Genomic DNA, 54916 nt, shown 5'->3' on the forward strand with positions numbered 1-54916 from the left:
TATTTTGCCTGCATGTCTGGTGCCACGCGATCCGTGGAAATGAGTTACAGATAGTTATGAGTCACCATGTGGGTGCTGGGAATTGAACCTGGTTCCTCTAGAGGAACACCCAATGCTCCTAACCACAGAGCTATTTCTCTATCCCCAATGCATCTAATAATAGCTTTTAAACTGCCCATTCTAGCATGACTTTTGGTGATTGTAACATATGTGAAAAGCCAGATTCCAGCAAGTCTGCTGCTTTATATAAACAAAAAATATGCAGAGATACTTGGTCCAGTGGTGGCTCTCTCCTAAATAAGTTAGAAATAACAGTATGATTTCTGTACAGAATTCAATTCAAAGCACCACAATTAAACTGTAAATCATGTAGAATAAAATATATTCCCTTCTACAATAATAGATGGAGGGATCTACCTATGAAACAAAATAAATACAGTTTCAGTGTGGTCTTTTTTCCTAATCAGTATTTTATTTATGCACAACAGACTGGGACAATCTTGTAATTAAATGTCCTCAGTGCTTTTCACTTACAAAATATTTATATGAGCATTTTTTTTTTCTGAATTAATCCTGTTTGCCATGTTGTATTTCGGCTGTTTGTGGAGGCCAGAAGAGGGCGCTGGATTCCCAGGACCTGGAGTGACAAAGGCTTGTGAACTACTTCGTAGGCTCTTTGAATTGAACCCCAGTCATCTGGAAGGGCAGCCAGTACTCTTAACTGTTGAGCCACCTCTCCAGTCCCTCATTTACAAAAATGTTTAATATTTTATATGGCGCTACATGAATGATGGGGCACCTTCCCACTGAGCTATCCCCTAGGCCTTTTTAAAAATTGATTCAGTAATATGTTCATATATTTCATCTATGTACCCATGTTGTTTGAGACAAGGTCTCACTCAATAGTGCAGGAGGCTCTGGCATTCTTGGAGTAGGCAGGCTGGTTGCAATACATGGTAACCTAACCGCCTGCCTTAGCCTACTGAGGGCTAGGTTATAGGCTTGAGCCTATACAAATTGTTTCTGCTTTTATGAGTAGGGAATGGATATGCATCCAGAGCTAGCCTATAACTCGACAGTGTGAACCGTGCTGGCTTCCAAATACTGATACTGTACCATTAACATCCTAGTGTATGACCAAGCCTGGCAACCAAGGTCTGAAACATTTGCATTGGATAAGGCATGCAGATGTGTGTGTGTGTGTGTGTGTGTGTGTGTGTGTGTGTGTGTGTGTGTGTGTGTGTGTGTGATCTTAAGCTGCAGACCATCCCTGCAGGGTACATGTGAGTAGACCCAGTGGTGTCTGCATGGGGTGACCAACCTCCAGGAGGCCAGGCAGTGCCTGTAGCCTCTTGAATGATAAGACTCTCCATTGCCTTCTTTGGCATTCATTGTTGTTTGCTTGGTTGGTTTTGTGTGTTTAGCCTTATTATGAGAACAGGCTGTCAAGTGTCCCAGGCTAGCTTCTAACAGGCACGTAGCTGAAGGTGACTTTGAATTCAGGATCCTCCTGAATTGCAGGTAAGTGCCACCAAGACTTACCTGTGCCAGAAAATCTGAACATCCACATAGTGTCCCAAACCAACCTTAGCTGGGGGCGGGGTGAGGTGGAGAAAATTTATTATAGAAATGCGGGAGAGCATAAGAAGAGGCGGGGACATCTGGGAGAGTCCAGAGTGGACATGACCAGCCTGAGCTGTGTCATATGGGGAGAAAGGAGAGAGGGGAATCAGGTACAGCAGCCAGGAGGCCACAGGTCCAAAAGGCAGGTAACCAAAATGTCTGGATTGTGTGGGGAAGAGCCTCTGGAAGAAGTGGAGGGCAGGGTTTGCCAGCCATACCCTGTAACAGGTAAGGACTGAGGGATGCTGGGAGAACCTGGAGGCCAGGTCCACTTTGATATGTTTAAATGGGCACCTCAGTCTTTGGAACCAGGTTTGAAACGTAACAGTTTCCAGTTCCTGGGGGCCCCATTTCTTCTTCTGACTTCTGAGGTACCAGACACTTGTGTGGCGCAAATATACAACTGCAGGAAAAATACATGAAATAAAATAAAATTGGTTTTTTTGTTTTTGAAAAAGGTGGTCCTGCTGGGCAGCGGTGGCACACACCTATAATCCCAGCACTCCAGAGGCAGAAGCAGGTGTATCTCAGTGAGTTCCGAGGCCAGCCTGGTCTACAGAGTGAGTTCCAGGATAGCCTCCAAAACAATACAGAGAAACCCTGTCTTGAGAAACAAACAAACAAACAAAAAAGGTGTCCCTTTATAACCCTGCCTGGCCTAGAACTCACTATATAGACGTAGCTAGCCTCCAGCTCACAGATTTAAGGCCTGTGCCACCACATCCAGGTAAAATACAATCTTAAAAAATGATCTTAAAAAGCCAGACATACCAGTCTCAAGTGAGCCACGGAAAGAAAAACTAACGGAGTTTGACTCGGTGAGTCAGATGTCAGTAATGAGGCTGGGGCAGCGTATGATGACATTGTCATATCTGCATACAGGAGACAGAAGCAGAATAGCAAATGTCAACCAACCCACGTCACATGGCCAGTGCAGGGCCATTCTAGGCAACAGAGCAAAAACTAGTCTCAAAACCACAAGCATAAATAAATTAACACAAAAAACATTAGAGATGAAGGCAAAGCTGCATTAGATAAAGAAGCCAGTCTCTGTGAAAGCAGACATTATGTTTAAACGTTTAAAATTACCGTGCTTAAGAGAACTATGAAACACAAATGCCTCTAACCTGTAAGCCCCACTTACCCAAGGACGGATAACTTCCTGGAATGCTGGGGCTGTTCTTCTAATTGCCTGGTCTTGTACAAACCTTGTGTTTTCCCTTCTGTAAACAAGCTTGCTTGGCCCTGACTGCATGTAGGCAGGAAGGGTGTCTGATTACATCAGGATATGTGCTTGCCCCTGGTTGCATGAATGTGGGAAGTACATGCCTTGTGAATTCTGTCTTTATAAACCCTAACTAATGAGATTCAGTGCTGCATCTAGAAAGAGCTCTCCGATGCAGCCCTGGTGCCGTGTGGTCTGGGGCTGTTCAAAGGTTCACCAGTCTGCGACCAAGAATAAATTTTAGTAGATAAGAGACTTTATCAAATACTGGCCATGCCATGGACACTGGTCAGGTACATACCCGGGATTCCCAGAGTATGGCCTTATTTCTTAATTCTAATGCCCTTAGATATGCTGTGAGTGTTTGGGGGCCTGAGTGAACAGGACAAGGGCTAAAAACAGTGTTCTGCTCCCTGCCCTGACAGTTTGGGTGCAGTAAGCCTCCCAGTGATGGCTCCACTCTGGGCAACAACTAGCCAGGGTTCCGAGAGGCCAGCACACACCACTTTCCTGAACTTCAGTTCCTGCGTAGTAGTGAAGATACAGTGCTCACGGTGTAGCAGGTGCTAACTGTCTGGATGTAGGTTCTCACATACTGGGAATGCCTAAAAATTCCAAGTTTTAAAAGGAAGGTGGTTTGCCACTTGATTTTTCAGCAAAGTTAATCTAATTATCTGACCTAGTTTATAACCTAGGTTTAATAATGGAGAAAAAAATCCTTATACTACACAAATTTAGAACCCAACAAAATTGCTATTCAACATGCCTGGAGTGATTTTTTTCCAATTTATTAAACAATTTACAATTATATTGTGAAAATTCTATTATAAAGGTCGCTGAAAACTATTGAATAGCTGTTATCCAAGATGGAAACATCCATAGACTCTAGACTACTCAAGGGTGTGGCTGCTATTGGGTGTGGGCTGCATCTAATAACATATTTAGGTATTGCAATTTAAAGTCACAGTAAAGTTTTATTTCTACACACTTTCCCATTATTGCAAAAATATTTTCACTTTTATAGAAACAGCAATGACATTAGATGTATAATTCTTTGTTGGAAGAATAATAATAGACAGTTTTTAAAGTAACTGAATTTAACATATATTTTCTTTCTATTTTGCTTTTGGAATGCCTGGTTAGCACTGAATGACATCACTGAAAAAAATGTACCCGATACCATATGAACAATTTTATTTCTGATGTGTCTCTAGCCATCGATTGATGGCCATTTTCAGAGTCCTGTTTGGTGTCAATATCAATGAAGGAAGAACCAAGTTTGTCATGGGGCTTGTGCGCTTCTTTTTGTGGATCCAGTTTTCCATTGCTTCTCTCTCATAGGAATAGCCATCTGAAAAACAAAGCACATTGCTTCAGGTAAAGACCGGGAATTAGGATTAGTAAATGAACTGCGCTATACAAACCACAGTAGCTATTGTGAGTTAAATGGTCTTCTTTCTTTGCCTGCACCATGTCTAAAATACATGAACCACAACAGCTGGCTTGTACCCCTGAAGGTGTACTAAGCTTGGGGTGCGCTCTGTCAAAACACAACAGCTGAGACCAGGGCCATGTTGAAGTTCAGAAACTATGATCGGAAAAGGGGACAGAGTGGTATGAAGATAAATTTGGGAAGGAAAGGGAAGAAAAGAGCCTCAGGAGTAACTCGGCGAAACCCTTCAAGGTATCAAACGGCCTTGGAGTCAAAGACAACAGAAGATGGCGTGGAGGAGGAAAATCACCACCATTTTTATGTCCTGTTTGCTCAGCAGTTTGCTTTCTTTCACACATGTGAAGACCGGAGTCTCGGAGCAGGGCAAAGGGATGCAAACCCCCGAACCCAGCGCTCAGGAGGGAGGCCAGTGTGATCCTGGGGTTTCTGCTGTAGTGCGTTCATTGCTGAACGTGTACAGTTTTCACCTGGGCTGAAATGCCTGCTTCTCTGCTCAGTCTACGAAACCGGTGACTGTTGGAAATAGGGCCTTGAACTTGCCTTCCTCTGCCTCCCCATGGAAACTAGTCTTGCACCACCCTGTTGAGCTTCAGCTGTGATTACAGTTTTTTTTTTTTTTTTGGCATTTCACAGCTAGTCAATTCTATTATATAGCTTTACATTGTTACGTATCCCTTCTGTTGACAGAAGCAAATTTGAACTGTTTCCATGTTGTGAGTATTCTCAATGCTACTATCTGTACCCAGCTTCTCCTGTAAACCTGGATGAATGGACACACACACACACACACACACACACACACACACACACACACACACACACACACACGTACAACCCTACCTAGGAGTTAGAACTATGTTGTAAGTTTTTGGAAAACTGCCAAGTTTGTTTCAACAACAGCCAGCATCTTAAAATCTCACCAACAGTATAAGATTCCAATTCCGTCCATTTTGCAAGCATTTATTTCCCAACTTTTTAGTAAGTTTTTATTTTCCCCAATGTTTTGAGACTAAGCCATCAGTTAACATGATTGCTGCGTGGTTCTGAGTTGTATTCTACTAAAGACCATAGTGATACTGTGCATATTGCCCAGTTGTAAAAACTTTATTCAAACTATTTGCCTTTTTGTTTTTTAGACATGATTTCACATTGTAGCCCAGGCTGACCTCAAACTTGCAGCAATCCTATCTCCACACTGGTGGAATTACAGGCATGTACCAAGCTTATCTGCCCATTTCTAATGGCCAAATGTTGAGTTGTAACAATAGCTTGAGCCAGAAAAACTCCATTTTATTGGGGTTTCTTTCTTTTGTTTCTATTGAGCTATGCTTTTCCCCACTCCTTTTCTCTCCTCCCCTCCCCCCCCTGGCCTGCACACTCTCAGTTTACGCATGAGATCTCATTTTTCCTGGGTGGATCCATGTATGTCTCTCTTAGGGGCCTCTTTGTTTCCTAGCTTCCCTGGGGCTGTGGATTATAGGCTGGTTGTCCTTTGCTCTATGTCTAATATCCACTTATGAGTGAGTACATACCATGTTTGTCTTTTTGGATCTGGGTTACCTCACTCAGGATGGCTTTTGCTAGTTCCATCCATTTGTCTGCAAATTTCAAGATGTCATTGTTTTTTACCTCTGAGTAGTACTCCACTTTTCCTTTATCCATCCTTTGGTTGAGGGGCATCTAGATTGTTTCCAGGTTCTGGCTATTACGAATAATGATGCTGTAAACATAGTTGAGCAAATGTCCTTTCGGTGTGAGTGTGCACTCTTTGGGTATATGCCCAAAAGTGGTATTGCTGGTTCTTGAAGTAGACTGATTCCCACTTTTCGGAGAAACCGTCATACTGATTCCCAAAGTGACTGTACAAGTTTTCTATAAATGTCTATTAATCCCATTTGAGTCATAAGATTAGTTAATTTCTTTATTTCTCTGTTAAGTTTCTGTTTGGTAGACCTGTCCAGTGGTGAGACTAGAGTGTTTAAAGTCTCCCACTGTGTGTGTGGGGGGCTTGATGTGTGATTTAAACTTTAGTAATATTTCTTTTACAAATGAGCGTGCCCTTGGGGCTGGAGATGGCTCAGAGGTTAAGAGCACTGGCTGCTCTTACAGAGGTCCTGAGTTCAATTCCCAGAAACACTGTGGTGGCTCACAAATGAGGGTGCACTCGTATTTGGGGCACAGACTTCAAAACTGAGAATTTGTCTTGATGGATTTTTTTTCTACAATGACTATGAAATGTCCTTCTTCTCTTTTGACTAATTTTGGTTTGATGTCTATTTTCTTAGATATTAGGATAGTCACTCCAGCTTTTTAGGTCCATTTGATTGGAAAATCGTTTCCAAATCCTTAACTCTAAGGTAATGTCTGTGAGGTTGAGGTGTGTTTGTTGTATGCATCAGAAGGTTGGATTCTGTTTTCATATCCAGTCTGTTAGCCTGTTCCTTTTTATAGGCAAATTGAGTCCAAATTGATATTAAGGGATATTAATGACCAGTGACTGCTACTTCCTATTATTTTGTTGTTGTTGTTAGTGGTAGGTAGTACTATTGTGTGTGTTTCCCTTCTTTGGGATTTGCTGGTGTCAGATTGTCTTCTGCCTGTGTTTTTTGTGGATATAGCTAACTTCCTTGAGTTGGAGGTTTTCTTCTAGTACTTCCTGTAGGGCTGGATTTGTGGATAGGTATTGTTTAAATCTGGTTTTGTCATGGAATATCTTGTTTTGTCTATGGTTATTGAAAGCTTTGCTGGGTATAGTAGTCTGGGCTGGCACCCATGGTCTGCAGAACTCTGTCCAGGACCGTCTGGCTTCCATTGTGTGCATTGAGGAATTGGGTGTAACTCTGATAGGACTGCTTTATATGTTACTTGGCCTTTTTCCCTTGCAGCTCTTAATATTCTCTCTTAATTCTGTATGTTTAGTGTTTTGATTATTATGGTGAGGGGACTTTTTCTGTTTTGGTCCAGTTGTCTATGCTTGCATCTATACATCCTGATTGTTAACCCTTATTTTCCATCTCCAGAATTTCCTCAGTTTGTGTTTTCTTTATTGCTTCTATTTCAGTTTTTAAGTCTTGAACCATTGCCTTCACCTGTGTGATTGCTTTTTCCTGGTTTTCTTTAAGGGATTTGTTTATTTCTTTCAATTTTTGTCCACTTCTTTAAGGGAATTTTTCATTTCTTCTTTAAGGGCCGCCATCATCTTCATAAAGATATTTTAAGGTTGTTTTCTTCTGCTTCACTGTGTTGGGATGTTCACGTCTTGCTCTCGGAGAACACTAGTCTCTGCTGGTGCCCTATTCTGTTTATGTTGCTGAGTGTGCTCTATGCTGTTGTCCACCCCTCTCTTCCTCCATTGGTACAGGTGGAGCCTGTGCTTCAGGAGGTCTCTTCCTCCAATTGGTGTAGTTGGGGGCTGTGGCTCTGGTGATTGGTCCTCTAGGTGCAGGCAGGGCTGAGGTTCCAGTGGTTGGATAGATTCTGGAGTCTACAAGCTTGCTGCACTGGTGCTGAACTGACCTCATTCCCATCACATCCACTGTTTAGTGATAAAGTATGTGGAGTTTAGTTTCACTACTGAGCACTACTGTCAGATCCATACTGACTGATTCCTGTGCACAGGCTAGAGAGACATGCTAAGTGTATTCTAGCTCAGGTGAAGGACCTTTTAAAAATGTCTGTCATCTACCGCACTAACAAAATACTTTGTGTTGCCTCTGGCAGTGTGTACAAAAAACTGACATCTAGGGAGGCTTTGCATTCATAAGCTAAAGTTTCTGTTTGGGAGTTTCAAAGTCTGTTCTGTTTCTCATGTCCGTCTCCTTGCCAGTGCTCTGCTCAGAGGTGTGAACAAGTCTGTTACTGTGCACACTCTTCCTACTGCCTGGGGCTGCTTTGTGGGAGCTGTACTGGCCACATTTTACTGAGGTGAGGTCTTCAGTGTTAGACAGTGTTCTTCTCATGCTTTCCTGGGATCCTGGCTCTTCAGAACCCCTTCTTTTAGCTGCAACTGTCTTGTTTCACACTGCAGGTAGAGTATGCTGAACTTAGCTCAACCTTTATCTCTATGGATCACAGATTCTTTCACTACCAAAACTGCTTTTAGGACTTTCTTCTCTTTTTTTCCTGGCAGTGTTTCTCTGTGTAGTCCTGGCTGATGGGGGATGTCCTTCTGTATGCTGTGAATATATGTTTCTCTTATTGGTTGGTGACTAAATACTGATTGGCCAATAGCCAGGAAGGAAATGTAGGTGGGGCTACCAGACTAGGAGAATGCTGGGAAGAGGGACACAGAGGAGAACAGGGAGATGCTTAGTAGCTGCTGAGGAAGAAAGCGGCTTGGGAATCACTGGTAAGTCAAGACCACATGGAAATACATAGATTAATAGAAATAGGTTAATAATTATGAGAAAGCTAGCCAGTAAGAAGCCTGAGCCAATGGCCAGTTTATAATTAATATGACCCACTATGTGTTTATTTGGGATGGAAGTGTGGCAGGACCTGGAAGGAAAAGAAACTCTATCTTCTAATGGTGTCCAGATATGGGGTGAGAATTTCCACGTAAAACCTGACAAAAGCTTAAAAAGGGATTTTTAAGAACAAAAGAGCAGAGGCATGCACAGCTTCTTGGTAGCAGCATTTTCTCTGGTGGGCTGTTTGCTAGAGGCAGAGCTGCTCTAAGAGAGGCTTCCTGGCTCAGGGTTAGCAGCAAAAACTGCAAAGCTCTTTTAAGAGGCCCTGCTACCAAACAATTAGATGGTATTTATGAGCAGCTGGCAGCATGCTTCTTGGTGGTGGCGTGAACCTAGAAACTCTGAGGAGTTGTGGCAATAAGAATGGCTCCCACCAGTACTCCACCATGAAGCTACTCTCAGAAAGCTAATAGGGTGGGACTAGCTGCCGCTTTAATCTTAGCCATCCTGTTTAGCAAATTAAAGAGTCATGATCAGAAAAAGAAAGAGATATACAGCAAAGACTGATTCAGATGAAGGAAAACCTCTAAACGGAAACAGAGGCAAGCAGATCTCTGTGAGTTCAAGGCCAGCCTGGTCTACAGAGTGAGTTCACGGAGAGCCAAAGTTACACAGAGAAACCCTGTCTCAAAAAGCCAAAAACTAAAAATAAAAGAAATAAGAGTTTTTAAAAAAAGAGACACAGACAGTCTGGATACGGTATGTTATTGTGTTATCTTTGAATTTGGCTGCTGAGGAAGGACCAACAGCTGATAAAAGACATTTGATTATAAATGCTGCTGGATTAATCCAATGTATATATTTTGAAAAATTCTTGACTTCAAAATTTAAGTCTAAAGACATGTTACTTTGGAAAAGAGGTCCTGCTTTTGTTTCCACAGAAGATGAAAAGCTGTGGATTCCTTCTAGACTAATGTGGTTTGATCAAGCAATACGCCCTTGAAGCAGTGGCCCAGGTGATCCAACATCCAAAATCGCTGGGAGGATGCAGCCTTGCAGACTACAACAGCCAGGATTTGGTCAGGTTTCTGGGTTTTCTCAGGATCCCCTTAAGATTGACAGCGCCCCCAAACAACAGGAAGCAGTTTGGAGAGAACTATGCCCAAATTCCAAAATATTTATAAATGTTTGCTTTCTTTTAAATGGGGTTGGTTATAGATGATAATGATCAGAGCCATTCTCTTTCTAAGGAAAAAAGGGAATATGATACAGAAATGGATACTTTGTATTGGTATGGATTTTGGTTTACTGATACAAATTCAAAGTCAATTTTGTTATATGTATATTGCTATTCTTGTTTAGATATTGTGATTATACAGCTCTTTTAAAAAGCTAATGAATAATAAAATACAGATTATAGTCACCTATAGTAGTCAAAACATAATCATGTTAATTAGATTTTCTAGATATACAGAGATATATTTCAAATAAATAGATATTCTTCAAAACCATTCAATGGCCTACAGAATATGGCATTTAAAATGGTTTACTAGGGTTTTTCATGACAATGAGACACAACTGCTCCTGGCAGCACCAATTACATTAGAGAGGACGATGGGCATCAAAGAAACTTGTTATGGAGTTTGCCTTCAATATGCCAAAACTGGCCTACTGGATGAGAAACTGCTCTTGTCCAAACTGGACATGCAGGACCCACAGGAAAGTGACTGCTGAACTTGCCAAAACAAGATGGAACAGTACTTCAGGGATCCTGCTTTATGGAAGAGTCTGCCAGATATTCTGCAGGACACAGAGAAAAATGCCTGACAAACTGCCAATACAGGCGGGACAGTTTCAAATTTCCTGCTTTGCTGAGAAGTCTGACTGACACTCTAGGCCTATAGGCTTAAGATGGATGCCCCAATGTTACAGAAAATCTTTGGGTGACTGTCCAGGCAGCAAAATGTCTCTGTCAATTCTAGAGTTTGCATATTATCCCTCTGAGGTCTTTGATGGAGTTTAAGACAGATGGTTATTGTTTATGGTTTTTCTTAAGTTACATATAAAACTTTAGGCTCACAAAGATAGGATACATGATAGAGTATTTTCTTTAAATTTTGCTAAATGTTTATGAACTAAATATAACTATAATTCTTACTTGATAATTGTTTCATTATATATAATTTTACTATGTTAAAGTTAAAACCTTTTTATTTAGACAGAAAAGAGGAGATGATGGGAGAAGTCCTTTTGTATGCTGTGAATATGTTTCTATTATTGGTGGATGAATAAAGCTGTTTTGGCCAATGGACAGGCAGGATGTAGCCAGACAGGAAGTGTAGGCGGGGCTGCCAGACAAGAAGGCTGGGAAGAGAACAGAGAGTCGCCAGGAGATGCCATGTAGCTGTTAAGGCAGGAAGAGGTCCTGGCATTCTCTGGTAAGCCAAGAGCAAGTAGAAATACATAGATTAATAGAAACAGGTTAATAATTAAGAGAGAGTTAGCCAATAAGAAGTCTGAGCCATTGGCCAAACAGTTTATTATTAATATAAGCCTTAGTGTGTTTATCTGTGACTAAGGTCTGTGGATTCAGTCTGGAAAGAAACTCAGACATCACCTAGCTGTCCTGGAACTTGCTCTGTAGATCAGGCTAGCCTTGAACTCAGAGATCCATCTGCCTTTGCCTCCTGAGTGCTGAGATTAAAGGCATGTATCACCACTGCCAGGCAGGAATTTGTTTTGATCCACTGGTTACACTTTTTTTTAAAAGAATAAAACCATTATAGGTAGTGTCCATTTGATTCCTATTTATTATATAAATAAATCACAAATTAACTAATAATCTCTTCTCTCCTACACCCATATTTAAGGTTTTTCATATCAGTAAGCTTTACACATTCTCTACTGAGAGAACCTGCCTCAGTCTAAGAGATTGAGGGAATCATCACAGATGCCAACATGCATATACACATATATCCACACACATCAGGTTTCAAGCTGTCCTACCAGAGTTCCTCCCAGAGCAGAACTTCAAGGTTCACCACCAAGGGGTCCACACAGAACTCCAAGGTTCACCACCCAGACTATACTGCCTCCCAGAAACCTCAAGTCCCTGAAGAAAGAACAAAAAACAGGTGCAGCTGGTGATTTTCCAGTTAAATTTGCATATGAAGTGAAATTCAATGATAGGTAATTGAGTTCAATCATGTTACCAGGAAAACCTTTTTTTTCTTGGTTGCCTATTTCCCCTACATTTTAAAGTTTCATCTTTTATGTGTGTGTAGGTCTGAGGGTCATACCCAGCAGGCCTGATACAAGTAAGGCAAGTGATACCATAGAGCTACATCAGCAGCCCTGACTTAAGGACTCTAAACTTTCCACAGAATGAAGAAAACTTCTAAAATGACAAGTTCCTGGAGAAGACTTGGGGGGGGGGGGATGGCTCAGTGGTAACACACTTGAAGATTCGAGTTTGGATGCCAAGAGCCATGTAAAGCCAGGTATAGTAGGGCATGGTCATGCTCCTGTGGTATCATAGTTGGAGACAGGAGAAGCCACAGAAGCTTGGTGGACACAGTTGAGATAGAAAGGTGGAAGGTGAGGACCAAAAGCAGGGGCTGTCCTCTGACCTTTCATGTATCCACATGCACTACAGCATGCACCCACATAAGATCTTGGATTATTTAAATTGGTACATTCCCATTTAGTTTCTATTGCAGTTATTTGTGTATGGGGGTAGAGGACATGTGGAGGTTGGAGGACAGCTTGTGGAGATGACCTTGCCTCTCACCATGTAAGTCCTAGCGGTCAAATTCAGGCCATTGGCCTTGACCAGCCCTAGTCCCTATTTTTCATTTCGTACTTTTCCCATTCCTAGACTTGAATTTCTAGAGGGAAAGCAAATTAAGTGTACCTAAAACTTTCTTGCTATAGTACTTCTTGAATGAAGGTATTTTTAAGAGGATACCTGTCAGGCATTGAAGAGAACTTGGAGGAAATAGATTCATCAAAGAAAATTTTAAATCAGAAAAAATCATTAACATAAAACATGCAGGAAATATGGGATACCATTAAAAGACCTAACCTAAGAATGATACAGATAGAAGAAGTCGTCCAACTCAAAGGCACAGAACTGAATTCAAGAACACATCAGAAAAATCATTCACCATGACCAAGTAGGATTCATCCCAGAAATGCAGGATGGTTCAACATACAAAAAACCTGTCAATGTAATCCACCATATAAACAAACCCAAAGAAAAAAATCTAAAGAACCAACTCTTTGTCTCATTGATTCTTTATGTAGGCATTTAGTACTATGAGCTTTTTTCTCAGCACTGTTTTTATTGTTTCCCGTAAGTTTGGGTATGTTGTGCGGTCATTTTCATTAAATTTTAGGAAGTCTTTTTATTTCTTATTTCTTCCTTAAGTGATCATTGTTCAATTTCCTAGTGTTTGTGGGCTTTCTGAAATTAATGTTACTGTTGAATTCAATTTGAAGCTGTGTTGATCTGATAGAGGACAGAAGTTTATTCCATTTTTTTAGTATCTACCGAGGTTTGCTTTATTACCGAGTATGTTCCATGTGGTGCTGAAAAGAAAATATATTCTTTTGTGTTTGGGTGGAATGATCTATATATGTCAGTTAAGTCTAATTGAGTCATAACATGTTATTTCCCTCATTTCTCTGTTAAGCTTCTGTCTGGCAGATCTGTCCAGTGGTGAGAATGGGGTATTGAAGTCTCCCACTATCTGTGTGTGGGGCTTGATTTGTGGTTTAAGCTTATTAATATTTCTTTTACAAATGCAGGATCATCATCACTAGATGCTGAAAAAGACTTCAACAAAATTCAACACTCTTTCATGATAAAGGTCTTGGAGAGAACAGGGATACAAGAAACATACCTAAACATAATAAAGGCAATATACAATAACATAACAGCTAACATCAAACTAAATGGAGAGAAACTCGAACCTATCCCACTAAAATCAGAAACAAGACAAGGTTGTCCATTCTCTCCATATGTATTCAACATAGTACTTGAAATTCTAGCCATAGCAATAAGACAACAAAAGAAGATCAAAGGGATACAAATTGTAAGGGAAGAAGTCAAACTTTTGCTATTTGCTGATGCTATGATAGTATATATAACTGACCCCAAAAAATTCTATCAGAGAACTCCTACAACTGCTAAACACCTTCAGTAATGTAGCAAGATACAAGATTAACTTAAAAAAATCAATAGCTCTCCTATATACAGAAGACAAACTGAGTGAGAAGGAAATCAGAGAAATATTACCCTTCACAATAGCCACAAATAACATAAACTATCTTGGGGTTACTCTAACAAAACAAAACACCTGTATAACAAGAACTACAGGTCTTTAAAGAAGATATCAGAAAATGGAAATACGCCCCATCCTCTTTGATAGGTAGGATCAACATAGTAAAAATGGTAATTTTACCGAAAGAAATCTACAGATTCAGTGCAATCTCCATAAAAAAACCAGCACAATTCTTCACAGATCTTATAAGGGCAATACTCAACGTTACATGGAAAAACAAAAAACCCAGGACAGCCTAAACAACCCTGTACAATAAAAGAACTTCTGGAGGCATCACCATCCCTGACTTCAAGCTCTATTATAGAGCTATACTCCTGAAAACAGCTTGGTATTGGCACAAAAATAAACCATTTGAATCAAATTGAAGACCCTGATATTAGCCCACACACCTATAAACACCTGGTTTTTGACAAGGAAGCTAAAATTATACAATGGAATAAAGAAAGTATCTTCAACAAATGGTGCTGGCATAACTGGATGCTGGCATGTAGAAGACTGCAGATAGATCCATGTCTATCCCCATACACAAAACTTAAATCCAAATGAATCAAAGACCTCAACATAAATCCAGACACACTGAACCTTTTAGAAGAGAAAGTGGGAAGTACCCTTGAATGAATTGGTAAAGGAGACTGCTTCCTGAACATAACATCAGCAGCACAGACACTACAATAAAACTTATAAAATCACAGTATTAGAAAATACCAAGTAATTTTAACAAAGGAAAGTTATGTAAAAATCTATATAGCAAAACAGCACTGCTAGGAGACAGAAAAGTCCCTCATAACTAGCAAGTTATATTCCCAGTTCCTCTCCGGATTAAACACCATCCTAGTAAAAACCCCAGCAATCTGCTGCCATGAAGAAAGCGATGTAACATCTGATGTAGGGACCAAACGGGCAGACTCACTGACCTGACTCCAGACCCACTATAAAGCAGCAGCAGTCAAGGGTTGACTGACACAAGATCAGACATAAAGATAACACACCGATCCTGGGAGTCAACCTTCAATGGACAGTCATCTGCTTTGGGGAAGAACTTGTTAGTGAGTGAACTGAGATAACAGGAATCCACCGGAAACGGGAGATATTCAAAAATTAGCTCAAAATTAACCACGGGCCTAAAAACTATAATGTGTCTGGGGTAAAGCATGCTAAGTCCTGGAATCTTGACAGGCAGGCTTCTTAGGACTAAAAAATGATGACTCACGATGAAAAATGGTATAGTGGACTCCATCGAAATTAAACACATTTTTCAAAGACACCACAGAGAAAATATATACTGAATTGCCTGACAAAAGACACATTTGGAAAACAAACTGGTAATTCAGTACAAAATGAAGAAAGGGAAAGAGGGTATATGCTGTGGAAGACATAGTAGAAAAGCCGCCTATGGAAAGATCCTTCATTGTGGTGAGATTAAAGGTACAACCGGCACCACTGCATACCTGTTGGGTGGGATCAGAACAACTAGCAATACCATCTGCAAATGTGGGCAGAAACTGGAATTCCCAGTCATGAACTTAAAATGCTGCATCCACCCTGAGAAACATTTCGGCAGGTAAACAACCCAGAAATTCCACTCCTAAATATTTTATCACAAGAAATGAGTTCTGTCTAGACAAAGATCAGTGCATAAGATGTCATGACAGCTTCAGACATGAGAGCCCACTGCCAGCTAATGGATAAATTGTGATATATATAGGTATATATATTGCTGCAACACTATCCAGCAATAAAGAGGAATGGGTTACTGACATATGCAACAAGACAAGTCAATCAAAAACATTCTGCTGAGCATGTCTGTATACCGGTGCAGAAACAAGTATCAAATGTTCCAACATCATAATCTTTACATTCCGGTGTCTCAGTCTTTAAAGTGCATGATAGACACATCAAAAGGTAGGTGATCTAGGCAGTTATCTCAAATCTTGAGGGCTGGGAAGGTGGCTCAGCCAGTAAGGGAGCTGCCACTAGTCCTCACATAAAAGCCTGCGATGGCTATGCATGCCTGTAACTCCAGCACCAGAGTGAGAAACAGGTGGATTCTGGGAGTTCACTGAGCAGCCTGCCTAGCCTAATCAAGCTTCCAGTGAGAGGAAAGTCACCCAGCGTCCTCCTCTGTGTGTACATGCACACCTGCACACACACACACACACACACACACACACACACACACACACACACACACATAGTCTTTACATCTGGTATCCACATAAATTTAAGTGAAATTTCTACACTTAATCTTTTTGTCTCAATTCTAAATTTGTGGTGTCCAGTTTATTATAAAATAAACTGTACAAAATATACAGTGTAAAATTATTTACTTTGGATCTAATGTTTTTTGAAGAAGAAAAAACCCTACTGATGAGAAACAAAATGGGATTTTGAACACAGCCTAAATTTAAACACACTTGTGCCAAGTGCCCCCTCATCCTCTATGTGGCGTGTCACCTCACATACCCGATGCGATGACGGGGTCCTTCATCAGCTCTCTAGTTATTGGACAGATAAACTCATCAGGGATCCCAGAAGAAAGGGAGTCCGCCCTGGTCCTGAGCTCTTCAATGCTCCTCAACACTTTGCTGCGCAGCCCTAGGGATTCTGAAAGAGTATGTGTGTTACGTTTAGGCCGCAAGTGGAAGGTCTGTAAAATGAAGTATTGCTAGGAAGTGAAACACACTTTCAAAACTTAAGGGAGTGAGACAGGTGAAGCATAAATAAAACTGGAAAAGAACTTTGTATTAGTTTTCACCAATATGCTCAATAGTTAGCCTTCTGCTACTGGACGCAATACTCAGCAGACCCAAAGGTGGAGGGGTGGACTTTGGTTCCGTTAGAGTCCATGGATGAGTTGGCTCCACTTCCTTTTTGGGCTGCTGAGAGGCAGGAGAGCGTAGAGGGAACACTCAGTGATGAAGCCAGGAGCAAGAGGAAGGGAAGGGAAAGGGGACCCAGTGTCTCTTCAGAGGGATACAATGACCTAACTTGGTTGCTCTGAGTCTCAGCTCCTAAAGCTCTGTCACTCTGTCATCTCCCTGCAGTATCACAGGCTGGTACTCAAGCATAACATGTGGATGTTGAGACATATACATCCAAACCCTAGGAACCTGGAAAATGAAATAAAAAAAAATGCCTTGTGGTCTTTTATTAGTTCTCAGAATGGAAAAAATCAAAAAGTGAAACCTCTGGGGGGGGGGGAGAAAAACTTCTCATTCCTATTTATAAGTGTATGATTGATTATTTCAATATTTGAATTCTGACCTATGGTGGTTTCTTTGCACTTGCCATTCTGAATTCCCACCAGTTTATCATGCGTAAGCTTAAGACCCACAGCACTGCGCAGTATCCCAAAGGCTGTAGTGTTCACAAATGCAGATTCACAAATGCCTTAAAGCTCTCAACATCAGGATGGATACTCCTTATTCCTTAGGTGAACCCTGACTCTGAACTCCTGGAGAGCTGGGAGACAGCAGGTGGGTTGCAGAGCTAGGGAACATGCCCACAGTGGCTCACTTCATTCACACCCTTCTCAAGTACCTGGGCTTTCAAGACAGGATCGTACTATGAGGCTTTTCATTAGCAACCTAGAAAGTGGTTAAAACACTAGATTGAGAAACTCATGTTTAAAAGCCCTTTATCCTACACTTACAGAGGGCCTTCTGCTGAGAGGCTTACCAGTGTTCAGTCTCTTAGCAACTGTGTCAACCACGGTGGACACACTGCTTTGGCCTGTCACACTCCAACACACTTTATAGTGCATGGCTACTTCCTTACCCTGGATGCTAAGCGAATCCAGATTTTACACTGGCATTAGGAATCATGAAATCAAACTACAGTGACAAATGCAGGCCAAACATTTCCGCATGTAAAAAGCAAACGTTAGCATATCTGTCAGCAGTTTGCCTTTTCTGTCTTCAATCCCCATTCTAATTCTGTCTCAGCCAGATTTACTGTCTTACAGAAAGGGTATGTTTCTTAAAATTCAAGACTAAAGAAAATTCTTGGTAGCTTAAAACAGTATTTGAAGATTAAAGGTTATCTTCTATAATGAAGATAAATAAAACAGAACATTTCAACAATTCAGAATGGCCTGGTATGTAGCCATCCCTACCTGTAATCTTAGCCACTGAGAGACGGAGGCAAGAGGATCACGGGGCAGAGCAACACAGTAGATCTTGACATAATACTAAAATGTCAGGTATTTTAGAATGATGTGAAGGACCAGATGCTCCAGTGAACATATTTTCTAATTCTGTTCCTAATTATCGAATTTGCCAATTTTCCAAACTGTAAAGCAGAATATTCATATACTGAAACCCATCAGTATTGCTTCCAAGTCTTAGGCCAAGAGCAAGTATGAAACATAGTTACAAATAACATAGTGGTGTTAGAAGTGGGGCTTTGGACAAACAGGATCAGAAGAGACCCCAGAAAGTGGACTCATCCATTTCACTAAGTGAAGGGACAGTAGGAAAGGCACTGTCCACAAGTCAGAGGTTCCTCCTGACTGGACACCAAACCTGCCAGTACCTTGATCTTGGACTTGGCAGAATGAAGAAATCAATTTGTTATTTATTAGCTTACCTAGTTTAGGGGATGTTGCCAGAGCAATCCAAATAAATACATTTAGGCAACAACCTAAGTCATCGAGGAAATGCAAATCAAAGCCTAAAGGAGAAACCACAGCTACTGGATGGTGCTAATGACAAAAGCAAACACGTGTAGGAGACACTACCGGGAGCTGGAGCTAGAGTTTCTCCTAGTGGGGGGATGGAGAAGCCCTCCCCCATGATGAGAGGGTATGAAGAAGAGTCATTTTGACTGCTGAGATAGCTCAGTCATTCAGCTGTCACATCAGCAAGAGGATCTGAGCTCAATACCCAGGAAGCACGTGAAAAAGCCAGGCATGGCAGCCCATGTTTGTAATCTCAGTGCTGAGGGTGCAGTGACAGGTGACCAGGCATGGCAACCCATGTTTGTAATCTCAGTGCTGAGGGTGCAGTGACAGGTGACCAGGCATGGCAAACCATGTTTGTAATCTCAGTGCTGAGGGTGCAGTGACAGGTGACCAGGCTTTCTGGACAACTAGCCTCACCCAGCTGGTGAGTTCCAAGCTAATGTGAGAGCCTGTCTCAAAAAACAGGGTGGTGGCTCCTGAGTAACCACAGAGATTGCCCTCCCCCCCCACACCTACATGCATGGACTTGGACATACAAACACAAAATATTATTCTGAAAAGTAAATTTTAAGGTATATGAACTATAAGCAATTTTAAAAACATGTCACTGTCTAAAATTATGATCACAAGCTAGGTTTAGTTACTTGAAGAAATCCTTCCTTCTTCCTAATGAGGCAAAAGTCTAGCCTGGAATGCTGCTGTGCAGGACTGGGCACAGCTAAGCCTGACAGCGGAGACTCACCAAGAATTGAAGACTGCCCCTTCTTCCCTGTGCTTACCAATTTTCAAATCACCAGCCAGACTTTCTTTAGTGAGATGCAATAGTTCTCTTCCATCGATGTTGTTGATCTGGAAAATACCAACCAGGTGTTCCAATCCTTCAGCACGAAGCCACGTCGAGACGTCCTCCTCTGACCAGTCTTCAATCACCTGCTTCAGCTGATCACTCATGCTTCCTGCTTTAAAACACACCGGCTATGTGAACAGCAGAGCAAACGTTTCTTCTCTACACATTCCCGCTTTTGACCGTTTAACTTCCCTTCAAGAAGTGCAGTTGGCGAGCCGGGCGGTGGTGGCGCACGCCTTTAATCCCAGCACTGGGGAGGCAGAGGCAGGCGGATCTCTGTGAGTTCGAGGCTGGGCTGGACCGATAGCCTCCAAAACAATACAGAGAAACCCTGTCTCGTAAAAACCAAAAAAAAAAAAAAAAAAAAAAAAAAAAAGAAGTGCAGTTGGCAATAACAGTAGTGGCCTAATGCTACAGGGAACACTATCCTTTAGGAATTTCTTTTTCACTGCACAAAGACAGTTGTAATCATGTGGAACTGGGGACCAAAGCTTGTACCTTGTGCGTGCTAGCCATATGCTCTACCACTGACCTCCACTTCTAGTCCAGTTTTTCTTCACTCAGTAATACTCCCAAAGGGTTACTCTGCTTGCTGTCCCCTATGTACCAGCTCACTAGGTAGTTATCTCTGACAGTGACAAAGTTAAACTCCTGAGTTACACACTTGTGTTGTTTGGTGAGGCTGAAAGGAGACAGCCAACAAGTTAAGGCTGTGGTCCTATTCTGTCCTCAGACTACATGATCCTGAAAAACCCAGGACCAAACACAAATGATAGGAAAACCCCGGGGCCTTGACATCCATGCGTGTGCACACAAGCCTTTGTCAAAACTTAACTGTAGATGACTCTAACTCTAGATTCTCCAAAACTAGTTTTAAGGAATATTAAATTTGAGTTTATACAGTGTACTGAGAAAGGCAACATGAATAGCATGCCAAAGGATTTACTGAAGTTTAGGCTTGGAGGTGTAGCACTGAGGTAGAGAACTTGTCTAGCATGCACAAGGTCTCAGGTTCAATCCCCAGGACCACAAAAAAGAAGTACCCCAACTTCTCATCGGTGTGGAGATGGTTAAGGATGCTTGGTGCTTGGGCTGGGGCTCTAACGAGCACTTACTCAGCGGACGGGAGGCCCTGGGTTTTCAGCACTACAGAACAAGGATGGGGTCATCTTACTAACCTTGGCAAGGTGTTTCCAGGTCAAACTGCCAAATGTTCACTGTCTTGTCCATTGAGCCAGTGGCAAGTAAAAGGGTGTTGGGTGCAAAGGCACAAGTTGTGACATACCTAGTGAACAAACACAGCCATTACACACTGTCTGGTTAACACTTTAACCACATTAAAACAGTGAAATTAACTCCGACCTGGTATGCTGAGTCAATGTGTGAAGCACACTCTGTGTACCCTGAAAAATAACAGAGTAACTTCATTAGTCAGGCCAGAGACAGGGTAGGTAAGCGTCACTTACAGGGCCTACATGCTGAATGCAGGGCTAGTACCTAACGTGGTGAGGCTTAGTGACAACAGAAGAAGAGTGACATCCATAACTAAATATTACAGCTTAGTCTGCCTTGTCAGTCATCAGCATGGTGGTCTACTGACTACCTTCTTAGGAAGTTTTCATACACCAACCCCTGACATTTGCCAGTTTGACAAAAACTGTTAACCGAAACCCAATTGTATAACAAATGAAGTAGGTGTAGTCTTACAGTGGTATCTGATTTGTACTCAGTCAATGTACAGATACTGTCCTAGTTCAGGTTCCTATAGACGTGATAAAACACCACTTCCAAGAGCAATTTGGGGAGGGGTTGGTTTATTTGGCTTACATTTCCAAATCACAGTCCATCACTGAGGGAAGGCAGGGCAGGAATTGCAGGCAGGAACTGAGGCAGAAAAGGCCAAAGAGATGCCGCTGGCCAGATCTTCATGGCTTGCTCTGCCTGCTTTCTCACCATCTAACATCATGGCCTCAGGAGTGGTCCTTTCACATCCATCATTAAGAAAAAATGCCTGCCAGGACTGCCTACAGGCCGCATGATGGAGGTATTGTCTCAATTGATGTTGCTCTTCCCAGGTTAACTAGTCAGGACAAGTGAATTTAGCAGGACTAGTTCATGTTTTACAGACAAAAGTTAATGCTATACCCATTTGTGGGTATAAACACCCCAGAACAAGCTGGCAGGAAACACCACAGCTCTTTTTCATCTGGCTTGAGTGTTTGTTCCCCGCCCTCCCCCCCTTTTTTTTGCCAGAACCTCCAGTAACTTTAACTCCTGAGTGAGTAACCAATCACCTGTTGGACACCACTCTTATGACTTATGCCTCCACTGAACAGCTACCATTGCTGATGCCTGAACCCAGTCACGTGGTGCCACACAACACTGATTTTTCTCTTGAGGATCATTCCCATCAGTTATAACTTTGTGAAATGTAAAATTTTCGTTTTATTTAGACTCATACAATTCAGCATTTACTCATATAAATCTGCCCCAAATTCATATTTTGCCAAGTCTATGGTAACTTACTCTTTCTTATGCTGGTGCCTAAATCCACCCTGTACTCTAAGAACTAGGGGTAGGCCACATCCAACCACAGTTTGCTGCTTCAGAAGGTGGGTACAATGAATTTCTGAACATTGGTGCTCTCTGACTGTTTCCTATGATTAGATTTAAAACCCCATCCATCATAAAGACATTATTGAAAATACTTAAGGTATTCCCAAGTATCTTACTATTTTAGCATTTGAAGAATGTATATTATATTTGTGGACACAATAAATAGACATATTAAAAGTAAAAGGGGGCTGGAGAGGTGGCTCAGTCATTAAGAGCACTGACTGCTCTTCCAGAGGTTCTGATTTCAATTCCCAGCACCCACACAGTGGCTCACAACTCCAGTTGCAGGGGACCTGACACCCTCACACAGACATACATGCAGGCAAAACACCAATGCACATAAAATAAGAATACATTTTAAAATATTTTATATAACTAGTTGTTCATATAAACAATTTATATAGTTTACACACAAGATCTGAAGTACTTACAACATCATATATGATGACAGACTTATCCACTGACCTTTAAAACAAAAAAGCAAACAGTAGGTGAAAAGTTCTATAAAAACCAAGTACACCCTTTTGGAAAGGCTGGAAGACTGACAGATGGAGAGGAGATCTGGTGAGGCTCTTCTTATAGGAAAAGGGATTATAATACAGAGAAAACTACGACACTGTAACAAAGCACATGGTTTACACAATAGATTAAAACGTGCTGGTTTCTTATTTTCCACCCCTGGAAGAGTCTTTCTGCCACCATGACACACACTGCAAGGTCACCAAGACCAGTGCTAACACTGTCTGTGTAACACTAATATCTGTGTTCATCATTATGAAAATGGAGTGGGCTATGGTCAAAAGAGACCCACCTATTAGCTTAAAGTTCCTTGTTCAGCAGGCAACCAAATACTAACAATTGGTACTGACCTCAGAATCTTTGTTATACATTCAAAATAAGAATTATGCTAAGTATATGCTAGAATTATAAACTCACCCATTCATCCTGAATTCTGTAAATTACAGGTTATTGTTTCAGGAATATCTAAAATTCTTATGGAAAATTCCATTTTTTAAGCATCTTAAAAAAAAAACTAAGGAGTGACATCAGCAACATGGTGGAAGGAACTTCCCAGTGTCATGGTAACATCAATGCGGTCAAGTATCCGAGAAAAAGCAATACCTGCACAGGGGCTTTGGAACTCAGGTGTGCTACTCACAGCAGCATGAATGGACATCAGTACCACCTTAAATGTTGAGGATGTCATGAAAGACAAATAAAAAATCCATCAGCCGAAATACACACACATACACGCATGCACATGCCCATTTAAGCTTCTAAAGGAATGACAGCCAGTACCATGATAAGTTTATATTGAAAGCAATCCTCCCACCTGGTCCTCATGACACTATGTCTCAAACATACATATTCTTTGGATGTCAGGCCAACCACAGAACGATAAGGAAATTCCACCCTCAGAAACCACCATCAGATGCGATGTCACTTGAGAAACAGAATCACAGTGGGGGACTTATGTGAGCACTGGGCTGGGAGAACCGTCAGTGAAGGTGTAATGAGAATGAAGGAGAGACAGGGACCGAGTCTTCGGCAGTGTTGACTTAAGTCACCTTCTGCTGCTCATTACAGAGTAAGAGGGGGCTGGCTGATTCACACAATAAGACCCCAGCATCTATATACAAAATAAAATAGAAACAAGTGCATAGGGAGAAAAGGAGCACGTCTTTTTAGGAATAGGAAATTCTGGAAATGGAAAATGAGGGTAAATGATCAGGATGTATAGGTGCAAGCATAGACAACAGAATACAAGAGATGGAAGAGAGATCTCAGGAGTTGAAGAGACAATAGAGGAAATAGATTCATCGGTCAAAGAAAATGTTAAGTCCAACATATTCTTAACACAAAATATCCAGGACATCTGGGACACAATAAAAAGACCAAACCTAAGAATATCAGGAATAAAAGGAGAAGAAATACAGCTTAAAGGCACAGAAAATACATTTGACAAAATTGTAGAAGAAAACTTTCCCAACCTAAAGAAGGACATGCCTGCAAAATACAAGAAGCTTACAGAACACCAAATAGACTAGAGAAAAAAAAAAAGAAAGAAAGAAAGAAAGAAAGAAAAGTTCCCTCACCACATAATAATCAAAACATTAAACATACAGAATTAAGAAAGAATATAAAGACCTGCAATGAAAAAAGGCCAAGTAACATATAAAGGCAGACCTATCAGAATTTCACCAGACTTCTCAATGGAAACAGTAAGTCAGAAAGTCCTGGATAGACATTCTGCAGACACTAAGAGACCATGAATGTCAGCCCAGACTACTACATGCAGAAAAATTTTCCATCACCATAGATAGAGAAAACAAAATATTCCATGACAAAACCAGATTTAAACACTACCTATCCAGAAATCCAGCCCCACAAAAAGTACTAGAAGAAAAACTCCAACCCAAGAAAGTTAACTATACCCACAAAAACACAGGCAAAAGATAATCTACACCATCAAATTCCAAAGGGAAGCACATACATTAATAGCACCATCACTAACAAAAACAAAAAATAGGAAGTAGCAATTACTGGTGACTAATATCCCTCAATATCAATTTGCCTATAAAAAGGCACAGCCTAGCTGGTCAGTGGTGGCACATGCCTTTAATCCCAGCACTCAGGAGGAAGAGGCAAGCAGATCTCTGAGTTGGAGGCCAGCCTGTTCTGCAAAGCTACACAGAGAAGGAAAAAAAAAAGGACACAGGCTAACAGATTGGATAAAAAAAAAGAATCTACCCTTCTGCTGCATACAGGAAACACGCCTCAACTTCAAAGACAGACGTTACATCTTAGTAAAGGGTTGGAAAAAGATTCTCCAATCAAATGGACCTAAGAAACAAGCTTGTACAGCTATCCTAATATCTAACAAAATAGACTTCAAACTAAAAGGATATTTCACATTCATTGCAGGAGAAATCCACCAAGATGAAGTCTCAATTCTGAACATCTATGCCCCAATACAAGGGCACCCTCATTTGTAAAAGAAACATTATTAAAGCTTAAATCACACATCAAGCCCACACACAAGTAGTGGGAGTAAACACCCTAGTCTTACCACTGGGCAGGTCTACCAAACTGAAACTTAACAGAGAAATAAAGGAACAAACAGATATTATTACTCAAATGGGCTTAATAGACATTTATAGAGCATTACACTCAAACACAAGAGAATACACCTTCTAAGCACCACATGGAACTGTCTCTAAAATTGACCACATACTCAATAACAAAGCAAACCTTAACAGACACAAAAGAAACTGTAATAATCCCCTGTATCTTATCAGACCATCATGGCTTAAAGTTAGAATTCAACAACAAAATTAATTTCAGAAAGCCTACAAACTCATGGAAATTGAACAATACTCAATTCAATCACCACTGACTGTACAACATACCTAAACTTACGAGATACAATGAAAGTACTGCTAAGAGGTAAGTTCACAGCACTAAATGCCTACATAAGGAAGCTGAAAAAATCACACTAGGGAACTAACAGAACAACTGAAAGCCCTAGAAGAAAAAGAACCAACCTCACCCAGGAGAAGTAGACAGCTGGAATAATCAAATTAAGGGCTGAAATCAACAAAACAGAAACAAAGAAAACAATACAAAGAATCAATGAAGCAAAGAGTTGGTTCTTTGAAAAACAAGATAGACAAACCTTTATCCAAACTAATCAAAAGGAAGACAGAGAATACCCAAATTAAAATCAGAAATGAAAAGGGGGACATAATAATGAACACTGAGGAAATACAGAGAATCATAAGCTCATACTTCAAAAACCTATACTCCACAAAATTGGAAAACTTAAAGGAAATGTACAATTTTTTAATAAGTACCACATACCAAAATTAAATCAAGACCAGATAAGCAAATTAAATAAACCTATAACCCCTAAGGAAATAGAAACAGTCATCAAAAGTCTCCCCACCAAAAAAAGCCCAGGGCCAGATGGTTTCAGCAAAGAATTTTACCAGAATTTCAAAGAACTAAAACCAATATTCCTCAAATTGTTCCACACAAAAGAAACAGAAGGAACATTGCCAAACTGTTTTTATAAAGCTACAGTTACACTGATACGCAAATCACACAAAGACACAACTAAAAAAGATAATTAAAGATCAATGTCTCTCATGAACTTAAGTGCAAAAATGCTCAATAAAATACTGGCAAACCAAATCCTAGAACACATCAAAAAAATCATCCACCATGATCAAGTGGCTTCATCTCAGAGATGCAGAGGTGGTTCAACATACAAAAATCTGTCAATGTAATTCACTACATAAACAAACTCAAAGAAAAAAGAAACCCACATGATTATCTCATTAGATGCTGAAAAGGCCTTCGGCAAAATCCAGCACCCCTTCATGATAACGATCTTGAGGAGAACCAGGATACAAGTAACATTCCTAAACATAATAAAGGCACTATACAGCAAGCCAACAGTCAGCATGAAGCTAAGTGAAACTAAAATCAGGAACAAGGAAATGCTGTCTACTTTCTCTAATCTATTCAATATAGTACTCAAAGTCCTAGCTAGGCCAATATGACAACAAAAGAAGATCAAAGGGATACAAATTGGAAGGGAAGGTGTCAAACTTTTGCTATTTGCTGATGGTATGATGGTATATATAAGTGACCCCAAAAATTCTACCAGGGAACTTCTATATTTTATAAATACCTTCAGTAATGTGGAAGATACAAATTAACACACACACAAAAACCAGTAGTGCTCCTATATACAGATGATAAATGGGCTGAGAAAGAAATCAGAGAAACATCACCCTTCACAGTAGCCACAAACAACATAAACTATGTTGGGTTGACTCTAACCAAACAAGTGGAAGACTTATATGACAAGAACTTTAAGTCTTTAAAGAAAGAAATTAAAGAAGATATCAGAAAATGAGAAGATCTCCCATGCTCTTGGATAGGTACGATTAACAGTGATAATTGCAATCTTCCCAAAAGAATCTACAAATTCAATGCAATTCCCATCAAAATCCCAACACAATTCTTCACATACCTCAAAGGAACAATACTCAACTTTACATGGAAATACAAAAAACCCAGGATAGCCAAAACAACCCTGTACAATAAAGGAACTTCAGGAGACATCACCATCCCTGACTTCAAGCTCTATTATAGAGCTACAGTAATAGAAACAGTTTGGTATTGGCATAAAAACATCCAGATAGACCAATGGAATCAAATTGAAGACTCTGATATTAATCCATACACCTATAAACACCTGACTTTTGACAAAGCTAAAATTATACAATGGAAAAAAGAAAGCATCTTCAGCAAATGGTGCTGGCACAGCTGGAAATAAATACATAAAAGAATGCAATTAGATCCATATGTATCACCATGGAAAGAACTCAAGTTCAAATGGATCAAAGACCTCAACATAAATCCAGCCACACTGAACCTCTTAGAAGAGAAAGTGGGAGGTACCCTTGAACGAATTATTACAGAAGACATTTGTTCAACCATACTCACAGCAGCATTATTCATAATAGCCAGAACCTGGAAACAACCTAGATGCCCCTCATCTAAAGAATGGATAAAGAAAATGTGGTGCAATTACACAATAGAGTACTACTCAGTGATTAAAAAAAAAGCAATGACATCTTGAAATTTGCAGGCAAATGGACAGAACTAGAAAAAAAAAAACATCCTGAGTGAGGTAACCCAGATCCAGAAAGACAAATATGGTATGTACTCACTCATAAATGGATTTTAGGCATAAAGCAAAGAATAACCAGCATACAGTCTACAACCTCAGGGAAGCTAGGTAACAAAGAGGACCCTAAGAGAGACATACATGGATTCACTTAGGAAGGGGAAATAGGATCTCCTGAAACCTTCATCCAGTGACTGTTGGAAACAGATGCAGAGATTCACAACTACCCACTGGACCAAGCTCCCAGAGTCTCATCAAAGAGTGGGAGGACTGATAATATGAGCAAAGGGGTCAAGATCATGATGGAGAAACCTGCAGAGACAGCTGACCCAAACTAGTGGGAGTTCACTGACTCCAGACGGACAGCTGTGGAACCTCACTAGGACTGAACGGGGCCCCTTGAATGCAGGTGACAGACAATGGGAGGCTTGGGCAGTCTGTGGGTTCACTGGCAGTGGGACCAGGAGCTATCCCTAATGAATGAACTGCCTTTTGTAGCCCATTTCCTATGGAGAGATACCTTGTTCAGCCTAGCCATGTGGTGGGGGTGCTGGGGGCTGGTCCTGGGACATAATTCATTGATTTACTTACCCTCTCTGAGGAGCAGATGGGGAGTGAGATGAGGGAAGATAGGAGGGGGGATCAGGTGGGGGATGGAGGGGGAACTGGGATTAGTATATGAAATGAAGTGAAATTTTAAAAAACTGGCTTTTGTGGAGTCCTAACTACTAATGATACCACTTTTGAATTATAAATGTGGATTTTGTGATCAGCAGAAACTTTCACAAATACTGCTCCTGACATCTGGATAGATCAAGAAAACAGGGTGGAACGGAATGCAAGTTCTGCAGAGGCGCTAGAGGGGAGTTACTACAGGGAGACCAGAAGAAGGGCGAAGGAGAACCTTCTCCATGCTTTTCTAGATGGCATCTGCTGGCATCACAGCCCTCAAGGCAAATAAGGTGTGCAAAGCAGGCATGAGCGCCCAAATGGCTCTGCAAAGCCAGGCACAGATTTAAAACACTGCCACACTTGCTACTGTTTACTTTAAAGTTTCATTTGAAAGTATGCAAATATGAGATGAGTCTATTACAGCCACCCCCTCGGAATCTGGGGGTGGGGGAATGATCCCAAGCAACCTCCAGGTTCCACACACAACAGAATCTGCATATGTTCAAGCCCCTTATATAAAACGGTAATATATTTGCATGCTCCACACGCCCTACGTGTACCGTAATTCATCTCTGTATTTTATTGCACTTTTATATACACCAGTGCAAATGTTATATAAATACTTATGCTGTATTGTTTGGGGAATAGCAAGAAAAATGTCTGCACATGTTCAACACAGCTTCAATTTTCTTCCCAGGTTCAAGCATTTTCCATCTGTAGTTGGTTGAATCTACAGATGTAAAACCCAGGAATACACATAATCACTATGTTGTTTTTAAGTGAGGTAAAAATATCACCGAACTGTCTGTTTCTAATTCCCAAGTTTAATCCACATATCCTTTACCTGAAATGTTTGGGGCAAAAGTGTTTCAGATTCAGCTTGGAATACTGTCCAGACTTCACATCCCTCACCTGAGACCTGAGACCCTAAGTGCTCCGAGTCGTGCTGGTGCTCACAGGGCTGCGTTCCGCATCGCTGACTGGGAATCATCAAGTTGTATTTAAGTAGGGGAGGGTACAATGCCTCTGCCTCATGATCTTAGGAGGGCCTCAAGAAAGCCAGTGACCTAAATTGTGACTTGATTCTTGACTGTGTTTTCGACACTTTCTCTGACAGGCCTCCCGTGCATGAACTGCTTCTAAAGTTGTAGGAGAGCTGGGGTCACAGGTGAGCGGAAGAGTGCTTACCTAGCGCACATGAAGCCTGGGGTGTTCTTAGGAACACGAAGGGGAAAGGAAAGTCAGTGGCTCTCCTGGGACACTTTAGTCTGATTAACATCAAGGCATCTCCTATGTCTATGTCTATGCCTATGTCTATGTCTATGTCTATGATCTCTTGCTCTGCCCCAGTGTGACGTCATCCGTCACATGGTCCTAACCGCACAAACACTAGTGGTAGTATCATGTCCTTGAACCTCCACAACTGTGTTAAATAAATTGCTTTTCTTTTAATTTTTTAAAAATTTATTTTTATCAGCTGGGTGGTGGTGGTACACACCTTTAATCCCAGCACTAGGGAGGCAGAGGCAGGTGGATCTCTGTGAGTTTGAGACAAGCCTGGTCTACAGAGAGAGTTCCAGGACAGCCTCCAAAGCCACAGAGAAACCCTGTCTCAAAAAACCAAAAAAAAAATTATTTTTTATCATTCTGTGTGTGTGTGTGTGTGTGTGTGTGTCTGTATATATGAAGGCCACAAGAGAGCAAGTGCCTGTGGAGACAAGGAGAGGCGGCCACACCTCCTGGGGCTGCAGCTAAGGTGGCTGTAAGCCCCTGATGTGGTGTGGAGTGGAACTCATGTCCTCCAGAAGATCAGCAGGGGCTCTGCACAGCTAAGCCGTCTCTCCAGTCCCACAGCGGCTTTTCTTTCTAAAGATACCGAGCCTTCCGTAGTACACGGCAGTACATTGAAACAGACTAATATGATACATTTTAACCTAGAAGAAATTTCTAGAAAATAAGGTTTCTACCTTTATATCCCCCGTCTGCGTCTGTAATTCTACCGCTTTTTAAATGCCATCCCTTTCTCTGCTTATGCCTTCCGACCCAGGATCTTACTCCTTTCCATTCATTTTCCTTTTGAGCCACTGACGTGCATACACGTCGGTTTGTGTTGCTCATTAGTTCTCCCTGTCTCCAGCGTGCAGCCCGTGTCACCAGTGACAGGGTACATGCGAAATCTCCCTCTCACATCCGCCCACTGATGCATTCCTGCCTCTCTCCCAGTAGTCTGTTTTAAGAACTAAATGCTTATATTTCACCAAAATTTCAACTCACTCACTTGCCTGTGTATCCAAATGAACTGAAATGTTACCTAGAGCAACAGCACACACCTAAAACAGTCAAACTCATAACCTTATGTGATGATGCGCTCACACCACCTACGAGAGACAGAGCACACGTGACAGAAAACTAGAGTGTCCTGAAAGAAGTGGAGGCAGCACCCACAGCACTTCCCTCATGATGACGGTGGAGGGGAGCTACCAGGACCCCAGTGCTGTTAGATGATCACCCGGACATCAGCTACGAGAGCCGGGACTCAGAATTCCCCGCGTCCTGTTCTTCTGTAAGACAGCCATACTTTATGCAGGGCAGTGGTGCGCATGCCTTTAATCCCAGCACTCCGGAGGCAGAGGCAGGGAATCTCTGTGAGTTTGAAACCAGCCTGGTCTACAAAGTGAGTTTCAGGACAGATAGGGCTACACAGAAAAACCCCGTCTCAAAACAAGCAAATAAGTAAAAAAAAGCAAAAAAACAAAAACAAAAAACAGTCATACATGTTCAATTTTGCAATCACTTTGTCCATGAACCTATTCCTCAGACAAGAAAGGGAAACTCAACTCTAAATATCCTTTGTAAATTCACATGCACACCCTCCTACACTCACATGTGTGCAAACACCCTCACACACTCACATGTGTGCCCACACCCTCCTACACTCACATGTGTGCACACACCCTCCTACACTCACATGTGTGCACACACCCTCCTACACTCACATGTGTGCACACACACTCCTACACTCACATGTGTGCCCACACCCTCCTACACTCATGTGTGCACACACCTCCTACACTCACATGCACACACCCTCACACACTCACATGTGTGCACACACCCTCACACACTCACATGTGTGCACACACCCTCCTACACTCACATGTGTGCACACACCCTCCTACACTCACATGTGTGCACACACCCTCCTACACTCATGTGTGCACACACCTCCTACACTCACATGCACACACCCTCACACACTCACATGTGTGCACACACCCTCCTACACTCACATGTGTGCACACACACTCCTACACTCACATGTGTGCACACACCTCCTACACTCACATGCACACACCCTCACACACTCACATGTGTGCACACACCCTCACACACTCACATATGTGCACACACCCTCCTACACTCACATGTGTGCACACACACTCCTACACTCACATGCACATACCCTCCTACACTCACATGTGTGCACACACCCTCCTATACTCACATGCACACACCCTCCTACACTCACATGTGTGCACACACCCTCACACAGTCACACTCATACACAGAATTATAAATGATAAATCTTAAAGTTTAAGTCAAAGGAGTATGGAGCCTGTCTTACTTAAGTATCTAAGAATTTTTTAAAAATCTAAACAACAAAAGGATCGTATCTTTTAGTTTTGTTTGGAAACAGGTTAGTTTGCCAAGCTATAATAAAGATTTTATGAAAAAATATTATAAAGTAATTGAATCAAGCATGTGTGCTAAAATCAAACTTCATAAGATAAAGCTTTGAGAAGCAATGTTCCAACTGAGAACAGGAAATAACAAAACATATCAAAACAGCCTTAAAAAAGTCAACTACAAACTACAGAACCAAAATTTAAGCAAAATTAACAGTCAGAAAACCATTACATGTAGCAGAGTAGAGGCAGGAGAGATGGCCCAGCAGTTAGGAGCACTGGCCGGTCTTCCACAGGACGTGAGTTTGATTCCTAGCACCCACGGGGTAGATCACAAACATCCATAACTCCAGCTCCAGACATCTGACATATGCACTTGGAGCATGTACATACATTTGGAGAACACATTCATACACATAAAATAAACAAACAAACATCAAAATTAGATGAAACAAAATTAAATTTTAAGTAGCACAGTAGCTGAAGAGAGTACTGATAAAGGGGAAGTCAAGCATGAAGTATAAAAAGACAGGATCTGGCTGGAGAGATGGCTCTGCAGTTAAGAACACTGGCTGGCCGGGTGGTGGTGGCACATGCCTTTAATCCCAGCACTTGGGAGGCAGAGGCAGGCGGATCTCTGTGAGTTCGAGGCCAGGCTTGACTGATAGCTTCTGAAACAATACAGAGAAACCCTGTCTCGTAAAAACCAAAAAAAAAAAAAAAAAAGAACACTGGCTGTTCTTGCAAAGGACCGGGGTTTGGCTCCCGCACCTACAGGGTGACTCACAGCCAGCTGTATCTCCAGTCCCAGGGGATCTGACGCCCTCTTCTGGCTTCCTTGGGCACCAAGCATATATGTGACGCATAGACACATAGGTAGGCAAAACACTCATACACATAAAAATGCATTTAAAAATTTAGAAGACAGAAACAAAAGCACAAAAGGCTAAAAGTGATAACGTTTATAGTCAGAAGGTACAATTTGCACTTAACTGGAGCCTCAGGGGAGAGACAGAAAGGGACAAGGGCAACAGTAGAAGAGATCTGAATTTTCAAAAACTGATGGAAAATTCTTTCCCAGATTTAAGAAGCTCAAAGGACTGCTAGCATTGCTGGCCGCTGTGGCTCATACTATGCAATCACAGCATTCAGGAGGCACAGGTAGGAGACCACCAAGAGTTCAAGGCCAACCTGATCTACAGAGCAAGTTCTGCCGACCAGTACTACACATGCTTTGTCTGAAAACAAACAAAAACAAAAACATTCCTGGCCCAGCAAGATGGCTTAGTGGGTAAAGGTGCCTGTTGCCAAGTTGGAAATCAGTGTAATTCATGGGCAGTCATCCTGAGATGCAGGAAGAAATAATCCATTGCTGGTGGGATGGCTCAGCAGGTAAAGATGACTGCCACTAAGCCTGATGACCTGAGTTCAAGCCCTGGGACCCATACAGTGGAAAGGGAGAACCAACTCCTGCAAGTTGTGCTCTGACCTCTGCACACACACTGTGGCATGGACACGCCCACATGGTAGCTGAGAGTAATCAAAGTGACAATCACAGAGAGCTGCGTCGGGAGCATCCACGGTGTAGCTGTGGGTCACTTACCCTGACACAAGCATCTGCCCATCGTGGGAGAAAGCACACGCCAGAACCGGGGCGCAGTGCCCACGCAGTGTACATTTATATTTTAATTCAAAGCCTGTAATTAACGAGGTGAGAATGTTAGTAAGTTGATCATGCTCATAATTTGCTTTAAGTCAACACTTTTTGATTTATGTACGTAATAATGTGAGTAACAAAAAGACAAAGTCATAAAAATCTTCATGCAGCGTGGGTACCCATACAGATACCAGATAATTATAATGTAGGCTCGAGATGGTTTCAAAACTCAGTAATAGCTGAGGATGTAGTCCTGAGTCTCATCTGTAGTACACATGTATGTATACACACACACACACACACACACACACACACACACACACACACAAACTTCAATAACAGATTTTTTTTCTTATCCATTAAATCCCATTAATACTGCCAATGACAGATTTTTTTATGATAGACTCTGCAATGACTAGGCTAAAGTAATTTTATAAATACTAAAGTTTTTAAGTTTGTGAAGTATGCTTAATTTTAGTGCCTGGTAAGATAAAAATGTTACCTGCCTCAAAGCCTAAGGAAAATCAAGTGCTCATGTTTTATAAAATCTGACTTTACCAACACATTTTGTCTTTCTGAACATAGACCAATGGTATTCATACATCCTGTAAATCTACAACATCTACAGCACTCTTAGAAAGTCCACTCATTGCCAGGCATGGTGGCTCACACCTTTTTTTTGTTTTGTTTTTTTTGTTTTTTTTGTTTTTCGAGACAGGGTTTCTCTGTGGCTTTGGAGGCTGTCCTGGAACTCACTTGGTAGTCCAGGCTGGTCTCGAACTCACAGAGATCCGCCTGCCTCTGCCTCCCAAGTGCTGGGATTAAAGGCATGCGCCACCACTGCCCGGCGTGGCTCACACCTTTAATCCCAGCACTCGGAAGGCAGAGGCAGATGGATCTCTGTGAGTTCCAGGCTAGCCGGGTCTACAGAGCTAATTCCAGGACAGTCAGGGCTACATAGAGAAACCCTGCCTGGAAAGAAAGGGGAAAACAGCACAATCATAAAATCTCTAGAATTTCTGAAAATAAACACAAAAGTAAGCAGACAGAATTCTGCTGCCAACTTGTAACGATAAGCATGAGAAGTTACAGAGTGGTGAGACCTAAGAGCTTCGCTGAGGTGTCAGACAGAAAACATTTAACCAGACAAGAAGGTTCTATAGAAGAGCAGCAAAGACTTCCCACACAAAGCAGGATGGACACGTTTACCTGGGAGAGCAGGGAAGAGCATTAAGACAGTGACAAATCCCATACACGAGGTGAACTTTCAAGGCTTGCATCCCCAGTCACACAGACAGAAGTTAGCTGCACAACACAGGTGACTTTCAGTCCAGGACCCAGGCCTGCCTGTGCCCCACAATACCATCAAGTCGAGTAAGGCCAGGACAGTGACAGCTGCTGTATAAACAGCTTTCTCTGCACACTCAGGAGGTCACCAGTGTTTCTTAAAGAGTGGTTTAAAGATAGTTTACAATGTACCACAGTGTTTCCTTTTGAACAATTTCAAGCTAATTGTATTTAGGATGCCCACACATGGGACTGTATTTGTATTTCTTACCAGACTCTTACTTTAGTGAAGAAAGAAGCAAGGATCACCCTGGATAGACTTGAGAAGCGGAAGTCCCACCCTCTCCATCGTGTTTCAATGAAAAGGGTATCACATGGTACCAACATGAACAGGGTCTCTTGTTTCTTCATAATGCTCTCCTCCTTATACTCTCGCACAATGCATGACCAAACCGTAATTCGTGTGTTCTAGCTAAAGTTTACTAGGTAACAAATGACAACTCATTTTGAGGCATGTGGATCAAAAAGTTGTATGACCACAAAGCTTCAAAATCCTTAAATGGTAATAGTGAATTTGTCAAGGTCTGAATGTTTAAAGAAGTGCCTGGGAAGGAGGCATCCACAAAGAATCTGCAATCAGTTGTGACACTCAGAAAACAGGCCGACTAACAGGCAGCTCAGAGACGAACAGCCCGGAGTTCAGTACAGGGGGCTAAAGCTGAGGAGGACATATTCAGTCCCAGGAAAACCTGTCAGACAGGGCCATCAACAACCAGGGAAACAAGGTCAGAAACGGAACAATTACCTCAGAGTCTGAACAGGAAACACTGTCTACCTCAACCCCTCTCACGCCCAACCCCACACACAGTATGTTGCTCAAGGCAGGTGATCTTCCCCAGGAGAAGCCTAGATGAGGAAAATGGTGGTTGATGACAAGATACATCTGCCCTTAGTTCCTTCCTGATAAGGCAAACACACTTCTTCGTCTACAGGCCTTGTGAGCAGTGAGTTCCTGAGAGCCTTGCTGTCAAATCTCTAGCTGTAGAGATATCGTGTCACTGGACATCGGAGGAAGGTAACATTGTGAATGCAAAGATGAAGACAGCAAAGGCGGGGCCCAGAGGCTGTGAGAGCAGAAGGAGTTTGGAAAATTCCTCCTTCTCTCCTTCATTAAAACTATAAAAAGGAAGCACAGGCCAGTGAGACGGCCCCGGGAATGAAGGCGCTGATTCGCTGGGTTCAGTCCCTAGACCACACGGAGGTGGCAGAAAACCAACTCCACAGCTTTCCACTGGCCTCCAAACTCCACAGCTTTCCACTGGCCTCCATCAAATGCCAGGCATGCCCACCCCACAATAAGAAATCTCTTTAAAATATATTTCTTTCATTTTTAATTTTATATGAGCATCTTGTGGACACACATGTAAGCACAGGTGCCCACCGCGTACCTACCAGCCATCCTGCACGGCTGTTAGAAACCCAAGCCAGGTCCTCCTCCAGGGCAGTAAGCGCACTTCCCCACTGAGAAAGCTCTCCAGGCCCCAGAACATGAAATGACACAAAGATGAACTTGTAGAATTTGATGAGGAGACACAGAGTCAACAGACTGAGAGATGGATGTGGGTGTGGCGGGGAGAGCCGATGATTCAAGGGCTCCACCATCCAGCTGACGGAAGTTCAGGAAGAGCTCAGGAGAGAACGAATCATTGGAGAGACACTATAAAGGAATACCATGGCCCAAAGCGGACCGCACATGTGTCCTGGCTGAAAGGTCTCCCGAGACACTGAGACCGAGCACGGGAGACTCGCGTCGATAAACAGCAGCCACGACATAGAAGAGCAAAGGCGGTGGAAACAGCACTAGCAAGAGTGTGAAATCTACTGAAAGTCAAAGCTAAGTCAGGTGCAGGGTGGTTTCCTGCACAGTGCAGGGAAGGAGGTGGAAGAGGCAGGGCGTGGTCACTCCCAGACAGGGACAATGGGCTTCTAAGGCCAATCCAAGCTTCTCTTCGCTTTTGAGGCTGGGTCTGTTACAGCCCAGGCTGGCCTTGTCCATGTAACACAGGTGAAACTGGCATCAAAGTACTTATCCTCCTGCCGCCAGCTCCTAAACTCTGGTTTCGCTTAAAACAGATTTCTATATCTTAAGATTAAAAAAAGATTAAAGTCTAATAAAGGTCACAAATAATTTTTCACATACCTGAGGCATGGGAAAAAGAAACAACCCAGAGTTTGATTTCACAGTCCTGACCACACGATGCCAATCGGTAAAACTGAAGGCCTTGTTCTCCACCTAAAGACAGCAAGTTAGAGGAACAAGTAAGAGAATTGGTCTGCTGAGATCGGCCAATGTGACTCATCTATGCCACGTGAACAATGAATATTTGTTACCTGACTCTTCTAATAAAATGGCTACAGAATTTCTTCTAAACAAGCACTACATAGGGTTATAACTTAAGTCTGAAATTTCTGTTTAAGAAAAGTCCTTTTAGGCTATGGCTCAAGCTTTAAAAACCAATAATTCACCGCAAAAGCATCTTCCAACTGAATTTTAGAGGTTATAAAGTTATCATTAGTGAAAAAAATTAGCAAAGTCAGTTATCTTAGGAATGTTCAAAATGGCTAATCACACCCAATGTGACTGCCTTCTGAAGTACCAAGTTCTCAGAAGCCTGATGTGATGCACATGGGATAATAGTGAGAATTTATTTTCCAGTTGATCGGATCGAGAGGAAAACTTGAATTACATAAATGTAAAATCATATCAATTCAACTGATCTGGTGGAAAATACTACACAGTTTAGGAACATTAATCAAATCAAGTTGACATCTCAGAAGCCACTGGATAACATTTTCTTAGAGAATTTATAATTTCATTATTTGTCTACTAGACTAAATCCCGTGTTGCTATCATATAAAATCTCTGTACTTGGCCACCACATTGCTATCCTCTGTTCTCAGGAGTAAACTTTTTGTTGTACCCACAGAGTGGTCCAGTTCAGGGGTTTCACTGCATCCTCCCTTACAATCTAGTACAACGATGTTACTTTTAGATTAGCCCCTTGCACAAAAAGCAATCCAAATTCCTCCATACCTATACAATTCATCCATGACTCAATGTGTGAAAAACAATGTTTCCTATCAACGATGGTTAGCCCTCCATCTTGTGAAAGTCTTGTGTGACTGTCCAACCTCCAGATGCCAGGCAGCCCTGAAACCTGATGCCCTTCCCCTTCAGGGGTGAGACAGGGTCACTCACCATGCTGTGCTTTCTCTGAAACCCCCTTGCCTACTTAGTGTGACTTTTAGTAACAATTTTTCAACATGTGAGTGCCTCAAAGATGGAGAAGGTATCGCAAAAGGGGGCAAAACGGATCCTGTCTATTATAAGCCATCCTGGGAATAAAACAGCACAAAATGCTCATCAAAAGACTAACATGCCTAAGTAAATTGGAGAGTATTTAATAGAAGAATGGGTTCAAGGAAAAAAAACTACTATTAACCTGATATAGAATGTTGAAAGGTTAAAAAGAAAAGATTTTAGCTGATCAAGCAATCTTTGCCAGCCGAGGTCTGGTGTCTGTCTAGGTAACAGGTCCAGAGGGAAATCGCTTGAAAAAGAAATTGAGGACAGTCAAGGAAAGAAGGAGGGCTGTGTGGCAAGAGCATGCAGAGAGCCATGACGGACTTTCAGTTAGGGTTAGGAGAAACACTCTAGGAAGGCACCTACAGATTGTGCTTTAGGGATCTGAAATCTGACCTTCATTGTACCTGAGCCATTCAGGGCTCCGGAGTAAAGGCAATGCCAAAGCCATTCTGTCTTCTTTCTGTACCAAGAGTGCCAATAGCACAGAGGGCCATTTATGGGTACTGAAGCCCATGGTACACACACCAGTTTTCAAGGCTTCGTTTAAAACAGTGCTTCCCAGCCTTCCCAATGCTGTAACCCTTTAATACAGTTCCTCATGGTGTGGCAACCCCTAACCATAAAATTATTTTTGTTGCTACTTTATAACTGTAATTTTGCTATTATGAATTGTAATGTAAATATTTTTGGAGTTTGAGAACTGTTGGTATAATAAAAGGGAAAATGTTTTGTTAATTTGTATCTATTATCATTCAAACAACATTACAGGTAATGGGTTGAATATATTCATCCACCAGAAAAAGATTAATTTACTTGTATGGCTCCTTTGCTGCCACAGATAGCTCTGATCTGATGACAAGCCTAGAGAGTACAGAGGCAGAATTTCTCCTCTAGCACAGGCAATGAAAATGAACAAACCAGACCAATGACTCTTGGCGATGAATGCTTGCAAGTAAAGATACGTGGGCAAAGGGGCTTACTGCGACTCACTGTGTCAGATTGCAGCTTCCACGACGAGGTTTTTAATCCCCCCCCTTATTTTCTCTTAAATTTTGTTTTATTGAGAGAGGGATGGGTAGAGGGTAGATCCAAAGGGAGGGGGAAATGAATGGCATCAAGATACATGATGCAAAAGACACAAAGAATAAATAAAAAGAAAGTTAAAAAAAGGGCTAACTGTCCAATCCAATGTTCCTATTTAAAACCAAGAGTTTAGTCAGTAGTTCTTGTTCCATCTTTTTAAAAAAAAATAGTTATGTTGTCAAATATCTCAATTGGTTTTTGGCAGATTAAATGTGTGCATGTCTGTGTGTGCTCATGCACACAGGAGCCAGAGGTCAGCATCGAGCGGCTTCCTCAACTGCGCCCCCCAGTGTGTGAGACAAGCTCTCTCAGTCACTCTGGACTCTGCTGGTCGGTTAGGCTCCGCCCTGCAAGCCCCAGGGACCCTCCTAGGGCTTTCCGTCCCTATGTTGAGACTTCAGGATTGCCGTGTGGTGCTGGAGACACACATGTCACCAGGCTTGCGCAGCAAATTCCTTATTAATTTTACTTCCCTAACCCTTTCCCAATTTGTAAAACTGCCATTTCTAAGCCAGGCGGTGGTGGCACACACCTCTGAGGCAGAGTCAGGCTGATTTCTGAGTTCGAGGCCAGCCTGGTCTACAGAGTGAGTTCCAGGACAGCCAAAGATATTATACGGAGAAACCCTGTCCCCCCCCAAAAAAAAGAAAGAAAAATTTCCAATTTCTATCTCAATTTCAATTTTTTTAAAAAGACAGTAAAAGCAGCAGTTAAGTCCCCGAAAATTCCATATTCAAAGAATCTGAATCTACTGTAACAAGCAGAATTGTCCTGTACAGACAAAAAAAAAAAAAGGCCAATTTTTTTCATATAATAACTCTTCATGGTTCATTTTGATCTAAAAAGAGAGCAAAAGGATGATTCCATAGTAGACTGGAGAGACCCTTACTAGTATTGATAGGATGGAAACTCAAAGAACAAAGCCAGAGGAGTTACAAACAGGGGTCCAGTACGTGAAAGGGTGAGCTAACCGACCAGAAAGGGGCTGTGGGGAAAAGGCGCAGCAGGTGATCCCGAGGTCGTGAGCTTTCTCAGCATGCAGAAACCTCATCCGGCCATCCCACACTGTTAAATCTCCACTGGAGGACCCAGTGACAAGGAGGCTTCCTTCAGGAGAGAATGCACAGGCCACCAAGGAGCCATCCTTGACAGCACCACACCTGAAACAAAGCAAAACGGGAAATGAGGTTGTTTATATCACAGCCCCTTCTGAAATGGCAGCTGCCTACGTCAGAACAGGCGACCGATGCCACACAGAGTACGGGGAGGAGCTGAACACGTTAGCTGATGCCTAGGAGCCAGGCCACAGGGATCACAGCCACTACAACCCTCCTATCTTTATGTTCTCCTTGCAACTCAACATGAGCACATTAAAACCCCAGAACGTAAGAAGGCCAAAAGCAACCAAGAGTCAACAATGGCCACTTTTAAAACGTACAGAATGGTTTTTACTGAAAAGGCACGCTGGTATAATAAAAAGCAGTTCAACTTCTGCATTAAAATAGGGCCCTGTGCCTCCTCTTCAAACAAATGCTTCATGAGGAAAACATGTGGTGAACAGTGATGCTCTTGGGAAGAGAAGGCAAAAGCGCTGTCCTGGCAACCCCGTTCCTCAGGCAGGAAAACAAACCCATAAGGACTCCGCAATTAGTGCAGAATATTAATCACCTATTAATCACCTGCAGGAAGGAAGCTGGACCACGCAGGTGGAAACCACGAGCCTGGCTAGCTAACCGGGGTGCCTGATTCTATAAAACTGACACTTCATGCATTCTGAGCTGCCTGGTTGAACTAGGTCAACCCTCTGCTGCCCCTTCTTCAGCTCTGAGACCACAAAGGAGCAAGGGTCTGGCCAGCTGGCCCTCCTGCTCTGCAGACACCAAGCAGAAGACCATCTGATGGTTTTCATTGTCAACATAAAGGCGGCTATGGCTTCTAGTGTGCTTAACAATTTCAACTGAAATGGTCAACCGTATGCCTATTTTGCCACAACAAAAAGTAAAACTTCATTTTAACCGGATTCAAGCCAGGCAGGGTGTAAACAGCCATACCTATATAATTTGTATGACTGTGCATTCCACACAACAACAGATCCATCAGCGGCCCCCGATGCCAGGTAAGCGGAATCCGGGGAGAAGCAGCAAACTCGCACAGGGCTGCCACCCGGCTGCTCCATCACCGTCAGGGGCTGTCCGCTGTGCGCGTTCCACAGCACCGTCGTGCCGTCTGTTGAACACGATGCCAAAATGTGTCCCGAGGGGGAGAAACAGCAGCAGTGGACAGCATAGGTGTGAAACTTCAACGGGGAGTGTGGCAGTTCAGCGAAGTCACTTAGGGAGTACAGACGGATGGTTTTGTCCAAGGAGCAGGTAGCCAAGAGGGACGACGAGAAGGCGCAGCAGCTGACATCATCACCGTGATCGGCCAGTGTGTGAACCAGCTTCACCATGGTCTTCCCGCAAACGTAAAAGAGCCTGCGCGTTTTCAAACAAGTCAAAGTTACCTACCATCCTAGGAATCGGGGAATCCAAGGCCGCGTACAAGAATCTACCCAATGAAAGCGCCTACATACCCATTTTTAAGGTCAGTTTATTACTTGGAGGAGATGATGAAACAGAGAACACAGCTAATCACAGCCACCCCGTTACCCCAATAGACTCGCTTCACCTTGGCAGCCTAAAACCGGCCTCACTTCAAACCTGTTCATCTCAACTCAAAAACAGTTCCACTTTCAGCAGTATCACCTGCCCCCTCTACAGGAGAGCTTACTCCCCACAACTTACTGATGGGGGAACAAAAACCTGGTCTCACTCAAAATGGGGCTGTATTGAGAGCTGTTTTGTCATGGAAGACACAAAAGATTTGAGGTGAGGAAACCAATATGCCAAGAAAACAGAGTTGACCAGACCATACACAATCCAAAAACAAAATTTAAAAGCTTAAAATATGTCGGGCATTGGTGGCACTCTCCTTTAATCCCAGCATTCGGAAGGCAAGGCAGGCGGATCTCTGTGAGTTCCAGGCCAGCCTGGTCTACAGAGTTCCAGGCCAGACTCCAAAGCAATACAGAGAAACCCTGTCTCAAAAAAACAAAAAACCAAAACAAACCCTTAAAATACAAATTCCTCTCTATAGCTCATAAAAATACATGGTCTAATTCCTTTTTTAAATTTTCATCAATAATTATTGACTTTATTTCACAAATCTTTGGGGTTCCTGTTGTTTATTCTGAGGTAACTTTTAGATTTGCTATTTAAACTCGCATATAGTTATGGGTTTCATCATAACATTTTCAGTTCTTCATGTTGAGTTTTCCCACTCCTCTCTGATCTCTGGATCCCTTCCCTCTGGAAATAACACCCTTGTGCCTTCATGTCATGTGTAATACATATATGTGTGTGTAGTCTATAGTATACATATATACACACATATACACACACATATCTGTCTGTAGTGTGTAGTGTGTATAGCATATGAATGCTTTGCCTGTATGTATGTTTGTGCACTATATGCATGCAGTGTCTGCAGAGACCCAAAGAGGGTCCTGGGTTTGGAGTTATAGGCAGTTATGAGCTGGGTGTTAGGGATCAAACCCAGGTCCTTTGGAAGAGCAGCCAAACGTTCTCTCAGCCACTGAACCAACTCTCCAGCCTCATGTCACACACAATACTTTCTTCCCATCCCTTGAGTTTTTTCCTTTCTCTTTGTATCCTTCTTAATTTCATGACACACTTATCCCCACCCACGACACAAATGTAAGAATTAAGATCAGAATCCTCGCTTCAGCTCTTCAGTTTTGTGTGTTTAACTTGGAATAGCGTGGAAGGCAGGAGACTGGAAAGGGGACGCAGGGAATAGGGAAACATTAAGGGAGGAGAGAGAGTAGGGTTTTATGGGCTACTCAACACACAGCAGAGATGGGAAATACTGGGGCAAAAGATTTAAGCTGGGAGCGGGGGAGATGAGGGAAGGGGAGTGTTAACCAAAGCAAAGGGTGTATCAAAAGCCATATGGAAACCCAATTGAAAAATATCAACGTTTCAAAGGCCGATAACTGGCTAATACTGTCCTAGAGACAGTGAGTTGCTGAGGAAAAATCTCAGTGCCAGATGTGAGGCACTGCCTTCTTAGTTACTTTCCTATTGTGAAAAGACACAATGACTAAGGAAACGGAGAGAAGACTTTATTGCAGCTCCAGGTTAGAATCCATGACCATCGCAGCAGAACATGGCAGCAGGCAGGCAGGCATGGCACTGGGGCACTAGCTAAGAGCTCACCTCTGATCCACAGGCATCCTAACTGGAAATGGCACGGGCTTTTGAAACCTCAAAGCCAATCCTCATTGACACACCCCCTCTGACAAGGACACACTCCCTAACCCTTCCCCAACAGTCCCCCCAAGCATTCAAATATATGAACCTATCAGGGCCATTCTCGTGCCATAGGAATTGTTAGAGAAGCCCCAAAGGCTCCCAAGACAGCACAGGCTCTTGCCAGAACTAGATGACAAGGCTCCACTGCTGAAGGTTCCACGCCTCTTGGTTCTAAGACACCAAGAAATCAAGCTGGAACTGACCTGGAAACCTCCTCCCTGCTGGCTAGCTCTTAGTGCCAGATGGTGCTATGAAGGCTGCTGGAGAGAAAAGACAAGTCTTACCTAGCTGAAACCTTATGAACTTTAATCACAACCTACCAGGCAAGATGTATCCATAGTGTAATAGTGGCACAACCGTCATGGAGATAACCAATCTCTCTCTGATTAGATTTGTGGACAGCTCCACAGGAGGGAATCTATGCCCAGTACTGGAAAAACCTGTCCATAACCCGACTGGAAAGGTCATAGCTCTTTGAGGGAAAACGTACTACTGTTTTTCAGCCTAACTGACAAAGTGTCAAACTGCCCTTCTAAATATCTATGCTCACAGCCATAGGCAAACGGTGTTCTCAGCCCTAGAGCAACCTCTCTTTGCAACGAGCAGTGAATGCCGAGACTCACAGCTACACAAGACCCTACAAAAGAAATAAAGCTGAAGGATCAGCCCTAAGCAAGATGCTGATACGGTCCCTTCTAAGGCTAAAGGAGCAATGGAGGATAGGGAACCAAACGAATTCAAGAGGCAGCAGACAGAGAAGTGCTTTGAAATTCCACCCTCTGGATGCAACACAGCCTCTGTAATCATCAGCTGTGGTCACTTGCACTGGGCCAGCCTAAGACTGGTCCTGTCGATCATGTCAAAGATCAGGGGACCAGCCGTTCAGGAGGCACCATTCCTTAGTTCTGAACTACTGGCCAATGGGGGATCCTGAGAGAGAGAGACACTTACTGTTCAGTTGCATTGGCAGCCACTAGGCTCAGATGAATCCCTTTAAATGTATGGCCACAGAGAAGGTCCTGGGAAAACTCTCAGGGGGCGGGGGTCATAAAACAAAAAGACGTGAAGGTGGGGAAAAGTTTTGCTCAGAAAGTGAGGGGAGGGGTTGCCAGTGGGTGGGGGGGGGGTGTGGTGAAGAAAGAGTAAGAGTGAGAGCAACCCGAATGCATTAGGCACGTGTATAAAATCGTCAAAGGGCAAATTTAACTAATTCAAAATTGTTAACAGTTTAGGATCCACGTGAGAGAAACACAGCATTTGTCTGAGTCTGGCTTATTTCACTTAACGGGGTCGTTTCTAGTCCCATCATTTTCCTACAAATGCCATGATTTCCGTTTTCTTTATGGCAAAGTACAGTTCTACTGTACATGTACTGACTTTTGAAATCCCTTTATCTGATGATAGACATCTAGGATGGTTCCATTTCTTGTAGTATGCAGCAGTAAGCACAGATGTGCATGGGGCTTGGACCTTTGGGAACGTAAGTTGCTCGACTAGGCCGTATGTTAGTCTTTTGAGAAACCTTCATACTGATTTCTACCGTGGTAGTGCCTGTGTACAGTTCCACTGCCGTGACAAAGCGTTCCTCTGAACCCACAAAGAAGTAGGCACCTCGCCCGTGTTGCTCATCTCTAACCACAGCACTCAAGACGGTGCCAGGCAACTAATGTGCTCAAATAAAACCTCGTTTAATATTTATTTTTCCAAATACAAGTGAGTTTGCCTTTAAATGTTATATATGAAATTTTGCGTAAAATGATTTAGAAAATAAAACTTCCAAAACAAAAATATAAGAGTGGGAAAACGGGACAATTAAAAAATAATAATGCTGGGCTTGGTGGCACTAGCCTGTAACAATAGCAGTAGGGAGGCAGAGGCAGGAGGAGGACGGGACTTCCAAGATTACCCAAAAAAAGAAACAATGAAGTGAGGCCAGTCTAACTAGTCAAAAAAAAAAAAAGTCAACAAACCAGTAACAAATGGTGGCTGTGACCATCCCTAAGGGACAGATGTGACCTCGACTTGTAAAACACACAATCTCCTTTCCTCACCTAGTTCATGGACGTCTCTACAAATAAAACTCTAAACGTTCTCACCTTCATCTCCCCTCCCCACTCAAAGCCTTAAAAAACACAAGCATGAGCACTCGCGCAGGTTCTGGGAAAACAAGCTCAGGTGGCGCTTTCTGGAGCCTTTCCAAATCCCCAGAGTGCAAGTGCAGCGGGAGACTTTCCGAACCGGCGCCAGCCCTGGGCGCGCTGCAGGCCGGGCCAGCACGGGGCCGGCGGGGTGAGCATGGACGCAGCCTGGGGGTAACCGGGTCCCGCCCCCGCCCCCGCCCCCAACGCGGCCCGGCGTACAGCCCGCACTCACTTCCCTCGCCCCGGACTGAGCGTCCCGCCTCGGGGCGGCTTCTCCCCGCACGCCTCGCCCCGCGGAGGTCACGCTAGTCCAGCGCGTGCACCACGGGGCTCTGGGTCACCAAATTCGCTCCGCAGTAGCCTGGAGGCTTGGCCTCCGGGCAGGACAGCACAGTGGGCACCGCCGGGCTCGCTGGATCACGTGTTGACGACCCGAGGTAGGCGTGGCTTCGGTGCCCGGAGAGCCTCCCAAGCCCCGCCCCCCCGGCCACCGCCCCGACCCGCGCATGCGCGCCCGTGCCAGCCCCGTTAGTGCCAGTCCTAACGGGATTCGGTGCTGGAAACTTACCTGAAAGGCTTTTTTTTTTTTTTCCCTGTTTAATGGTCCACATGGAACTGCATCATAATTTATTGAATATTTCCCTACAGCTGAATGATACTTAAATGTTTTTGAGCACAGAAAAATGCTAGATTAAGCCTCATACATAATATATTCATCCACATTTACCAACTTCAAATAGAGCTAAATAGAAATGGAACTTCTGTGTCTATGAGCCGAAGATTCTTCGGAAGTACACTACATACCAAGTTCCCGACAGCTCTTCAGAGTACATGGTTTGTACTCTCGGTGATACATGTAGTGATGTCTGTCTCTCCATATTCTTGCCAGACTTGAGTGTTCTCTTTTTCTATCTCCGTAGTGAAGGTGTATTTGTTTGATAAGGACACACTCGTATTAAGGAGCCCAATGCCTTCGATCCATGGGAGTGGGAAAACCATTCCTTCTGTCTCAAGTTCCAATGTCGATAGTGTGCAGAAAGTGCCCATGGTAGCTGTCCTCCTGGATATTTAAGGCCTGAAGACTGCTCCCTACAGAGACTGCCCCTACTTCTACGACCTAAGTCTGTCTCGTTGTTCAGCTGTGTACTATAAGCCCTGTCACCTGGTGCAGGTGAATATAATAACCCCTCTCCCTGTTCAACTGTATACAATAAACACGCTGAGCTTCCCACTTCCAGGGTTCTGTAGCCTTTTCCAGAGGAGCCCAGGCTATGAGATCCCAGCTTCTGCAAACGTGTCTGTCATTTCTTCATTCCTTCAAGGGCCCAGTCAGGTCAATCCCTGCAGCTGTCTGCAAGGATGCGGCATACCCCCATTAATTTTATTGGCTGTAATCATCTTTAGTGACATCTATAAAAGAAACCTACGTGAAGGTTAATCTTGTCAACACGTCCAGATCTATAAGCACTATGGAAACAAACCTCAGCGCACGGGTGTGAGGAATTTTCTCGATTAGGTTAATAGAGGTGGAAAGGTCCACCCTAACTGTGGGTGACACCATTCCCCAGAATGTCTGGGGCTATAGAACAAGGAGAAAGGACAGTGTTCATCTCTGCTTCTTGACCTAGATGCAGTCTGACCAGTCACCCCAAGACATGTTGCCCATGAACCCAGAATGATGCTCTTTGTCTCCTGGAACTGTGAACCTTATTTAAGTCGTTGTTGTCATGTGTTTTATTACAGCAATGAGACAGATAGCCCTGCCTGCAGACACCAGATGTTTGTAGGGCACTCACCCTAAGGCCATCAGGACAGGTAGATTGGAGGAGGCAAACTAGTAGCTGGTCTCTTGCCTAAGACCTTGGAATTTGGAAGATTTCCTAAAATATTTTGCCAAACAGGAATACTTTATAAAGAGAACGTTATAGTTAGGTCCTCTGCTTTCCCCATTGGACAGATGGACAGATATATCCTCTGCAATGCCACCTGTGACCTTGAGACAAAATGATAATAGTTGGTGGGGTGGCAACTTTAGTTTATTGGCTCCTGGTCTCTATATTGACTTCAGTTCTATCAAAGTGGATATTACCACCATCAATGACCGCTTCATTGACTCCCAACTGCATGATCTCCATGTTCTAGTAGGATTCCAACTCCAGAAAGTTCCACAGCACTGGTGGAAGTTCATGGCAGAGTAAAAACAGTAGCTTCAATGCCAGGATGTGCAAAAGAAATAGAAAAGGGGCTGTGTCCTCCTACTGGCTTCGATGGTATGGGTGGAACCTGAAGATCTGCCATAGCCACTGCCACTTAGAGGGTTCACCACCCCCAAAAGCACCAGGGCCTTGGAACCAAGCTTTTAACACACGGACTCTTGGGGTACACTCCAGATCCAAACCATAACAATTGCTTCCCCTTGCCTTGAGTGAATGCTAGGACCGCCTGAAGAAATAGGCCTGCATAATTTCAACCGGTGGTTATCAAAGGCAAAACAGTCTTGGGGTCACTCACCTCACTCTGGGGAAGTCCAGACCACATGGAGAGGAATGAAGGCCCCATCTGGATGTCCAGTCTGGGTTCCAGTAAACAGGCCGGGCCCAGGAGATCTGCCACCTCACAGTGACACACTCATGACATGAGCCAAGTGCCGGGCCCTGTGCTGATGGCAGGTTTTTCTCTATGCCCTGGAGTTGTTCACAGCTTTAAGTGCAGTAACCAAAGGCCAACTTTTCACTGGCCCTCACTCTTGTAAATTACTTAGAGAAATATACTTAGTTACTTTTTTATTGCTGTGGCAGAGCACTGTGACCAAGGTAACTTAGAAATGAAGTGTTTAATTGGGCTTACGACACCAAGGGGTTAGAGGCCATAATAGTGGAGCATCAAAATCTGCCACCAGTGACATACTTCCTTCAGCAAGACCTCAACCTCTAATACTTCTAAAGCCGTCACTAACGCAATACTAAGTATTCAAATATATGAGCCCATGCGGGTTACTCTCATTCAAGCCACCACATATGCTAACATAGTTTCTCTCTTCTTAAAATGCGGTGATTGATTGAAACTCAACATCATTGTTGTTTACTCAAAATTTGAAAACTGTTCTTGGAGTCTTACAATAAAGCTATAGTGAGTGACCAGCAATAACAATGGTCTGGTTTTTTGGAGACCTCTATGACCTCCCTGCCCAGTAACTCATAGAGGGGCATCTTTAGCAGTATACAGTTTCCATTTGAACTCCTTTAAGACGTTATGCTTGGAACTATCTTGCTAATTAGTGAGACAATCAAAGGCTCACTTGGTTAACCCAGTCTCCTACCCATACCCTCTCCTTCCCCATCCCCATTCTCCCACCTTTCCTTAAACCTTCTACCCTCAGTACCTAGCCCTCTTTAAACTTTCTTAATTAACAAGTGATATTCCCCCAGGGAATGTGAAGTGGTTCAAAACAGGGCATTAAATCAATTCAATCAACTCTAGATTCATCCAATGACCAGAGCTGAATAATCACTTTCTAGTTATACCTATTCTCAATTATTACAAACACATTTGTTCTCGAGAGGTTGCGCAATGACATTAAAGAGTAAAATTAAAATATTCCAGCAACAAAAATCACATGAACAAAATTTACTTGACCAGAATGAGATATAAACTTCTTCTTATGAAAGTCACAGGGTGAAATTAAAAGACACAATCCCACAATCTAAGAATCCAAAGGGATGTATTAATCCAACTCTCCTGTCCAAAGAAAACCATATAGATGGTTTTCTGATATAGGTAGATTTGTGGAGTCTTGCCCTATGATGGTTATGAAGTTAACGTTTCTAGGGCTGATAAAAAGATATATTGCTTAAATGTCTGTTGCCCACTCACCAAGGTGAGAGCTTCCTGCCCCTACCATATAGGCCGGGTGGGTGATTTTTCTTTTTGTTTGGGTCATCTCTACTGTGGCTCATCTTTCCTATGACTTTCTAATTTTTTATTTTAAATATTTAATTTTGGCATTTTGAGACAGAATTTCTTTGTGTAGCCCTAGCTGTCCTGGAACTCACTCTGTAGACAAAGCTGGACTCAGTAGACAAGACTGGCCTCTGCCTCCAGAGTACTGGGATCAAAGATGTGTGCCACCACCACCTGGCTAACTTCCTAATAGTTTTAACTGATCCATTGGCATGTAACTTAAATGCAATTCATCCATTTAAAATGTAAAATTCAATTGTTTTAATATATTCACAGTTGTGCAAGAGTCATAACAATCTAATTACCTAGAAGATAATAAGAAAGCCCCCAACTCTAATCTCTAGTCAAACACACTGATCCACTTGCTATTTTTATAGCAGTCCCTATTTTGGACAATATATGTAAAGAGAATTACATGTGGTTTTTATGACTGGCTTTTTTTGCTCAGAACAGTATCTTCAATGCTCTTACATATTACAGTATGTATTCTTTATTTTTATTACCAAATAATATTCCACAGAATAAGTAGACAGCATTTTTGTCCATGTATCAGCTGGTAGCATTTGAGGCTGTCCTCAGACTTCTAAATGCATGCCACAGCTCACACACATCAGCACGCATGCACGAGAATACAGAAACACACCTAAATTTTCATCTTGACCTTTTTAACATATAATAGATTCTTTAGTATATTATGTATTATAAGATCTTCATCTGAAAGTCTTTTACTTCTTTCTTCTTAGTCTCCATGCTTATTTCCTTTCCTTTGCTATCCCTGCTGGCACCTCTATACAATGTTCCTGCTCATGCTTCATGTCCATTATGAGGTATTAGGAAAGGCGTTGATCATAGCTGGTCAGAATAAAAGAACAGAAGTCAAATGGACACTAATAATTGTTTGCTAGAGGGAACAACTAGATCCTTCATCCACGGTGCAGGTTCATATGAACAGATTCATAAGACATGTGCAGTAAACTCTTAGATCAAAGCTAGCCTATCACATGGCTCTATTCACCCATGGGGCATAGGAAATACAAGTCCACCATGAACACAGGGCGAGGGAAAACAGGGTGGATGATTTCATGGCACTGATGACTATACCAGACAGTACTGCTCTCTTTCTTTAAGGGGAATGAAGTCAACATTAAAGAGCAGAAAGAAGCAATCAGGAGAATTTTCATCAGCTCCTATTTTGTATTAACCTATTCATTTTCAACTATTGAACTCACTGGGAAACTCTTATTAGAACCCTTTACAAAGACACAAGTCTCTTCAACATGTCCTCGGAAGCAGCTATACTCTGTTCAAACATGTTAAGTCCAAATTATGATTAAAAAGTAGTATGACTGAAAAATTAATGAAACACAGTCCAAGCTATCTATACCAATAAGAGATAATAAGCTTTTTAGCCAGCTATGGAGGCTCACACCTACAATCCCGGCAATGCAAACATCCCTACAATCCCAGCACTGGGGAGATTGAATCGGGACTGTCCGAAGGTCTGGTTAGTAGGACACCTTAGGTAAATAGAGTGAGATCCTGTCTCCAAAGAATAAAAAATAAAGCCAGATTTTTAAAGGTAAATGTTCTGAAAAGCCAAACATTTGTCTCACTGAGGCTAAATCTAGATGGTATGTAGACCTGTTTTGGTGCCGTTCTCAGGAAGCACTAAAAATGCTGTGTTAATAATAGGTTTAAAAATGTATGACACAGTCTCTTGAGGAACAGTGTGAGATGAAAGTGGTAGCAATCCCTCCAGTTGTGGAGAATGTGTGTCCTTGCGTCACTGTCCATAGATTCTTTGAAGACAATTAAATCCACAAATACTAGCAAGAACGTCTGCATGTACGCTCAGAGCATGTCAATGAACACGACTCGTGGTGAGTTCTGAACGATCGAGAATTGCACTCAGATGGCCAGACAGGGTTTTAAAGAGGCAGAATTAGAAAGTGTAATCAAGAAAGAGGTGTTTCAGTTCCTCATTAACAACAAACAGTTTGAAGGGCGGAATGGGCTATCAAATATGCACTGTGCTGGAAGTGCCAAGTTCAGAAATGTCACGTCTGCTGTGCGGCCTGTGTCCGAGAATGTGCGGAGGGTGTCGGGGATTGACAACACAGAGACTCATTCAACGATGTAAAGAAAACTTTAAACAGGCTCCAAAAAGGTTCAAGAAAACTTCCTAAGAAAGGCTCCCACCAGAGAAGCTTCTGCTCTCTCCTCTCCCCTGGCTGGTTCTCCCTGACACCAGAGGTGGATGTGTGTGGGTTTTGAAGGTGCGGTTAGTCTTTGGACAAGGTCGAGGTCAGGGCGGTTTCCGTGGGAAGGCCTTTTCCAGGAACTTATTGTATCGTTTTTAGTAAACATGTTTTTACTAAACATTGTCTTACAGCTGCCTACTACCAGGCAGAAGGGGAAGTGGGTCTCTGCTCAAGGTCTGGTGTTCCCACAATTCACCCCTTTTTATTTTCAAATGAGGCACTCCTGGCTTAGGTCAAGTAGGGTCACCCTCCCTTTCCCGTCTTTGGGGGACCTTGAACCCCTGTCTTAGGTGGGAGGGGTCTTCCCCACAGGTTGCCCGTCGTCGGAGACACCCCAACCTTAAATCATCTGTAACCAACCTTCATGGCTATCGGGATTGCCATGGGCTAAGCTAAGCAATACTTGGTTACGGATCTCTTGCCTCTGGAACAAGGCACGTTTGAGCTCGGCATAAAGCCAGAATGCTTACTGCCACTGCCACCATTTCCAGGACCCCCATTGACATAGCGCCTCTCCATCACCATACCCATCACCAGATCTGGGCCATAACATTCTACCAGCCTTCATCTGTTACAAGGGTAACCCGCATGTGATTTACATTTACAATTTGATAAAGTTTACAATCGTTTCAAGATCTGCTCAGGAAAGCTTTTAGAAAGTGCACTTGCACAGATACATTGGGCACAATCATTGATGTTACACATGTAGCATTATGAAAAATATGAATAATAGTTGTCACATTAGGACAAGTTGCATTTCTCCAGAAAAATACACTGGCCTAGTCGTGATTCCAGAAACAGGAACCATCAAGTCTGATATTTCAAGTGACCATGTCCTGTTCAAATACTGAAAAGAGGCTTTTGCCACTCATCATAGTCCATACCAATGTCCAAATGCTTTAAATGGGTCCTTTTTTCTCTGTTGGCTTTACGATGAAAACTCATGGGTCTGGAAGGTTGATGCAGCAGGTCTGTTGAGAAACTGGAAATCTCGAACCGACTATTTTCTTTCTTTCTTGGGCTCTAGATTCGATGACATCAAGGGTCAGGAACACTGATTTAGGAGATCTCACTCAAACTGGCTTAGGTAGGCTCCCATGGTCTCAGGTCTAGTTTTTCTCTGCTCCACGCATCTCACTAAATGGTCTGACAGCTGCCGAAGCTTTATTCTTTTCCTGCAAGAAAACACAAACATGCCCTCGACCCCAAATTAGGGTCTTCTCCACTGTCTAGTGCATGGATGTCTCCATTTGACCTGAGCAATGGTTGCTCAAGTTCCATCATGCCAGAATCTGTCTGAAGCTCACTGGCATTCACATTATAAAATTTTTTAATGAGGAGTGTATTATTTGATGAGTCATGTGGGGACTGGGGGCATTATTTCCCCTTTTATATTTTCTAAAAAAATTTTTTTGAACTGTTGAAGCTGGGCCATAACAGTAGAAGGATTTGTCTACCCTCCTTGGTTAACTATCTAGGTAAATTGGGCTTACTACTTAGATTATTTGTAGATGTCCATTAAAAAGGACATATCCTTTGAATATTTCCCAAAAACTTCTGAAAATCACTCAAAGATTGTAAACTATACTGTGTCCAAATAACTTTTGAAAATTATTTGAAGTCTGTGAGCAGTCTTTCCCAATCTAACCTGTAGAGCTCTCACTAGCTGACAAGGCCTCATTTGCATCTTAAATTTTTCTGTTAAAACATTAACAGACTGGCTGGATGTTCCTTTTGGCTATATATAAAGCAATCTAGGTAGCTTTTTAGACATCTGCCCTATGGGTACCCTCTTCTGCACCTGAGAAGAAACCACCACCTCGAAACCCTTGGAGGAGCCGTCTGTAAAGACTGAGCGAGCTCCAACTAGAGGGTTCTCCTTTAAAATCTTGGGAAAGATCACAGGGTGTTGTTTAAAAAAAGACATCAAGGGGCTATTGGGATAATGGTTATCAAACTGGGTGCCTGTAGATGTAATAAACAGGGTCCACCCATCATGGAAGATCAGTAGATGTTCCACCTCCTCCTTACCATAAGGAAGGACAATTTTATCAGGACTCTTTCCAAAGGTTTGAATGCTAAACTTGTGTGCCTTCCACAACAATTGTAAAATGAGATCATAGTAAGGGGTCACTACCTTCTTAGGGGAGGCTGACAAATGTATCCAATAAATAGGACCAGTCTGCCAAAACACGGCAGTGGGCGAAAAGCTAGATGAAAGTACAACCAGAACAAGGGGCTACCCATAATCTATACGCTGAAGGTGGGCTTGCTCTATACTTCTTAACAACAATTGTAGGGCTTCCCTGGCCTCTGGGGTAATCTGTCTAGGGGAAGTTGGAGCAGGATCCCCAGGAAGAATATCATAAAGCGCTTTAAGAGCCCCTGTTTTAATAGAAAGAGAAGGACGAAACCATTGCACCTCTCCCAAAAATCTCTGCCAATCATGAAGTGTTTTTAAATTTGAACAATCGATTTGGAGTCTTTGTGGCCGGAGGCCAGTTTGTTGAATTTGATGACCCAAATAAG

The 54916-nt window shown here is 42.6% G+C and overlaps 1 protein-coding gene across 4 annotated transcripts; it reads right to left on the reverse strand.

Annotated features, from left to right (window-relative positions):
- Positions 1 to 3620: 3620 nt before the first annotated feature.
- Wdsub1 (WD repeat, sterile alpha motif and U-box domain containing 1) lies at positions 3621 to 46616 on the reverse strand. 4 transcript variants are annotated; one of them, XM_005068994.4, is made up of 11 exons: positions 46399 to 46615; positions 41704 to 42126; positions 40628 to 40812; positions 37403 to 37495; positions 33862 to 33955; positions 22631 to 22664; positions 20946 to 20986; positions 20762 to 20868; positions 19516 to 19692; positions 16519 to 16659; positions 3621 to 4199 (listed from the first exon to the last, which is right to left on the reverse strand). In XM_005068994.4, the coding sequence occupies exons 2-11, from the start codon at positions 42099 to 42101 to the stop codon at positions 4042 to 4044; spliced, it is 1428 nt and encodes a 475-aa protein (XP_005069051.1). In that variant the 5' UTR covers positions 42102 to 42126; positions 46399 to 46615; the 3' UTR covers positions 3621 to 4041. The 4 variants fall into 4 exon arrangements, with proteins under 4 accessions (XP_005069051.1, XP_005069052.1, XP_040601338.1 ...); XM_005068995.4 differs by having other exon boundaries at positions 19516 to 19695; positions 46399 to 46614; XM_040745404.1 differs by lacking the exon at positions 16519 to 16659 and having other exon boundaries at positions 19516 to 19695; positions 46399 to 46616.
- Positions 46617 to 54916: the final 8300 nt, after the last annotated feature.

The sequence above is a fragment of the Mesocricetus auratus genome, unplaced genomic scaffold (assembly GCF_017639785.1).
Source record: "Mesocricetus auratus isolate SY011 unplaced genomic scaffold, BCM_Maur_2.0 Super-Scaffold_100004, whole genome shotgun sequence".
NCBI classification, from domain to species: Eukaryota; Metazoa; Chordata; class Mammalia; order Rodentia; family Cricetidae; genus Mesocricetus; species Mesocricetus auratus.

Excerpts from the sequence above, each read along its gene's own strand:
- Wdsub1 (XM_005068995.4), bottom strand. The coding sequence starts at position 42,101 with ATGGTGAAGCTGGTTCACACACTGGCCGATCACGGTGATGATGTCAGC. Across the intron at positions 40,813-41,703 it reads CAGTCATACAAATTATATAG|GTGTGGTGCTGTCAAGGATG; the intron begins GTATGGCTGTTT and ends GCTTTGTTTCAG. Across the intron at positions 4,200-16,518 it reads GGACCCCGTCATCGCATCGG|ATGGCTATTCCTATGAGAGA; the intron begins GTATGTGAGGTG and ends TTTGTTTTTCAG.